At 26.0% G+C, this 54,966-nt stretch overlaps 13 protein-coding genes across 14 annotated transcripts; 4 read left to right on the plus strand and 9 right to left on the minus strand.

Moving 5' to 3' along the window:
* Positions 1–2,323: 2,323 nt before the first annotated feature.
* OCT59_019122 (uncharacterized protein) lies at positions 2,324–4,444 on the minus strand (the record flags this gene model as incomplete). The annotated part of the gene is made up of 1 exon (XM_066135813.1): positions 2,324–4,444. The coding sequence occupies one exon, from the start codon at positions 4,442–4,444 to the stop codon at positions 2,324–2,326; it is 2,121 nt and encodes a 706-aa protein (XP_066005069.1).
* A 2,079-nt stretch (positions 4,445–6,523) lies between these two features.
* Positions 6,524–7,204, plus strand: OCT59_019123 (uncharacterized protein; the record flags this gene model as incomplete). The annotated part of the gene is made up of 5 exons (XM_066135814.1): positions 6,524–6,553; positions 6,730–6,850; positions 6,920–6,945; positions 7,085–7,116; positions 7,186–7,204. The coding sequence occupies 5 exons, from the start codon at positions 6,524–6,526 to the stop codon at positions 7,202–7,204; spliced, it is 228 nt and encodes a 75-aa protein (XP_066005070.1).
* Positions 7,205–12,008: 4,804 nt separating this feature from the next.
* On the minus strand, positions 12,009–12,860 carry OCT59_019124 (uncharacterized protein; the record flags this gene model as incomplete). Its single annotated transcript, XM_066135815.1, has 1 exon — positions 12,009–12,860. The coding sequence occupies one exon, from the start codon at positions 12,858–12,860 to the stop codon at positions 12,009–12,011; it is 852 nt and encodes a 283-aa protein (XP_066005071.1).
* A 4,021-nt stretch (positions 12,861–16,881) lies between these two features.
* On the plus strand, positions 16,882–17,865 carry OCT59_019125 (uncharacterized protein; the record flags this gene model as incomplete). The annotated part of the gene is made up of 1 exon (XM_025324766.1): positions 16,882–17,865. One exon carries the CDS (start codon positions 16,882–16,884, stop codon positions 17,863–17,865), a length of 984 nt encoding a protein of 327 aa, XP_025184572.1.
* Positions 17,866–18,268: 403 nt separating this feature from the next.
* On the plus strand, positions 18,269–18,469 carry OCT59_019126 (uncharacterized protein; the record flags this gene model as incomplete). The annotated part of the gene is made up of 1 exon (XM_066135816.1): positions 18,269–18,469. The coding sequence occupies one exon, from the start codon at positions 18,269–18,271 to the stop codon at positions 18,467–18,469; it is 201 nt and encodes a 66-aa protein (XP_066005072.1).
* An 803-nt stretch (positions 18,470–19,272) lies between these two features.
* On the minus strand, positions 19,273–19,725 carry OCT59_019127 (uncharacterized protein; the record flags this gene model as incomplete). The annotated part of the gene is made up of 1 exon (XM_025324765.2): positions 19,273–19,725. The coding sequence occupies one exon, from the start codon at positions 19,723–19,725 to the stop codon at positions 19,273–19,275; it is 453 nt and encodes a 150-aa protein (XP_025184571.2).
* A 272-nt stretch (positions 19,726–19,997) lies between these two features.
* On the minus strand, positions 19,998–20,432 carry OCT59_019128 (uncharacterized protein; the record flags this gene model as incomplete). Its single annotated transcript, XM_066135817.1, has 3 exons — positions 19,998–20,034; positions 20,102–20,196; positions 20,283–20,432. The coding sequence occupies 3 exons, from the start codon at positions 20,430–20,432 to the stop codon at positions 19,998–20,000; spliced, it is 282 nt and encodes a 93-aa protein (XP_066005073.1).
* Positions 20,433–24,810: 4,378 nt separating this feature from the next.
* Positions 24,811–25,218, minus strand: OCT59_019129 (uncharacterized protein; the record flags this gene model as incomplete). The annotated part of the gene is made up of 1 exon (XM_066135819.1): positions 24,811–25,218. One exon carries the CDS (start codon positions 25,216–25,218, stop codon positions 24,811–24,813), a length of 408 nt encoding a protein of 135 aa, XP_066005074.1.
* A 5,771-nt stretch (positions 25,219–30,989) lies between these two features.
* OCT59_019130 (uncharacterized protein) lies at positions 30,990–32,593 on the minus strand (the record flags this gene model as incomplete). Its single annotated transcript, XM_066135820.1, has 1 exon — positions 30,990–32,593. The coding sequence occupies one exon, from the start codon at positions 32,591–32,593 to the stop codon at positions 31,073–31,075; it is 1,521 nt and encodes a 506-aa protein (XP_066005075.1). The 3' UTR covers positions 30,990–31,072.
* A 2,190-nt stretch (positions 32,594–34,783) lies between these two features.
* OCT59_019131 (uncharacterized protein) lies at positions 34,784–36,525 on the plus strand (the record flags this gene model as incomplete). Its single annotated transcript, XM_025330113.2, has 8 exons — positions 34,784–34,894; positions 34,975–35,127; positions 35,208–35,318; positions 35,393–35,533; positions 35,612–35,722; positions 35,800–35,940; positions 36,023–36,256; positions 36,334–36,525. The coding sequence occupies 8 exons, from the start codon at positions 34,784–34,786 to the stop codon at positions 36,523–36,525; spliced, it is 1,194 nt and encodes a 397-aa protein (XP_025184567.1).
* A 4,631-nt stretch (positions 36,526–41,156) lies between these two features.
* Positions 41,157–42,887, minus strand: OCT59_019132 (uncharacterized protein; the record flags this gene model as incomplete). The annotated part of the gene is made up of 2 exons (XM_066135821.1): positions 41,157–41,787; positions 41,923–42,887. 2 exons carry the CDS (start codon positions 42,885–42,887, stop codon positions 41,319–41,321), a joined length of 1,434 nt encoding a protein of 477 aa, XP_066005076.1. The 3' UTR covers positions 41,157–41,318.
* A 1,876-nt stretch (positions 42,888–44,763) lies between these two features.
* OCT59_019133 (uncharacterized protein) lies at positions 44,764–46,336 on the minus strand (the record flags this gene model as incomplete). 2 transcript variants are annotated; one of them, XM_066135823.1, is made up of 2 exons in its annotated part: positions 44,764–45,647; positions 45,703–46,336. In XM_066135823.1, 2 exons carry the CDS (start codon positions 46,334–46,336, stop codon positions 44,764–44,766), a joined length of 1,518 nt encoding a protein of 505 aa, XP_066005078.1. The 2 variants fall into 2 exon arrangements, with proteins under 2 accessions (XP_066005078.1, XP_066005077.1); XM_066135822.1 differs by lacking the exon at positions 44,764–45,647 and having other exon boundaries at positions 45,804–45,806; positions 45,899–46,336.
* Positions 46,337–49,825: 3,489 nt separating this feature from the next.
* Positions 49,826–52,134, minus strand: OCT59_019134 (uncharacterized protein; the record flags this gene model as incomplete). The annotated part of the gene is made up of 2 exons (XM_066135824.1): positions 49,826–51,043; positions 51,622–52,134. 2 exons carry the CDS (start codon positions 52,132–52,134, stop codon positions 49,826–49,828), a joined length of 1,731 nt encoding a protein of 576 aa, XP_066005079.1.
* Between the last annotated feature and the right edge of the window lie 2,832 nt (positions 52,135–54,966).

Genomic DNA, 54,966 nt, shown 5'->3' on the forward strand with positions numbered 1-54,966 from the left:
CTAAAAATAACTCTTTTGTTAAATTAATAAAAGAACTTGGTATTTTAAGACGTTGCATAGCTTTTTCTAACATAAAAATATTAACACGATCATATGCTTTTGACATGTCTAATGATAAAATCCACAGTTCCTTATCATTCTCATTAGCATCTTGAATTATTTCATTAATAATCCTTAATGGTTCAAAAGTTGAACTGAAAGGCAATCCAGCAAATTGTAAACCTTTAAGAATTTTGTTTTTCTGAAGAATTGTTGATAATCTTGCATTCATTATTGATACCATTAATTTCTTAGCCATTTCCAACAAAGTTATTGGGCGTGTATTAACTAGTTGACAACCCCATGGCTTTGGTTTCGGTATAGGATAAACATTAGCATATTTCCATTCTAATGGTATCTCTTGATTATTAAAAATTAAAATAATTAATTTTCTAATAATTTCTTTAAATTCTGGAGATGTGTGTTTCAACATTTCATTACTAATACCCGTAGGTCCAGAAGCTTTATTATTTGATAATTTATTTAAAGCTTCATTCAATTCATCATTTGTAGGCTCTACCATCAAATCTTTATAAATTTTATCATTAATTTCATCTTGAGGAAAATAAAATTTTGCCCAATATTCTGATAAAATCTTAGGTTGGTTTGTTGATCCTGCAATATTTTGAAAATGATCATTTACAATATCTTTTATTTTTTCTTCATCAGTGATTAATTTATCTTCATTATTTTCTTTAATTAGAACTCTGTCTAATACAATGGATTTAATTTCACGTTCCATTACACTATTAATCATACATTTTTGATTTTCTAATAAATCTTCACAGCGTTGGTCAATTGCTAGTTTAATTTTTTCTTCTTTGAATTGTAAAAGATCATGATTATATAGGATTAAATAAATTTGATATAAATTTTTTATTTCTTCAAAAATTTCCTTGACACTTTTATCATCCTTAGGAATTTTATTCCAACAATAATCACTTTTTTCTCTTCCAATTTCCAATAATTTTTTTCTATATGTAATCCAATTTCTGATCACATGATTTCTTTTTCTTGAATCTTTAATTGAACGTCTGAAATTTATTAAAAATTTCATTACTTTATATGCATTAGATATTTTCATTGGGTTGACTTGACTTTTAGTTAATTTGATTTTTTCTATTGGAATACAATTTTTACTAGCTTGAACAAGACCTTTTTTGATCTTATCCCATATATGATTAATATTATTTTTATCGTTAAAATTAAATTTTAAAATTTCTGAATTTGAAATGTATTTATTAAGATCATTCTGAAATAATTCCCATTGCTCTCCATCCATTTTATCATACTTATAAACTTCTTTAAATCCTTCCTTCCGTTTGATATTAGCAATATTTCCAATCAAATCTTCTGACCATATTGAATACACTAACATTCTATGATCAGTATTAATTGTTGTTGTATTAACAATTTTGCATTCTTGTGTTTCTGAAAATAAATTTTCTGTTACCCAAATGTAATCTATTCTAGAAGGATTTTGATTTGTATTAAAAGGATAGAAAGTATTTAAGGAATGTTGTGATAAATTATCGAACATGATATAGAAAGGATCATAAAAATTTTGTTCATCTTCAATCCATTCAAAAAGTTTATGTTCTTTTTTCATTTTACGATTATTATTTTTATCATCCAGATATTTTTCATAATGAAGATTAAAATCACCAAGAAGAATAATTTCTGCATTTTGTGCTTTACTTTCTCTAACCAATTCTTTGATTTTATCAAAATAAATTTTAACTTCTTGATTAAAATTGTCTAAAGTAACTCGTCCAGATTTTCCATAATAATTAATGATTCTCATTTTTTTATTTCCACTAAAAATAAAATCAACATATATAATTCTTCCTTTGAAGCTATTATAATTGACTATATGCCGTGCATAATTTTTCTTAATAATAAGACCTACACCATTTCCCCTATAATTAGTTTCCTCATTTGCAAAATAAGTAACATAATTATTTCTATAAAAATTAAAAGAATGTTTTGCCATTTTGTTTGATATATTAGTTTCTGATAGACCCAAAATAGTTATATTATATTCACCTAATATATCAATTAAGAATTGTTTTTTAACATCAGTTATACCTTTAATATTCAATGAAGCTATTTTAATTATATCTGATAAATTGAGTCGTTGACGTGTTTTCGGACGATAAATTTGTTGATTATTTAAATTTGAACGTGATTTTTGATTAACAGGGGAAGGATTATTATAATGTTTTTTCTTAAAAGAATGTGTTTTTTTATTGTTCATCATTAAAAATAATATTTAAAGGGGTATTTAATCCTCATGGGATTCATTATTGTCAATAATTTTATCCCCTTGAAAATTATTAACGTCATTATTATTGTCAGAAGTAAAATATTCCATAATTTTTGAGATATTTTTACTCATAGTTGATAAAGCATCACCGAATCTATTAATTTCGTTATTTTGTTTGTTTAAACTATTTTCTATATCTGAAGATCCTGAGGCTTCAAGTTGTTCATTATCAACTCTTGATCTTTTGTTATTCTCATTTTGTAAGGCGATTGTACTTCTATCTTGATTGACTTTAATATTTTTTCCTGAACTTGTTGTAGACTTGTTTTCTTTATATTTATAAAATTCAGATTTAATACGATAGTTTTCTTGTTGGATTTTTTTGAAATCATTAGCTAATTTATTCAAATTCTCATTAAGTTGTTTAATTTGCGTGAAAATTCCTTGATCAAGTGACTTTTCATTAACGTTATTATTTCTATCACGTGAAATATTTTTATTCCAATATCTATTAATATTTCCATTATTATATTTAGAATAATTATTTGAATTATTACTTTGCTGACGTTTTTCAAATGAATTTTGTTTTGTTACATTTGCATAACTGCCTTTTTTAAACTTCTTGTTATTTTCTTGACGAAACTCCTTAAGCTTTTGCTTTCTATTCATTACACGTGGTTTAGCAGATGGTTCAATATCACACTTACTAATTAAATGATCAAAGGAACCACATCTATGGCATGATTTTTCACCTGGAGTTCCCCAATGAAGCATTTTATTATAAAAAATAATATTTCTTTCTGCTGCAATACCTATATCTTCATCATTTTCATAATAAACTATTGCATAATTCAATGGTTTATTATTATTTGGATTACGTGGTATAAAAATATACTTAGGATTGTTAACTTCTAAAGCTTCATGTATATCATAAGCAGTTGAATTCCATGGTAATCCAGTTAATTTAACTGAATTCCATGGTAATCCAGTTAATTTAACTGTATACATTGATCTTTTTTCTATTTCATCTTCTGACAAAATTTTTGGCACAATAAGTACTTGATGTTTTCCAATCCATTCTGACCATATGCCTTTGTAAAATTTTTGTAGACTTTCTTCTTTTTTATATGTAATGAAAGCTTGAATATATAAATTTCTAATTCTGGTATAAAAGCCATTTTCTTCTATTTCACCATATTTGTTAAATACAGCTCTAATTTGATAATTAGGAATTTCAATTGGAATATTTATAACTTTAATCGTTCTACAATTTCTATCTTTAATTTCTTCTTCAGTAAAAACTTTTTTAGTTTTTTGATATGGTGTAAATTTTATTATTTCCTTAACCTTACTATTAGTACTCGACTTTGCATCTTCACCATTTTCATGTGACTGTTCATCATCAATAATATCAATTTCTAGATTAATAATTTTATCATAATCATTTTTCATGATTGGTAAAATGATAAATTCGGGTTCTTTCTTATTCAAGATAACTCCCCCGGCCAGGGTAACATTAATTCCAGCTAGTTGTTTTCTCAAATTAAACTTTTTTTGAATAATATTGTTTCCTGGAATAGAATCTTTTTTGATTTTAACTAAAATAGGTTTAGCCTTATTAAAAATTTCTGAATGATTATCACTAATTATGTCATTAGTATCACCATTTTTCTGATTATCCTTATTAAAAGATTGATCATCTGTTTGATTATCAATTTTTCCATTGTCGACGATCATTTCATCATTTTTTTCACCATCAATTGGTGCATCTAGATTTTCTGGTGTTACTTGATTATCTGTATTGGATTTTGCTGCGCCACCGCTTTCAGATGAAGAAGCAAAAGTATCTTGACTAATATCCATATCATCAGTAGTTTTTTCAGTAGATTCATGTTGCCTAAAAGACAAACGAGGTTGTTTTTTCTGTTGTTTTTGTTCAACTTGTTTTTCTTTATCTTTTCTTTTAGTTTTACGAGAACTTGCAGGTTGCCAAACCTGAATAATAGGATTGATATTGAAGACTGGTTTATGTATCGAGTCTTGAAGAGTTTGCTGTTGTCCTGGTTTGTTAACTTCTTTATCTTGTTGCTGTCTTGTACTTGACCGAGTGGCGTGGACCCTAGGTTGCGACCCTGACATCTCGAACAAGTTAAAACTTAATTGCCAATCCACGAATGAATCGGACCTAGTGATCGGCAAAATCAAATCTCCACTTCCAAAAAAAGTAAAGTCGGTCAATTTTTAGCCAAACCAATTAAATTTTTTTTTTAAAAAAAACTTAGAGATTAAATCTATTTTGTAAAAATATAAATTTAAGTATTTCAAAACTCAAAATTTTGCAAATTGCTTTTAAATATCATCAATTAGCGAAATTTTAGTAAAAATTATTTATCATTTTTTTTCTAATAAAAGTACTAGCAAGAAGTCTCAAAATTCACACATATATACTTTGGACATATATTAATAGAATATTAAAAAAAAAATGATATAATAAATGTAAAAATATTTCCTATTTTAAGGTTAACTAACAATAATCCATTTTCCCATTTTTAATGCCTATATGAAACTTTTATAAATCAATCTTTAGGAATTTAAAAATGGTAATTTTATCTTAAAATATTAGTTCTAAACATATTTAAAGCATTTATTTTCAAATTATTAAGTGAAAAAAATTTTCGGTTTTGTGTCGATGGTTACACAAATTACGATTTGAAGAAATTTAAAGTTTATTGGTGAAAGTTTGACTTTTTTAAGAGTTATTTTTGATACTTTGATAAAATAAAGCAAATGTCAAAGTTTTTTCATTAAAAATTTCAATTTATTCGATTAAAAATTGGTGGATATTCCTATATTGGAAATGCAGATTTAAGGGGTGGTCCGATTGGTACATGGATTACGAATTAATAAACTTACTCTTAAAATTGAACTTTTTCCTTTAAAAATTCCGCAGTAAAAATGGTCTTGAATACAAAGAAGAAGAAGTTCACTCCAGCATATTATAATATTTTTTTTTTTTTTAACGAAGTCGACTTTATTTAGAAATAAGAAAAATTACAAAAAAGGAAAAGATCTACATTATATAACATTTAGTAAAGAACACGATCGAACTAATACTATAATATTATTAGGGACTTAAGATTTTATGTTCAAAAGAACTATCTACCATCCTGCTCACCCAAATAGGTTCACTAAACTATCCGCATAACTACTACTATTCGTATGGACTTCGGTAATGTTATATAAAAACTCACCACAACTCCTTTAATTACTACTACAACATCAAAGATAATAAAAATAATACTACGAAACACTACCGTAATCAACAATATTATAGTAATCTATTGTATTACCCCCAAAATAAATATGATTTTGAAGACTTTGTAGATTAAAGTATTTCTTATTTTTTGATTTACGCGTTTTGTCAATAAACTGCTCTTTACCAAAATGTTGTTTTTTAATCCAGCATATTATAATATTTAGCGATAGTATGCTTTTGGATGATAAATTTCTGACAATCATCTTCCATATTTATTCACTTTTTCGCTCAATATGGAATTTGTTATGCAATCTTCATACATTTTTTCATAGTTTCGGAAATGCACAACGTGAACTTTAATTGTTCAATTTTATATAGCTATGTTTTATAGCTATATAGCAATAGCAATTGCTATTGCTATTGCTATTGCTATTGCTATTGCTATTGCTATTGCTATTGCTATTGCTATATAGCTATAGCTATAGACGCTAAATAGCAAAAAATATTGCTTTTACCAAATTGCTTCTTTTGATATCATTAGAATAAAATTACAAATTAAGCATTCCTGTGCCACTTTCATTGCATGTTTAATTTAGTCATCAAATAATAGGATTTCACATCAAATTTGATTTAGATGATCTTCAAAGAAATAAAGCTACGAATATTTTTTTTTCTAAGCTAAAAAAAAACCCCCAAAATATTGTGTTACATCTTTTTTTTTTTGCAGGAAAAAAAAATTGGTTGGATAAAAAAATATTGCGTCATAAATAGATCTTGGATTTTTTTAAAAAAAATCATTTTTCTTTCTTTTTTTAGAAAGAAACATCATTTTTTTTGATTATCATTATCCAATTACAATACTTATCATTATTTAATTCCCTTTTTTTTCGTTTTACTAAAAAAAAAAAACAAATTTTTTCTTGGAAGGAAACATTTTTATTAATATTTCCTTTTATTTTGTTATGTTCAGACAAGTTTGGATAGGTGGAAAGGTGAGTTTTGTAATAGTTTACTTTGTTACGAAACTTAGTATTTTTTATTAGAGAAATTTCTAGAAAAAATTAATTTTTTAATTTTTTTATTTTTTTGTAGGGTATTTGACTCTAATAAAAATTATATAAACTTTTTAAAAATAAAAACATTAACGTTTTTTTCTTTTTTTGTAAAGAAATCAACTGGATATTGGAATCTCAATAAGTTTCAAAATTTGAAACTTTTAAAAAAAAATGATGTTTTTCTTTATTTTTGTAGAGAAATTGGTTCCGATTTGGATACCAGATCTCCAATAGGTAAGTTTCGATTTGAAACTTTTAAAAAAAAATATTTTTTTTTTAATTTTTTTTTCTTCTATTTTGTAGATTTTGGCTCCGCGTTGGATATATGGGTGAGTTTTGAGATGAAAGCTTCAAAAAAAAATTATTTTTAATTGTTTTGGCTTCCGGTTCCTAAGCATTGAATATATAGATGATAACTATGAAATTTTTTTAAAAAATTATTTAATTTTTTTTTCTTTTACTTTGTAGGTTTCGGCTTCTAGTTCTTGGACGTTAGATGGGTAAGTTTTGACTTCGGAACTTAAAAAAATTTTTTTTAATTTACTTATATTTTTTATTTATTTTGTAAGTTCAGCTTTTAGTTTTTGAACTTTGAGTATATAGGTGAGTTTTAGAACGAAAGAATTGAACCTTTTTTTTAAAAAAAAAATTTTTTTTTAATTTTTTTTTCCTCTATTTTCTCTATTTTGTAAATCTTGGCTTTTGGTTCTTGGGTGTTAAGTATATAGATGAGTTTCAGAGTGAAAGAATCGAAGCTTTTTTTTAAAAAAAAAATCAAATTTTTTTAAATTTTTTTCTTCTATTTTTGGCTTTTGGTTCTTAGGTGTTGAATATATAGGTGAGTTTCGAAGCAAAAGAGCCAAAACTTTTTTAAAATAAATTATTTATTTTGATTTTTTTTTCTTCTATTTTGTAGGTTCGGCTTTCAGTTCCTGGTGTTGAATATATAGGTGAGTTTTGGAGTGAAAGAGCCAAAACTATTTTAAAATAAATTATTTATATTAATTTTTTTTTTCTTCTATTTTGTAGATTTCAGCTATCAGTTATTGGGCATTTGATATTGGTGAGTTTTGAAGCGAAACCTTCAAAACTTTTTAAAAATAAATTATTTATTTTGATTTTTTTTTTCTTCTATTTTGTAGGTTCAGCTTTCGGTTCTTGGTGTTAAATATATAGGTGAGTTTCAGAGTGAAAGAGCTGAAACTTTTTTTAAAATAAATTATTTATTTTGATTTTTTTTTCTTCTATTTTGTAGATTTCGGCTATCAGTTTTTGGGCGTTTGATATTGGTGAGTTTTAAAGCGAAACCTTTGAAATTTTTTTAAAAAAAAATTTTTTAATTTACTTATTTTTTTTTATTTTGTAAGTTTCGACTTTTGGTTCTTGGACGTTTGTTATTGGTGAGTTTTGAAGCGAAAAAGCCAAAACTTTTTTTAAAATAAATTAATTTATTTTAATTTTTTTTTCTTCTATTTTGTAGATTTCAGCTTTCGGTTCTTGGATGTTTGATATATAGGTGAGTTTTGGAGTGAAAGAGCCAAAATTTTTATTAAAATAAATTAATTTTTAATTTTTTTTTTCTTCTATTTTGTAGGTTTTGACTTTTGGTTCTTGGACGTTTGTTATTGGTGAGTTTCGAAGCGAAAAAGCCAAAACTTTTTTTAAAATAAATTAATTTTTAATTTTTTTTTTCTTCTATTTTGTAGATTTCAGCTTTTGGTTCCTGGTGTTAAATATATAAGTGAGTTTCAGAACGAAAGAGCCAAAACTTTTTTTAAAATAAATTATTTATTTTGATTTTTTTTTCTTCTATTTTGTAGATTTCGGCTATCAGTTTTTGGGTGTTTGATATAGGTGAATTTCGAAGCGAAACCTTTGAAATTTTTTAAAAAAAAAATTTTTTAATTTACTTATTTTTTTTTTATTTTGTAGGTTTCGACTTTCGGTTCTTGGACGTTTGTTATTGGTGAGTTTCGAAGCGAAAAAGCCAAAACTTTTTTTAAAATAAATTAATTTATTTTAATTTTTTTTTTCTTCTATTTTGTAGATTTCAGCTTTCGGTTCTTGGATGTTTGATATATAGGTGAGTTTTGGAGTGAAAGAGCCAAAATTTTTATTAAAATAAATTAATTTTAATTTTTTTTTTCTTCTATTTTGTAGGTTTTGGCTTTCGGTTCTTGGAAGTTTGATATATAAGTAAGTTTCAAAGCGAACGAGCTGAAACTTTTTTTAAAATAAATTATTTTAATTTTTTTTTCTTCTATTTTATAGATTTTGGCTTTCAGTGAGTTTCAAAGCAAAAACTTCGAAAGTTTTTTTAAAAAAGTTTTTTAATTTACTTACTTTTTTTTATTTTGTAGATTTCAGCTTTTGGTTTAGATATATAGGTGAGTATCGGAGTGAAAGAGCTGAAATTTTTATTAAAATAAATTAATTTTGATTTTTTTTTCTTCTATTTTGTAGATTTCGGCTTTCAGTTCTTGGGCATTTGATATTGGTGAGTTTCGAAGTGAAAACTTTGAAACTTTTTTAAAAATATTTTTTTTAATTTACTTGTTTTTTTTTTATTTTGTAGGTTTCAGCTTTCAGTTCTTGGACGTTTGATATATAGGTGAGTTTTGGAGTGAAAGAACCAAAACTTTTTTTAAAATAAATTATTTATTTAATTTTTTTTTCTTCTATTTTGTAGGTTTCGGCTTTTTTGTTTCTGGGTGTTTGATATATAGGTGAGTTTCAGAGCAAAAGAGCTGAAACTTTTTTTAAGATAAATTAATTTATTTTAATTTTTTTTTTCTTCTATTTTTGTAGATTTCGGCTTCCAGTTCTTATGCGTTTGATTTAAAGGTAAATTTCAAAGTTTTGTTTTCTTTTCAAAACTTTAAAAATTTTTTTTAATTTTATTTATTTGTTTTTTTATTTTGTAGTTATCGGTTGTAATATCCTTGGGCTTTGGATAGGTGAGTATTGAAGTTTTGCTTTCTTTTTGAAACTTTAAAAAAGATTTTTAATTTTATTTTATTTTATTCTATTTTATAGGTAATGGCTGCGACATCTCATTGGGCTTTGGATCGGTAAGTTTCATTTTCTTTTCAAAACTTTTTTAATAAAAATTATTTTTTAAAATTTTCTTTTATTCTGTAGGTTTCGACTGCAATATCTCCTTAAACTTTGGGTCAGTGAGTTTCAAAGTTTCGTTTTTTTCAAACTTTCAGAAAAATTTATAATTTTATTTATTTTTTTTATTTTGTAGGTATCGGCTGTGATATCTTTGGGCATTGAAATGGTAAGTTTTGAAGCAAATACTTCAAAACTTCTTAATAAAAATTGTTTTTTAATTTGACTCTTTCTTTATTTTGTAGGTTTCAGCTGCGATATCTTTGGATCTGTGAGATTCAAAGAATGCTCCAGAATTTTCTTTTAAGGAAATTGACTCCGATTTGGATACCATAAGTAAGTTTTGATTCAAAACTTTAAAAAAAACTTTATTTTTATTATTTTTAATGTTACTTTTTTTTTTGTAGGGAAATCGGCACCTGAATCCCAATAGTAGATCTTTTATAAATAATGCACGATTTTTATAGGACTTTAGCTTCTATGGAATTTCTTATCTTTATTTGTTGTCTGTTGGAATCGAACCAACTGGAACCAATATCCAAACCATTAACAACATGTAAATTTTTAGTAAAGGTGGAATTTTAATTATTAGCATACAGTAAATTATTATTTTTTTTTTGTAAATACTTTTAATAAATGCTTTTAATAAATATGATAATGTTAGTTGTCACTTATCATTAAATAATTTGAATCAAAAAAAAAAAAAAATTAAATTTTTTCTGTTAGAGCATTTTATAAACGCCAGTAAAATGCAACTTGATTTGATATCGACATTTCAATACACAAAATTAAACAATGGGGGACGAAGTCCCCCGCAAAACGCAATTTCTAGTTAAATGAAAAAAAACAAATATAAATTTGGGATTTAATTTACTGATCAGAGTAGATTTGGTATGAAATTTGTTGATCCTATTTTTGGTATTAGCAATTTGATTGGCCAAGGTTACTTTGTCTTTTTAAATTTAATTAATTTTGTAATTCGTATTTAAGTTTATGAGATTCTAAAAATCTTACCCGAATTTTTAAAGTATAACATTAATATAATTAATAACACAATTATTGGTTGCCGAGTTATTCAATAAAATGTAAAAGTTTGATTTACGATTACTGCGCCATATTATGTTTTGCGCAACGTAAATTTATTTGAAAACGTTTTTTTGATAAATGCTAAGTTTAATAAAAAAAATGTTTCACAACATATAACAATTCTGAAGGTATGATAAAATTAAGATACTAAAAAATTTGCATAATTAACTCAATTATGGTTTATTATAAATTCGAATGTCATGATTTCATTAGAAATGAACAAGTTCAAAATAAATCACATTTCATATATTTCACATTTTATAGTCCTAACTTCCCTTTAAACATAAACTCTTTTTAAAAATATACTACTAGTCTAATAAATGTTAAATATCATTGTCCTTTTTCTTTTATTGAAAGTTACAGTAGTGGATTTCCATCATTAACGGTAAAAATTCCATCATATAACAAAAAAGGAATATTCAGGTTATGTGCGTAATAATAACATTGAAATAGATGTTGAACTCAAATTCATTAAATTTTCATGGAAACTGCTGGTGCATCGTAAAACACCTCAGGTGTCAATTTGCATCAGGCGTAGATTGATTCCGACATGCGTCACTTGTCATTGGTAAATTCTTTATTAGAAATGTGTAACTCTAATCTATAGATTCAAGCTCATGATTAATGTGTATAATTCATTGTGATATACAAGTTTACTTATAGAATATCATTTTTACTATGGACTATATCATGTGATACAAGTGGCGGCTGGTGGCACGTCAGATATCAATCTGACGCACACATGTCAACTATTACTAAAATATTAATTATATTCTTATAATGGTTTTGTAGTAAAACAATGACTTGCAACCATCTTTTAGAGATTGGCTAAATTTCTTATCTGGAAGGACTGGTTATAATATTTGACTAAATTTCGTTAAATAATACAATTAAATATTACGCTATTACATAAAACATCATGAAGCTAGGAATAAAATCTGTTAGATTATATGAAATACCAAATACCGTACACTATAGTTGCGGATGGTATGACTAATATATTTCATAGTAGTGATATGATGTCAAAAAAAACTTATTTATAGCAATTAAAAATTAACTTTCTTTATTTATTATAAATAATTCACATTTTACAACTTGTAATAAACTATTGATAAAACTAATGCATTTCGTTTACAAATCCATAAGCTCGAATATAAAAATCATCAAAATTCACAATTTTAATATTATAAGATTAAAATTCCTTTATATCATTTTCAGAAACACCTCCATTAATAGCCAAATATCTTACTCTTTTCTCTTTCATAACATGTTCCTTTATATAAGGCATTAAATCACCTTCTTTCATCAAATTTTCGATTAATAATTTTTTAATAATAATATTTCGAATTTTAAATAAAAAAGTATTAAAATCTCTTGGATTAATCATGAGACTCAAACTTAAATATTCTAATCTAGAAGGAAGAATTTCTCCTAATTTTAAAAATATATTTGAACTAGTAAGTCTAATATCATTACTTGATACATGACTATATCTACAAAATTCTATAGAAAGGTAATTAAGAGTTTTTCCAAAATTTTTAATTAAATTTAAAGCAGGGAAAGACATTTGATTATTAGTTCTACGTAATTCAAAATATCTAATCTTTGTACATTGATTTATAATTGGCTCAAGTTGTCCCGACTTATACATTGATAATTTAAATCCAATATTTTCTAAGTAATCACAAGATTTTTGTAATAATGATTCTAATAATCTAATTTGAATTTTTGTTTTCATAAATAATGATTTCAATTTAAATGGTTTAGTAAAACTTATGATTTGTTGAATGAAATCAGAATTTAAATTAATACAATAAAGAATATGAATTGATTCTAAAACATTTAATGATTCAATCGCTTTTAATTCCACATTTTTAAAATCAGTATCAAAAAATATAATTTTGTTTAAAGTATTCAAACAATTAGAATTTGTAAATAATGAAATTGGAAGATTCATATTATTTTCTAAAGATAAAAAATCATTTAAACTAACATTTTCAAATGAAATATTTTTGAGATTTTGTTGTGATTTACTAATTTTCATTCACTCAATTCCTAAATAAAGAACTATTATATTCCACAAGATTTTTATTATTTAATATTCTTCGTTCTTGATTTACAATGGTTATCATTTCCTAGTTAAATGCGGTTTTTTTATCCAACAAAGAAACAGTTAGTAGATATAGTAGGTGTATCGACATTCTTACAACAAAATATTAAGAATTCGATATAACGAATTAGTAAAAGGTAAATACAAATTACAAACTAATAATAATTTTAATAATTTTATAATAAAGCCTACTTTTAATTGCTCGTAATCATTTTAAAACCAAAAAAATTTTCATAATAATATATGCAAAGTTCATGTCAAATCTAAAATTGAAAGCTAAATTAGTACAACTTTTATGTATGGCTTTAATAGCCATTATTTTATTTATAAAACGACTGACAGAACAGTTCCAACTACTGTATTTAGAAAACAAAAATAAACAAATACTATTTCTTAGTTCTTATTATAAATTTCACAGCTCCCCATGAATAATGGACTCTTGTTAATATATATATATATATTTATTTAAAAGTTTTTAAGTCACTTGACTTTATCATAAGATTACAAGGAATTGACCTACCAATTATACTGTTATACTATAGCTTATAAATAAATAATATTTTCACTAAATTATCAACCTTACTTTCATCGTCAATATTTATAATACCTCTTAATTGCAATTAATTGGGAGTCACAAACTATTGAAACAATAAAGTTAATAATTATTTAAGTAAAAATAAGAATTTTAAAAATAAAAGATACCTTCATTGTTAACATATGAAGTAATAATGGATGAATTAACAGGTTTTGGTAATAAATTGCTAAATGTAAACGCTCTATTGGTATATACTGTACAGCATCAGAATTATTTTCATACGAAGTTGAGATGTTTAATATTTCTTTATCAGCTTCTTCAAATGCTGCTTTAATTTCTTTTCCTTTATAACCAATTTTTCTACTTTATCATAATTACCTTAGTTTAGTAGAATCATACCAAAAATTAAATTTATTTCTTAATTCTTCAGTTACATTTATGAGCTAATTTTTTATAAAATTCAGGAGTTCCTTTCCAAATTCTGGTCTGAGTCCATTACATATGGCTAATGATAAACTTAAATCATGTTTTTTGTTGTAAAAAGGTGGTTTTCCTGATGATAATTCAGCCATAATTACACCTACACTAAAATATCGGATGATGATGTATATGGTTTTCCGTTTAAGACTTCTGGTGCAATATATGACATAACCCCATATACAGATATGCTACTTTATCATCTGATTTTTGTTCGTTTGCTGGTTCATATAAACCAAAGTCTGAAATATAAGCAGCAGTTCGTAAAATATTCCCACTATGAAAATCTTTATGACAATATCCTAATTATGAAAATCTTGTAAGTCTATGAGCATACCAGCTAAATAATTAATTTTATTACTCCACATAATATTGTTCAAGTTATTTGAAGGAATACTTCTCAAATTTACTTTATCAGCAAATTGTATAATCATCATAAATTCTTTAGTTTCTGGATATTTAGTTAATCCATAAAATGCTAATCTAGCTTCATTAGAAATTTTCCAATGTATTTTAAACTATATTTTAATAAATTTAAAATAAAATAATTTAATACCATTAAACACCCAAATAAAATAAATTAAATAAGATACAAAAACGCACTTCATTGTCGGAGGACATTAACGGTTAGACACATTGTAATGCAAAGTATGTCTGTCCGCACGCGTGATGATGTATTATTGATTATTATCACGTGATCTAATTTTTCGGTGACGCGGCTGACGCGCGATTTTAAACGAGTGCTTCGGACATTACAACGGATCCCGTTACCTAGTTTATAATAAATATTTTATCTGACATATTCCGTGATCCATTTAACCTTTTCAAAGCGACTTTTTCAGACATAGTACCATCAATACAAGTTGCAGAATATACTTTAGCAAATCTACCTTCCCCAATTTCTTTTCTATCTGTAAATCTGTCAAATGGTACCCACTAGAGAAAATTATAACCATATTCTCTTTTATCATATATTGTATCTTTTATAAACTAGAATTTCCACTAGTCCATCCTCCTATTATTCTGCGTGGGTTACATTTTTTACATCATAATTCTTCAGTAAAAGGTTTATTACAATATGAACTATATATATATATATATAATTTTTGTGATTAAAATTTCCACCTGAGATATTTTCGTAATATAAGTTAAAAATATTTTTTTTTTTATATTTATAATGAGTTACCAAAAAGGATATTTTAAATCAAAAGTGGAATGACTCCAATCATTGTACAATCCAGGTCGGGCCGTATTTTTCCGATTCATTGATGCCATTTTAGATTTGAGACATCTCCCAAAATTCTTAGTTATAATTGAATAGATAATTTAAAAATTTTTTATTATAGTTTATATTAGTTTATTGATGAAAACAAGAGTTCATGATTAAAGAGGAGTTAGGACTATAAAATGTAAAATATATTAAATGTGATTTATTTTGAACTAATAAAATCATGACATTCGAACCATAATTGACCATTTACAGTCGTAATAAAACTCGTTGAGTTACAAAGAATGGGATCGTTATATATTAGTTTAGCTTTGTATTGGTTAGCAAGGTTGTAAAGTTTAGTTAAATAGTTGCACTCAAAACAAATAAAGATTAGTCAATTGTATCATAAAGATTCTTTACATACAGTTTATAATAACAATAAGTTTCGAATAATAGTACTATTAAAGGTAATAGTAACCAAAGTAAAATCGTAGGTTCGAGGTCACATGATAAATATTATTACGTGACAGATTAGTTACTGCGACTTCATAACAATATTAAATTTTGACGCATTGTGCGACAATATCGGAATCATCACTCCAAAAATGAATATATTGGCTGGGCGTAATAACAATTTGATACTTCCCCTTTTAACATATAAAATTATAAAATATTTCCAAAAGGATCATTCAATTTTACATTCATGCATTTTAGTTAACAGATTATGGTGTCATTTAACGATTCCGTTATTATGGGAAAATCAAAATATCGTGTTATTAATATTTACTTGATATTTACTTAAGTGATGATATTAAAACGAAATCAAATAGATATAAAATTATTAATAATTCATTACCTTCAAATACACTATTCAATTATCCTAGTTTTTTTAAAATATTTAAATACATATAATTTTATTTTATAAATTTACTCAATCTAAATAAAATATACATTCATAGATTGTTGATGATCAATGATTTTATCAATCAAAAAATCTGAAATTTGGTGATACTACAATTTGACTCATATTGTATTATGCGTATTATGCATATTCTATTATACATCTATCAAAAAAAAGTTTAATGGTAAGACAAAACCTATTGTGAAATGCAACATGTATTTTTGCATTTCGTTCTTTGAACCCGAAATTTACAAAAAAGTAAATATCAAGAAATGTTTATAAATCTTTCTATTAATAACATCACATATGTTAAAATTCTTCAACACTTGTTATATTATATATTACTTATATGTATATTATATCATATGTCTTTTATATCGCATTATTACAAATAAATAATATTTAATTATCTAATTACAAGTTATTAATTATTATCTGTTATTACTCATATTATGTTTAGTTCCGATCATGTGATAATTGTATGGTTTTATCGTGAAATTTATCATCTATTAAAAAATCACGAGTTGAGCCACTTAAAAATATTGAGTCATCTTTTGAGTCATCCAATACATGTATAAAAAAATTATATATATATATACATACATACATACATATAAAATTTTAAAAATACGCAAAAAAAAAATTTTTTCTTTTTTTTACCAAATATCCGTTACTCTCGCACACGAAAAATATATTAAAAAATACCTCGCACGGAGCAACAAAAATTGATTTTTTTATATTTTATTTGTTGCTCTTTACTATACCTTTCTTCCAATAAACCTTATATATATTACTATATACCTAAATCTTTTTAAAAAAATATCAACACAAAATGCAGTCAACTTCAATACAAGATTTCCAACAACAACAAGGAATTGTCGCAAACTTTATATACAAAGTTGTTGAACTTGCTACCTATACTTCCGATTTTGCCGATGATGCTATAAATATATTAACTGGAAATACGTTAAATAGTACCGGAGGTCATTCAACTAGACAAAATTATGAAAATGTCTATGATCATAAGAAAAAAGATGTTTCTACTTGGGATGAAAATGTAGAAACGGTTGAAGATGAAGAATCTCCTCAACCTTACGATAATTCTACTGAAACTAACTCTTCACTTACAATTTCTACATTACCCTCACAACAAGATTATCCAACTACTCAGTCTGAGACTAAACCTTCATTTACAATTACTACATCACTTTCGCAACAAGATTATCCAACTACTCAGACTGAAACTAAACCTTCATTTACAATTTCTACTTCACCTTCGCAACAAGATTATCCAACTACTCAGACTGAAACTAAACCTTCATTTACAATTTCTACTTCACCCTCACAACAAGATCATCCAACTACTCAGTCTAAAACTAAACCTTCATTTACAATTTCTACATTACCTTCGCAACAAGATTATCCAACTACTCGATCAACACCAACACATTCACCAACAAATTCAACTTCACGACGAAGACAATTCCGTGTTCGTCGTGGCTGTAGATTTGTACGTCGCAAATCATCTTCAAAAATGAGCAATAATTTCAACAAGACATCCGATAATAATGACGATGATGATGAAGATATCATCCTTAAAAGACTTAATAGTAAAATATCTGTTATGATAGCCGAAGCTGAAGCTGCTTTAAATAGTAAGGCTGAAGTTACAGAACTTGAAATGATACTTGCCGAGGAAAAAGAACGCGATGAGCGAATTATGAAAGAATTTGGAATTCAAACTCTTAATATTCACAATTACAATTACAATAATTACAATATCAATTATAATAATAATCACAATTACGTTTACTGAATTCTTTTTTAAGTAAAACACTATAATTATTATACAAAATGTCAAAAAATATAGTTTTATCGAGGAAAGAGCTAACAAATAACTTTATTAACAAAAACGTCCAGTCTCTCAACGATAGAATCATTTTATTGCAAAGCACAATAGACCAACAAACACAAATAATAATAGATAAAGATAAAAAATACAGTGAGTTAGAAAACCGATACTATGCCACAGTTCAACAAAACAAAATTCTTAGCTACCAAGAAAAATCATATTACGAACATGAAGGAATGGAAGCTTTTAGACATAACAACAATAGAAATTGGTATAAAAATAGAGCACATTATAATGCTGCGTCACAAGATTCAGTCATAAATGATACTACGCAAGATTTTAACGACAAAAAAATAATTACGTTCCCATGAGCATGGAGATTGATAACAAAGAAAAAGCCAAGGAGATAGAAAACGTCAAAGCCACAATTGTTCAAGTGGAACAAGAACTGGAAATAGCAAGTATAACAGAGGAACAGACTACTACAAATGGGGCGGACGCATCCATACACCGTGCACATTCAGCAAATTCCGTCAAATATTATGCATTTTTTATTTTGTTAATATAGTAGTAATTTTTTTTTATTTTTTTCATAAATAATGGAAACTAAATAATACAGCTAGTTATTTTAAAGAAAACTTGCCGATTTTATTTAGATAATTTAAAGTATCTTTAATTGTAACTACTTTTGACATTTTTAAATTATTATATTTTTTAATTTTGATCATTAAATACCAATTTGTTTTAACAATGAAATTTAGCGTAAAAACACATCATCTCAATAAATATCTACACTAAATAAATGACTAAAAAAAACTTTGCTAGTCTAAACTAATCTAAAATTTTTAATTAGTAACATTATAATAAACCAAAGAAAACAAACTCATTAAGTGTAAATACTACTCTGAACAAATATAACCAAAAAAGGAAAAATTCGAAAAACTATATTAATTCTTAATAATTATAAATTTCGTTCGAAAAAATTTTTAACGTTAAATCACGTGACATCAACTAGAATATTAAGACCAAAAACTAAATGTCACTTTCTTACGCATCCGTAGCTCTTTTTTCATTAATATTAGTAACATCCCTTTCTCCGTTCTCTTCTTTTACTCTTTTTTCGAATTCATTGTTAAGCGTCATATACTTTTTAATCACATCATGTGATTCCGCCCGCTTTAATCAGTCTTTCTTTGATTCGATCAAAGATTTCGCGCCTTCATATTTATAACCATTGCTTTTTGCTTTTATAAGTCTCTAACTTCCCTAAGAATTTTCTCTTCAATCTTTTCCCATTCCATTTCTTCTCCTGCCGACGTAAAAATAGCTTCCAACATCTTGACTTTTGGACTACTTTTAATCTTTCTGGATCTAAAAGTGGTGAAGCAACGTATCGCTGTTATGGAACAAATAATCTTTTTCCTCCCTTTGTTCATTGATAATATTCACCACTTCGTCTGTTGTTGCGTTATCTTTCTTCAATTGACTTCCCGTTACCGTCTTTTCTTCATTAACCTCTAATCTTTTCCTAAACTGATTAATCGTATCTACTACTTTTTCTTCAGACACTGACGTTAGCTGTTCCACATCATTAGATGAACCTAATTTTTTTTTCGTCATTTGATACTTACTAATACCGCCCAATTCCAAAAAATTTTTTTGAGGTAGCGTTTCCAAATCATTTTCTTGATATGGCGTGTCCAAAGATTCTTGTTCCGACTCTGTCTTACTTTTCTCCTCCTGTTTACTCCTAATTGGTTCCTTAAACCGGCGAAATGACCATACCATGCCTCTCTCTAAACCATTCTTTATAACCGTCTTCATTATATTTTTGTTCTTTAAATACATCAATAATTTCCAATTTTTTGATATGGTTTTAAGAACTTTGTAAAGAAGATGAACTTGATGAAAATAAAGCGGAAGACAAAATAGTCTTTATTATTCTTTCATTTCCTCATATGACATACCTCGTATCAATTGCCATTTTCCTTCAATTTACCATCATACCTTCTAACAAAATGTTTGTTTTATCTAGTACCGAAAGAACCTCCTTCATATATTTTATTTACTCCCTTCAACAATATAAGCGCTCTTATTTAAATTGCTTCTTGATTCGTACGCGGTAAACCTTTCCTATTTTTAGATAATTCTTTTATGATGTAATTTTCATACCAATACACGTAAAAAACAAAGATCCTACCTTTCTTCGTCTACTAACTCCTGATCATCAACCAAAATGGGAATCTCCGTGATCGCCGATTTTTCTTTTTTCTTTCGTGATCGACCCAATATGGTCTGATTTCTTGATTTTTCCAGTTTGTCCCTTAACCCGTTTTTTACTTGCTTTATTTCGGCGTACTGTGTGATTCTTTATTTTTGACCTGTTTAATTATAATTCTATTCGATTCACGTGACTGTGTGTTCGCTTCGCTCAACCATCCTCGCAACTTCTCATTGTCTTTGCCTAAACGCTTCATATTATCCACGTATATTTTATGGGCAATTTCAACGCTACTCTCTAGTAATAACATTATTATCTCTTTATCATTTGTTTAAACATCCGTTCAACTTTTTCTCGAAAAATATATTTATGTTTCGTCCCTATTTTCCCAAAAGTTTAACTCGAATATTTCCTCGTAAAATATATTTACAAACTCTTTTAGTGAAATGTATGACTTCATTTTTGCATATTTTAATATGTTTTAATAAACTTGGCTATACAGAAAATTTATTTTCCTTCTCCAAAACTTTTTGGACAGAAGATCGTCCGGAAGAGTTGCCAAAATTCTAATAATTATTTTATACTTACAAGCAATTAAAATTTTTATAACATGACCTACTTTAATAATGAATTATATTATAACTAAATTCATTCGTTAATACAAATTTCCTTCACATAATAATGGTAAAATATTTTTTTTTTTTAGTTTTATACTACTTCATTATTGGTAAAATATATTTAAAGCAATTAATCTAATTGGATAATACATTTTTTTAAAAAAATTTTCAATCTAAACAATTTTGACGCAATTATTATTTTTAATGTATGTTGTTACTGATAATGATATTGATTGGCTTGTATTTAAAAATAAAATACCTATATAATATAATGATTAATTAATAATTTGTTATTAGGTGATCGACAAAGTTTTTTTTGTGAAACAATTATTTTGTTCGGAGTTTATTAAAAAGGAAATTTCTTCTGTGATCGTCAGCTGAACTTCTGAACGTTGGCCTAAGTTAAAAATTAATTTGTCAATCGTCGCTGTGCAACTGTAATACGTTTTATTTTTATTTTATTTTTTTTTAAAAAAAAAGTCATCTTTTTCGCTCCGTTTAGGCATAAAACTGAAGCTACGTTTATTAATCTAATATGGAAGAATATATGCTCAATGATGATGTATTTGAGCAAATAAAACATTTTAACCATAAGTACCTAACTGAAGAACAAAGTTTGTTAATTGATAAGCTTATATTAAATGAAGAATTAAAAATACGTTATAAAGAGAGAGGTTTATGCAAAAAATGTAAGCAGCCTAAAAATTATAGACATTTATATCGATGTAAACTTCAACAAAATTTCAAAAATTGGACTAGTGGAAATCATAAAGTTGATAAGTTTATTCAAAAAACACAACTTAAAGTTAAATATAATAGTGACATTTTAGAATGGATTGAATATGATAGATTTGAAAATGTTGAATACTTGGCAAAAGGAGGATTTGGAACTATCTATAAAGCAATTTGGAAAGATGGATGGATAACAAATTGGGATTTTGAGAATAATAATTGGATTAGAAGTAAATATTATTGTAGGGAATATGAGAATTTTCCAGTTGTTTTAAAATGTTTACATAATTCTCAAGATATTACATCCGATTTATTAAGTGAAGTAAGTTACTTATTTGTATATAATTCTATGATATTGTTTTATTATAAATGCTAAACTGTCTATTTATTATTATTGTTATTGATTCTTTTTTAGATTGAAACCCATCATATGATTTATTCAAAACATGTAGATAATATTACACACTGTTACGGCATTACTAAAGATCCAGAATCTAGAAATTTTATGATGGTAATGGGATATGTAATAAATGGTAGTTTAAGACAACATTTAAATAATAATTTTAATTCAACAAAATGGGATGAAAAGTTGATAATTTTACAAAGTGTTGCAAAAGGCCTAGCTTGTATTCATGAATATGGATTAGTTCATCGTGATTTTCATTGTGGTAATATTTTAAAAGACAGCTATTATACTTTCATTACTGATTTAGGATTATGTCGACCAGCAAATGTAAAACCATCCCAAAATGAATCTAAAGAACTGTATGGAGTATTACCCTATGTAGCACCAGAAGTTTTAAGAGGAAAAGAATATACTCAAGAAAGTGATATTTATGGATTTGGAATTGTTGCATATGAAGTATGTACAGGGCTTCCTCCTTATCATGATATTGCTCATGATAAATTCTTAGCTATTAGTATTTGTCAAGGACTTAGGCCAAAATCAAATTATAAAATTCCTCAATTTATTTTAAACATCATTAAACAATGTTGGGATGCAGATCCTTTAAAACGACCTAAAGCAAATGAATTATATGATTTATTAAAAGAATTAAATAAAAAATTAGATGATGATGAAACTGAAAACAAAAAGCAAGTTGAGGAAACAGAAGAAATTAATGAAAAGTTAATATCATCAACATCATTATATACTGGTTGTACTCTTTCATATGTTACAAATCCTCAAGCAGTTTACATGAGTAGACTTTTAGATTTTAAAAATCTTCCAGAACCAAAAAATGCTATTGATAACAAGGATGATGATGATAGAAAAGGTGGTGATAATTCATTGGAAGAATATTCAGGTAATTAATTACATTATAAAAGCATTCTTTAAATATTTATTGATGTATATAATTATTTTTTTTATATTATAGAATCAATAGAAGCAATAGATTTTACTAAACTAAACCTAAGTACTTATTTTTCACATTAATTTTTTACATGATTTATTTTATTAATAATATCATTTAGTAATATATTTTTCACTTATAGATAAAAGCAACTGAACAAAAGGAAGAAAAAAACCTTGGGTATAAATTTCTTTATTATTTATTATGACCTGGCCCATCGGGTACCCGATTTGAGCTGATCCAATTTGGAGCTCTGATTAGATATTTGACGATTGAACATGGTGATTAGTAAATTAACTAGGTTAAAAACACTAAGAGAACGGTAGGCCATTGTAGAGAATAATATGTTAAATAAATTTGAAGCAAATATAGAAAATTCGTTTGACGTGTTTGATTGGATCTAATAGCAATTGTAGCGGAGTTAATTAGTATAATTCCTGTTTATAGTAAAGTTGGTTTATATGTTGATGATATGATGTTGGAAAAGCTTTAATAAGTAACTAGCATTTTGCTGTATGCAGTAGTCGTCCATAGTTTAATTATAAACCAAATAAATATAGTTTTTTTTAATTTGGATGAAATTTCAGGTCTATACTAGTTTCCATTAACAATTAATAATAAAATTAAATTTAATATTAACAACAAAATGACATTTACGTTTTTGTTTGCATTCTGATCATCGACATAATTTTAATAGGTAATTCGTATTATTGTATAGCCCATTAAATTATTTAGTCAATTGATTTAATTTTTTTTTATATTTGAAAAAGGTACATACTTGTAAAATAGGTACTATGTAAGAGATACATTAAAATAAAAATAATTTTATGACGTTTTGAATTTTAAAATTTTTAACTTTTATTTAAAAGACATCCAAAAGAAAAAGAGACTTAATACTTTTTTTCTCACTTTCATTATTTAGGTATATAAAAAATTTTATCCGTTATTTCTGTAAAAACTCCGTAAAAATGAGCCTTTCACGGATCCATTTACGGAAAACGAAAATATGAGTCTTTACGGAATAGGATAGAATATAAAAAACGGATTGACTTTTTTACAGAGTCGGATTTGATGGTCAGATTGGATCGAAACTGCGGTGCCACCGTAAGACGGTAAGTTCTGATAGCCAATCTATGAAGAGTTTTGTGGCTAATCCAGTTCCGGTTGATGAATTTTAATTTAATAATACTAACTGAGTGCTAATGAAAATTTTTTGAAACTATTTTCAATTGTTAAACTGAAATTTTTTATTTTTTCAAATTTCTTTTTCGGTGTTTTTTTTCCAAAACCGATTTTTCTTTATTATTAATATTTTTTTTTTTTTAGACAACTTTTTTTATATTATTAATATTTTGTTCTTATTTTTGTATTATTTTTGTCTTTTTCAATACTGAAAATAATTTTTATTTAATATTTAATACCGAAAAATAAATTTTTTAATTCAGTTTTTTCAATATCGAAAATAATTTTTCTTGGATTTACCACCATATTTTTTATTCATTGGAATGGTAACTCATTTGACCGCATTGATGGATGTCGAATGTCGATCAACCCGTGCGGCCCTGAAAAAATGCGTACAGCTCATAGTAAATTTCATCACCTGACCCCTATATATATATTTCTGGGTCCTGTTTTATATCCTTTCCTTAATTATTATTTGTATGTTATTGTACGGGCGTGCTTGATAATGGTATGATGTGGCACGGAGTGCCACATCAGATCATTATTAAGCATGACGCCCGTACAATAACAATATTAATATCTATTGGTACAACGTGTACATGATGGTCCTATAGAGGCGTATATTAATTTATAATATTTATTTAAAAACTTTTTTCAAGCGATTAACAATTGTTTAACTATACTTTAAAAAATAATTATAAATAAATGAATATAGGATAAGTGGATAAGTTATTCATAAAGCAACTTCCATTTATAAATTTAAAGATATTTCTATCTAATACTTTAAAAAACAACTAAATAATTAATCAATTTCATTTGAAAATCTATAAATATCAGTAATATCAGTAAATAATTTAATATAACTAAGTACTTCAATATTATGTAACTTAAATTCTTTCACTTCGTCTTTTAAATCAAACAAATCCATACAATATAACTTAGTATTACTAAAAATTGTACTCTTAATAGCCAAATATTTAACTCTTTTCTTCTTCATAATATATTCTTTTATACAAGGTACAATAGCAACATAATTAACATTTTCTTGATGTTCAAGAACAAAACTTAAATATTCAAGTTTAGAAGGAAGTGTTTGTCCTAAATTTTGTAATATTGGCTTGATATTACTATATTCATTATCTTCATAATTACTTAAATTGATTGAAAAATAATTAAGATTTTGTTTAATATTTTCAATTAAACTGGACATTAAAGAATTAATGTCGTCATTAAATACACAATAATCAAGTAATCTGATATTTTTACAATATTTTATAATTAATTCTAATAATTGTCGTTTTGTTTGCAGTCTAAAAAAAAAAAATCTTAACCTATACCCAAAATTTTCTAAATAATTACCAGATTTTTGCAATAATAATTCTCGTGGAATCTCATCTATATAATTAAAAAAAAGTGTTTGTGTGACTAACGTTTAGATTAGCCTGTATAAATTAATTTTGAATTGCTGATCCATGTTCTTTATAGTTGAGACTGACTCGCTTGATCGGCAAGTCATGTTGTACCTTGTAATACCTAAGCCCGTGATAAGTCACGTTGCCACCTTAGATATTGACAAAATAATACTTTATTAATAAATATAAATAAATACAATGGTTTAATAATATTAAATAACCATTAAATATTTATCCTAAAATTCAAAATGCGATAGTCTCTCCATATTAGAACCTTCTAATAATACCATTAAATTAATTAATGTGACTCTTTTTCATCATAAGAAAAAGGCAAAAAGAATCGAAATTAACTATTCTAAAGGTATATGATAATTATTAGCTATTTTCAAAATTCGTAGCCTCACTTTCAACAAGGCCAAATCGGCTATTTATAAGAAATTAAAATAATAATCTAAAAAGGAAAATTACTATGCATCCTTTTCTCTATCAAAATCCAAAAAATATACTAATGATTGACATTTCCTTGAATCTATTTCTTATCCGTTAATGATTCTAATTCTAGATCTTATTTATTTATTTATTTATTTTATTTTAAGGTAAGCCAGGAGAGTACATTGATAATTTTAGACTAATAAAAATTATAAAAAATGCACAATGTAAACATCATCGCCCAATAAATCAAGCCCTGACTAGAATTTTAAGAAAAACTAATTTATGACACATCCACCAAAAATTAGGAAGTAACAGTGATAAAGGCGAACAGAAAAAAATAAAAAAACAATTCAAACAGATCACCTGTATTTTTCTTTTAGTTAGGCTTATACTAACTACTATGCGTAAATACTGTCAGGCATAGAATGGTATATTTTTAGTAGGTCCGAAATTGTCTTCTAATAAAGAAGTAGAACTATCAAATAAAACTATAAATGAAAACTATCCTATAATAAAGGAGTAATATATATAAAAAAAAACCCAAAAACCCAAAAATCAGGTAAATAAAAAGAACTGGCGTCTATTGTTTACGTGGAGGAGTCGGAAGGTAAAATCTACTAAAATAAGTAGAGGAGTCGTTAATAATAGCACGATCACGTGCATTAATAATCATATCACTGTCCATCATTGGAGATATTTCTTCCCGGGTAATGCGGCGAGATGATCTATCTTTAAAGCTTTTGTAGAGTTCCAGGGCTTTATGATAGCCATAATTATATTCACGAAGTGAGCTGACATCAAAATGGCAGCGTACTTTATAGTTGAACAAATTAAGATTGTAAGTGTTGTAATAGAATAAGCGAGCGTCACTGTTAAAATCTGGTGGTAAAGGAGGTAATCTTTTCTTAAGTTTGTTACGCTTTTTGACTCGACGGATCCAATTTTTTGTTGATCGAAATAATTTCTTATTGGCACAATTTTCACATTGTTCGATATAACCTATGTTATCATGTGTCCGTTTCGGTAAGTGATAGATCTGTTTGAAAACCACATAAGGTTTGGAGTTATTCTTATCCTCATTTAGCAGGAAAGGTTTATTTTTGAAGGATATTCCGTTATGTTCGTGTCTAAGAACACTGGTGGTAAGCCGCTTCCATCGTTCAATTTGTTTGAAGAACGGTGTATGTCGAAAGTAAGACGTGAATATTCTTTAAAATAACGATATTCTGAAGTAACTCTTTTTTTGGAGTTAATTTTAGTCTCTGGGGTTACGCTATATTGTAACCTAGCGTTTTGTGGTTTGTACTTGACAGTTATATTTTCGTATTGTAACCGTATAACTGACACCAAGGCGTTGCAAATGAACGTCTTTACTGACGCCAATAGTTGATTTATTACAATGGAATTTAGGATCGTGCTTTGGTGCTGCAGTATTAATCGTCATACTTGTAGATTTGATAGAAGTTTTAACTGATGTGAGAGGATTTGTAGGGTGTTCTATTACAATGGCCTTATGATGGCGATTACAACGCCAACGATCTTGATTACTAACTGAAGCCGCAGGTCTTGGGCAATCATTATGTCCGCAGGCAAGGTGAAAGCCTATGAAAATCACGTGATTTTCAAAACTAAATTTAATAAAAGTTCTGGTTGACTTCCAACTAATTATATTGGTGTTTTTGTTGAGGTCCAATCGGCGGCGTATCGCAGAAAATTTTTCTATTAATGATTGGCGTAAACGTTTAAAGTATTTGTTTACGATGTGCTTAGGAAATTGCCTATTAAGAGAGAATACGAACGTGAGGTAATTTCCTATTAAATAGTTGAGATTGGCAATCTTAGATGTTGATCCAAATGTACGACAGTGTTCTTGTGATAGTTCAATATCATTGGTGTAAATCTGGTATAATTTATCATCAGTGTTAGGATGATCAGCTCTATAATTAAAATCGAGCAGGTAATAACGACCTATACTAGTGTTGTATAATGTGCCACTTCCTCTAGTGTCACAACGGACGTAGGGATTGAGTTTTTTGATATGAAAGCAAAATGTATGGACCTTTGCTGGTCGGTAAAGACGAACTATAGCCTTGGTAGGTTGGCAGGGGTTAGGAGTTACTTCGTTACACATATTCGTGATAATGAAAGGAGGTAAAAAGAAGAAACCGGTTGGACTATTACAAAACATCCAGTGAAAAAAAATTTTTCCTGACTTTTTAACACTAAAATAATAAAGAAACGAAGTAAAATGTAATATTTTATATATAATAAAGAATGATAAAAAGTGTAACTATAATAAAGTGAGAACATAACATAAAACTCTTATCAGAAATAAATGGAAACGAACGTTTTTGTAATATTTATAAAAATAAACGACGACGCTGTAAAAATTTTTTTTGTTCCAGAATTTTTTCTAATTCTAGATCTTTCGTCATGATCTGCAAATTAACCACCTGATATTTCAATCATCTGACCTAATAGGCTATTAGTTTAGGACGTTATATTTATTACGTAAAAATTTTATATATTAATTCTAAATGTAATACTGCGCCTCATAATTAATAAATTTACTAGGTATATTACGGCATTACAACATCTAAGGTTAATGAAATTTTAATCGGAATTTTTTATTTTTGGTTTTTTTTGATCTAAATTTTTTTTTCCCTTTTCCTTTTTTGGTTTGGTTTTTTCTTTCAAACCAAATTTTTTTTTCCCGAATACATTCTTTCACTATTTAGGTTTGGATCGATGATCAGATCAATGTTGCGGCGCCACAGCAAATTGCCTTTTTTCCTGATTCTTATTATTAATATTTCTTTGTATCAAACTCAATAATAGACTAACATCTATATAATTAAAAAAAATTTGTCTGACGTTTGGATTAGTCTCTATATAAATAATTTGAATTATGTAACTTGAAATCCCATGCCATATAATTAAAATTTTACATGCTTCTGCCTGATCTATTTATGGTCTCGATTCCAATCAACTAATCCAATTTCAGTTAATAAAATTTTGTCCGATTTTTTTTTTTTGGTTCCTTTTTTTTAAAAAATTTTTCAAAACTGAAAAAAAAATTTTCTCCCTTTTCTTTCAGTTTAGTTTTTTTCAACCTGAAAATTTTGTTTTTTCTTATTCTTTTCCCGTTTAGGTTTAATTTTTTTCCAAACTATATTTTTTTTTATTAAATAATCCCCATTGTTTTGGTCTTTTAAGACCAATTTATTTTATTTTATTTTTTTTCAATCTTTTTTTTTAAACCGTATTGTTATTTTTTAAAAAAAAAATTTTTTTTTTCACTCTTTTGGATTGGATTATTGTTTTTTTTCAGAATTTTTTTAGTACCTATTTTTTTTTTCAGATTCCTTTTTTTAAACTGATTTCTTTCTTAATCCTTTTTCTTCCTCTCAAATTTTTTTTAAATTTTTTTTTATTATTAAATAAAAAATAAAATATTTTATTAAATATATTTACAAAATCATTATTTTTTTAAACAAAATAAACATATCAGATATATCAACGTTGATAGAAAGATTAGTAAGATTTTTTCAATTAAATTGAACATTAGATAAATAGTATGATTTTCAAATTCATAAAATCAATCAATTAATTATAAAATATGTATTTTTTTTGAAGAAATTGTTGATTTAATAATAGATTATTATAACCAAATCTATATCCGTAATTCTCTAAATAACTACCAGATTTTTGAATAAAGATTTTGATTCTGGTTTAGTTAAATTAAGTATCAAAAGAATAATAATAAATGAAATGAATAGATTCTAATACATTTAATTATTCAAATATTTTTTTTAAGTTGGTTATAAGTTTAAGATTGACGTAATATAAAATAAAAAATAAGAAATAATTTTAAAGTTTATAATTAATAAAAAATTAATCAAAAAAAATGAGAGTGAATGAAAAAATAAGGAGAGTAAAAGGGAATAAAAGAAACGAAGGGGGAGTGAGGGAGAAACAAAATGGAGCAAAGGGGGAGTGAAAGAAACTAAAGGAACGAAAAATATCAAGTGGGAATGAAAAAATGAAAAGAATGGAGGGGGACGAAATGGAGCAAAGGAAATAAAAAAATGAAAGGAACAAAGGGTAGTGTAAAGAGAAGTAAGAATGGAAAAAAAATGAAAATGACAAAGGATAGTGTAAAGGAACGAAAAAGATGAAGTGGGAATGAAATAAAAATGAAAGGAACGAAGGGTAGTGTAAAGGAATGAAAAAGATGAAGGAACGAAGAGGAAATAAAAAACAATGGAAAAAATGAAGGAAGGGAAGAATAAAAAGAGCAAAAGAGATGAAGAGACAAAAAGAAAACAAAAAAGTGTTGAAGGGACGAAATGAGATAAACAGGGGGACCAAGTAAAAACAAAACCCATAGAACTAAAGAAGAAATAAAGTTAGTAGGAAATGGAAATTACATGTAATAAATAAACAAAAACAAAAAAAATAAAAAAACATACCTTAGTAGTTACAAAGAAGAACCGAAAGACCTAAAAACAATGAATTCAAAATATAAAATGATCAGCTCATTATTATAATTAGCCAATAAAATTTAATGTACAAATTTAATAATGATTAATGAGGTGATATCACCAGGTAAATTATATAGGTTCAATCACCCTAGGTGAAAAATTATTAAATCGCAAACGTCAAATCATTAATATAAGCTATATTATAGTAATAATTTAATACATATTAATTTATTATTTTTTGTTGACTAATTATTACCATATTAAATTACAAAAAACTACTGTAACCATCTTTAATTTACTTAATATTACATTATAATACTAAAATTTTTCTATTTAAACAAATTCATTGGTCCCAGTGTGAAGCAACGGGTTACTGCTAGTTTATAGTAAATAATTTAATTGGTTTAGTTGAATTAATAATTTGTTGAACAGATTCTAAAACATTTAATTCTACAGAAGAAAACTCAGGTAGGGAACATTCAGAAAGTAAGTAGGTAACATAAGAAGATAGCAACAGGATCAAAAGATCCGAAAACTTGCATACTACCAGAGCAAGAAAATTTGTTAGATTATATGAAATTCCAAATACCGTACACTATAGTTGCTGATGGTATGACTAATATATTTCATAGTAGTGATAAAAAACTTTATTTATAACAATAATCAAAAACAAACTTTCTTTATTTATTATAAAAATAAATCACATTTTACAACTTGTAATAAACTATTGATAATACTAATACATTTCGTTTACAAATTCATAAGCTCGAATATAAAAATCATCAAAATTCACAATTTTAATATTATAAGATTCAAATTCCTTTATATCATTTTCAGAAACACCTCCATTAATAGCCAAATATCTTACTCTTTTCTCTTTCATAACATGTTCCTTTATATAAGGCATTAAATCACCTTCTTTCATCAAATTTTCGATTAATAATTTTTTAATAATAATATTTCGAGTTTTGAATAAAAATGTATTAAAATCTCTTGCATTAATCATGAGACTTAAACTTAAATATTCTAGTTTAGGAGGAAGGATTTCTCCTAATTTTAAAAATATATTTGAACTATGTCTAATATCATTACTTGATACATGACTATATCTACAAAATTCTATAGAAAGGAAGTTAAGAGTTTTTCCAAAATTTTTAATTAAATTTAAAGCAGGGAAAGACATTTGATTATTAATTCTACGTACTAATTCAAAATATCTAATCTTTGTACATTGATTTATAATTGGCTCAAGTTGTCCCGACTTATACATTGATAATTCAAATCCAATATTTTCTAAGTAATCACAAGATTTTTGTAATAATGATTCTAATAATCTAATTTGAATTTTTGTTTTCATAAATAATGATTTCAATTTAAATGGTTTAGTAAAACTTATGATTTGTTGAATGAAATCAGAATTTAAATTAATACAATAAAGAATATGAATTGATTCTAAAACATTTAATGATTCAATCGCTTTTAATTCCACATTTTTAAAATCAGTATCAAAAAATATAATTTTGTTTAAAGTATTCAAACAATTAGAATTTGTAAATAATGAAATCGGAAGATTCATATTATTTTCTAAAGATAAAAAATCATTTAGACTAACATTTTCAAATGAAATATTTTTGAGATTTTGTTGTGATTTAATTATTTCCATTAAAAATTCCTCAATTTTATTATTATATTCATCATAATCCATTATTGCCATTTGAAAATAGAATGATTCTAAATTTTTCATATCACAAATAAATTTTAAACATTCTAAAAGTAATTCAAAAGAAACGAGTGAATCATCGATAATCACTTCAAGTTCAAAAGTATTTAAATTTACTTCATTTTCGATAAATAATTTAATTATTAAATCACAAATTATTCTCTCAACATTGTCAGAATTCTTGATTCGATTAGAAAGTTTTTCCTCGTTTATAAATGAATTAATTGAGATAATAAATTTCTTTGTATTTAAATATTTAATAAAGCTAGGGTAATTAAATAATGTATTCGAATATGGATTACTTTTATCCCAATAATTATTCAATTTATCTTTATCATTATCATTTAATCTATATAAATAAATTTCGATGAAACGAAGACTCGATGGATCTTCCCATAATAATGGAATTGTTAATCGAGACCAAAATCTATTAACTAAAGCACATGAATATAACGTTTTATAATCATTTCGAAAATATTGTATGATCTCATCTGTTAATTCTGGTAAATCTCCTGAAAATAATTTTGAACATGCCATATTATATAAAGGAGAGATAGGGAAAGGTGGGCGGTTTTAACATTACATCAGAAATGGGTTAATTTTATATAATTTTCTGCAGAAAATGTAATACAGGTTTCTTAATTTGGAATTTAAGAATAAAGGTTGATCGTCAACCAATTGAAAATGTACTACAATACATTTGATCGACAAAGTACCAATATTGCATATTTTTTGTAACACGCATTTCTTTATTAGTATTTAAAGTACGTGGAGCACATAAATCCGCGCAGGAAGCGTTCAGGATTATATAAGCAGCTAGGGTATCGGAATTAATTATGTAGATAGGTATACGAATCAATTGAATTACATAAATTTTATGTAAATTAATTTTATTGAAGGTGGTAAGGAACGATATACCGGGAATGCATAGATAGAGATAGACGTAAGAACTTCAAAATTAGATTAAGTACTAAATTTTTCGTCTGTACTATTTTTTTTATTTTTATATTCAGATAATACGGACGAAATAGCACATGCTAGTATTAATTCACGATCATGTGTTTTAATTCTTGTAATTCACTAATTGTGTTACGATAACAGTCAATAAAGAAATGCGTTTACTAGCAGACGCGTTGAATGATTTCTTTTATGACAAATTTTAAATGATGGAAATTTAATTCAGGAAGGAATTCAATGATTCTAAGGAGAAAGAATTTAATGCTAGCTTCTTAATCCTTGCAGAATTTGATTTCATTTTTTAGAAATAGCAAATATGTGAATTCAGATGAATAGAAGGTACGGAATTTTAAATTACTCTTAATAAAGTTCGCGGTGTTGCGAGGCACAGAAAAAAAATTTTTTATTTAGTAGGAATTGACGAGGTAATAGTTACACTACATAATCAATCAGTTCGCTAACGAATAACTTATTCAATAATATCAGATATCTATACGATATATTGCGTTAGCAATTACCCGCAATACTAATAAGGTCTGGTGAAAATAATAATAATAATAATAATATTCTATACGATAACTTTATTCGTGTTTAAATGAATGGTGAAAGTTTTCTAAAAATAAATTTATTTAGGTTTAAAATAAATATTACATATCATATGATCATGCGGAAAGTTAGTTTAATTTAACATCACGTGATTTCGATTTTTTCGCCTGAAACCACAAATGCAAATACTGGAGTTTAAAACCGGGAGTAATTTTAACTCATAAAATCTATTTAAGGCTTTCATTTGCACTCATATTTTTTAATAATAAACCAAAAGTCGAAAGGCAAACTATATTTTTTTTTAACTTGACGCATAAAGGCGTTATCATGTGAAGGTTACCCTGCAGTAATGCAGTTACTGCATATTAACTTCTCTAAAGAATCTTCAGCAAGGTAAAATGAATGATTGAAATATTAAACGTGTATATTTTATTTAAACATATAATAAAAATAAAATATAAAAATTTTTCTTTGCCAAAACAAAACATTAACGTTTAACTTACTCTTGTCAACGAGTATTTTGCACTGGTTTGTTACCCTATTTTTGTCACATTTTTAAATGCTTAAAATTTTCATCGTTATTTAAAGTTAGATCTGATGTTGATCCTATGATTTGTTTATTCTTTATAAAATACCCCCGCTTCGTTCTGATAACCAAATATGGATTAGTGATAAATTGATGCTAGCCATATTTATCTTGTGAGTCCGGGTTAACTTTTCCGAAATTTCGATATTTGTTACATTAAATAATTTCCAATCTAAATCATTTCAATAAAAATTATAATTTTTATAATTTAAAAAGCAATTTCCAATCTCAATCGGTACAATAATAAGTTAAATCTCCTTATTTTTTATAATGGAGTTTAATGCGATGTTGATCCTATGAATTTTGATCCCTAATATTGATTCTTTTAAAAGGATACCCTGCTTCGTTCTAACAACCAAATATAGATTAATGATTAAGTTGATACTAGTCGGTTAACTTTTCCGAAATTTCGATATTTTCAATCATTTCAATAAAATATTATAAATTTTTTATTATTTAAAAATAATTTTTTGAATGTCTATTGTGATACTGCAGAATTGATAAATGAAAAATTTTTTTTTTATCGAAATTAAGCTATTTTCAATGAAATCTTAACACGTCCGTTAAATATAAATACAGTTGGAAAATATACCAAAGTACAGAAATTCCCAATCATATACGTGAGCTAAAAAGAAAAAATGGACAAGAGAGCATATAATAGAATTCCCAAAAAATGTGGCAAACTCACCCAAAAAAAAGCGATTACAACTATCGAAGAATTAGACTTAGACAAAGCTCAATTTAAAAAGGTATTTATACCTAGTAATACTTTAATGTTTTAGGTGGTACTTTATGATGTTGAAAACTTAATCATTAATCATTGCGATAGATTTTCGATCTCTTCGATTATAACGAAAATGGTGGTCTTTCTCTCGCTGAAATTGATAGAGCTATTGTTGAACTTTATCCACATCTCGCATATGATGACACTGCTAAGAAAACCGTCATCAAAAAAGCTCAAGAACTCGCTAAAAAGTCAAAGGTTTACTTTATTTCATCGTTTTAATCCTACATATTTGAAGCGAACTAAACGTTAATTTTCTACTGTGCTAAATTTTCTAGGATGGTTTTATCAACTTTGAAGATTTCGATGATTTATTTGAATATCTTCAAGATTATAGTGAGAAAGCAGTTATCTCTACTAAAAAATTAGACGAAGCTCAGATCACGGAGGTAACTAAAAACACTTTTAGGATAGTGTCATGTAACCTTTAAAATATTGACTTCATTTCCACTACCGACGATAGGTATTTGATTTCTGGAGCAACGAAGGTGTCTTACCTCTTGACGAAGTAAATAAAGTCGTTTTGTCACTTTATCCACACCTTAAAAAAAATAAGTCTGTTATAATGCAGGCTTACAATGAAAAAGTACCTAAATCTTCACAGGTAGGATCTTTGTAAATATGCTTTCATCTTTTAATTTTACATATTAAAACTAAAATTCACTTTGCCAAATTTTATTAGGGTGATTTCATTAATTTTAAAGAATTTGAATATCTCATTGATGCTCTTCATTACTATAACGAGAAAGCGGAATTCATTATCAGAAAACTAAGTAAAAATCAGGTCAAAAAGGTATCTAGAAACATTTCATTTCGTCGTAGCTTTCAAGATAAACCGAGATAAACTTATATATATTATCTATATGATAGATTTTTGGCGTATTTGATTATAATAATGACGGTACTATATCCTACGATGAGATCAATAGAGCTGTTGTTAGACTCTATCCACACTTCTTAGAAAATGACTCTATTATCATGCGTGCCTACAAAGCTGCTGATGTTTCACGGGTTCGTTGAAAATTAGTTTCATTATTTTAATTTTATCTATCTATCAAAAAACTTAATGTACTCATATTATCTAATCTTTTAGGATGGCGTTATTGATTTCAATGAATTTGGACGTCTCATCGATCTTCTTCATTACTACAATGAATTATCTTGTATATTTAAAAGACTTGATATAGATAATAATGGACGTATTAATTTTGAGGAATTCAAAAAAGGACATGATTTAATTGGAATAAGTGTGAAATCAAATACAATGCTAAAGGAGAAATTCGATGAGATTTGTGGTAATAATAAAAAGCATATTCCCTTTGATGAGGTAATAATCTTTAGCTATTGAGATGTTTAAGAAAGCGTTCTATATGTTTGATGCTAATTTTATGTATTTACTATCAGTTCCTTGATTACGCTGCCAAGATAAAATTGATATCTGAAGATGCCCAAGGAATTCAGAAGACTCTAGAAGCTCAAGAAATTCCAGAACTTTTGGAAACTCTAGAAACTCTTGAAGCTTCAGAAACTCGAGAAGCTCAAGAAACTCCGGAACTTCTGGAAACTCGAAAAACTTTGGAAGCTTTAGAAATTTAGGAAACTCGAGGAACTCAAAAGACCCAGGAAGTTTGGGAAACACGGGATACTCAGGAAACTAGGCCAATTATATCTCTCCTCTTCGCAAAACCAGCGATGGATATTTTTGCTTATTCTTTATAGCGGGAGTGGGTCTCTCTGTTTCCCAAAAATACTTAGAACAATGTTAAATTAATTTTATTTTAGTTATCACGTAATATAAATCTACAATGAGATTAATTTTTGTGTAAATTAGGTTTTTGTAAATTTTAACCCGTACTGATTTCAAAAAATTTAAGAAATTCTTAAAAAATTTATTCGAAAAAAAAAAATAGTTTTTTTTTCCTTACTTTTTTTTTTATTGTACTTTAGTCAATTTAGTAATCAATCTTCTCCTCCTTCATTTCTACCTTAAATAAAAATGAAAAGTTCGTTTATGAATCAGCGTGTCTAGTTTAATTGTATAATTGTAATATAATATACGGCCCTATAGGACTCATGTACATGTCGTAGTTGTCGTACCGATATTTAGCACATCACGGTCATCACGCTTATAATATAATGTTACACTGTGTAATACAGAATCATGTGTCAATAAACTTCGTGTATAATTTTTATACGCTATTTGATATTAGATCCAATTAATATAAAGCTTATGAAAAGTATAATTAAAAGCTTAGGCCACACACTTCACCCGGCAGGGTCACTTTTTCAAATTTCAATAAAAAAAGTTTATATATAAAAATTTATCACGTGATCAGAAAGTAATTTTATTGGCGGGTACGTTTATCACGTGGCTGAGAACTTCTGAATTCCTCCTTTAAAAGTCAACCGATCAAATGCCACGATTTTATATATAATTTTTTTTTATAAATAAACAACAAACCCCGGATACCCGGGTCGATTTTAAATTTCAATGTTACGTGAACCGAAAAATTGAATTTGTGTGGCCTTAGTCGACTAATGGTAAATAAATATAGACAAGATGTTTTGATCGAAGAAATACCAAAAATCAACACTACATCGAGAAGTCAAGTATGATGGAAGAAGTTCAAGAAATCATTACGGAATTATGGGAGGATAAAGAAGACGAAGAAACAAGAGGATTCAACCCATGCAGAACCTTTGACGTCATATTGGGCAGAAGAGAAAGGTCATACCGTTTTGGAGAATGCAACTTTTGAATCACGTGGTTCAAACAAACGGGTGGACAAACGAACTTACAACAATAACAAACACCGTCATCATATGAAGGATTGCAAAATGTAGTCTATATCAGATATTTAAGTTTATGAACATAACCGGTTGAATAAAGATTATGGATCAAGACTTTTAGCAAATCCTAAAAATCGCGAAAACAAAAGGTATAGTTTATAGGCGTTAGATAGACTTACAGACATAGATAGTATAGAATTGGCGCATCCATTGTGGCTAGCGCAGTAGATAGTCATATTTTTATACTTCTACTGTATGTATTTCTTTATTACGTATTAAGATTTGTATGAAAATGTTTTTTCATTTGTTACATTTCAATAAAGGAGTGCGTGTTACTAAAAAAAAAGGCTTAGTTGACTAATAAAATAATGAACATTCTGGTCCTTATACAGTATATTAATATCGCGTGCTTGATAATATTTATTGAGGCATTGTTCGAATAATAATAAAATAAATAAATCCGACAAGAAAAGTAGATGCATACTGAGAGATATGAACAATTCCTATCTCACCTGATACATTTTTTGGGATATAAAACGTATCTTAGATACGGAATTATGCATTTCTCCGTATCTTTCAGTATACAAAGACGTATCTAAATGTATCTCTCAGTATACAAACGTATCTTTCAGTATAAAAAACTTACCTACTTTTTATAAGGTGACTTTGAATTATAGATCAGAAATAATTAGGTCATTCGGTCATTCTGTGGTAAAAGTAAAAGCGTAAATAGTGTATTTGGAGCCATTAATTTGTGTTACAAAAAACTTATTATATATACATTGTATACATTGACTTTTTGAACGTAGAGTTTTCATTTTTAGGCTTAATAAAAAAATAAAAATGTGATTTCCAACTTTTAAAAAGAATACTCACCCATGGTGATCAAAGATGAAATATTTTATCTGAAAATCTTGTCCGCTACGAGCGTATTGCTTTTTGTAATTGTGATAAATTGAGACAGTACATATGGCAAATTTATTGTATTGAGGATCCAGAAATATATATGGGGTGGCGAATAAATTTTTTACTATGAGCTGTACGCAAAGACTTCCATAAGAGCGGTACGCATCCCTATAAGAAATATGTATACGGAAAGGATACATTTTATGTACGTTTCTATATGTTCCGTATACAAATTCCGTATATTTAATAAGCAATTCATTTTTGAACATTTTTTTAAAAAAACTAAATGTATACGGAAAAAATTAATTATGTGGAATGTATACGGAATTTTTAAACTTAATATTTTTAGAAGATAATTTTACGTATCATAACACGAGATCACGAGATCACGTGATTGTTTATTGTTTTGTTATGATACGTTTTTTGTTTTTATATAAATCCTTACTTTGATGAGTTTGATCTTCCTTTCTGTCTTTCCTTTTCTCTTGTCTTATTTTTGTTATTTTTTTTAAAAAAAATTTTTCTTCTTCGTCAACCCCCCTTTAAAAAAAAAATTTTTTTTTTTCGTACCTCACTTTAAAAAAAATTTTTTTCGTCACTCCCTTAAAAAAAAAATTTTTTTTTGATTTTATTCTTTTATTCCCACTCTTCTTTTTTTTAAAAAAAAAATTTTTCTTTCTATTTCCTGTCTTTATAAAAAATTTTTTATTTTCTAACTTTGACGTCCTCCCTTTAAAAAAAAATTTAACTTTACTAACTTCGTTACCCTCTTTTTAAAAAAATATTTTTTTTGATTATTCTTTATTCCCCTTTCTTTTTATTTATATTTATCCCTTTTTTTATTTCATAGGCCAGCAGATTTTTTTTGTGAGAAGATTCAGTTTCTTTTTTCTTTTTTGTACTAGATCAGTTTGGGAGTCCTTTCCTTTTTGTAGTATGGTTCAGTATTTTTTTCTTTTTTTAGGTCAGTTCAAATTTCTTTTTTTTTTTGTAAGTTGGGTTCAGATTCTTTTCTTTTTGTAGGTTGTTTCAGTTTTGTTGCTTCCAAGTCTTCTTTTTTTGTAGGTCAGTTTTGGATTTATTTTGTTGTTTTGGTTTCTTTTTCATCAGACACTTCATAATTCTTTTCTTTTATGTAGGTCAGACATTCTGGAGTTCTCTTTCTTTTTTTGTAGGAATGCTGACCTTTGGTGACTTGGACGATTTCAGATACTATATGAGAGGGGTTTTGTTTCCAATTAAGTTAGACGTTCTTATGTTTCTTTTTTTTTGTTTTTTTAGGTTGTTTGACTCCAAATGAACCTGAACTTATAGATAATTTTGGTTGCATTAGATGGCTTTAACAAGGAGGGAACTTTCATAATGTATTTTTATTTTGTTTGTTTTTTATTTTTTATTTAATTTAATAAAGTAAAATTAGATTATGTAAATACAATTATAGTAAACTGTAATACAAATAGTAAATTCAGTGACCAAATCGTATAAATTTCGTGATAAAATCAGTGATCAAATCATGTAAATTCCATATGAATCCCGTGCAAATTCCGTATCCAAACCATATTTTTAGTGATACGGAATTGTGCATTTTTCCGTATCCTATTATGATACGTTATTTCTAAGGAAAAAAATCGTATAAAAACTTTATAAAAAACGTATCCAATTTTTTTTATAGGGCATAATTGGCACCTGATATTGAAAATCCCGCAAAATATGCAAACAAAATTTCGGACCTTAAAGTCTCATGATTTATGAAATTATGGCCTTTATTATTTATAGAAAAATAAATACTAATGTGAAAATAACTTAATAATTCGAAAATGGACCATATTAATCTACTCTGAATATTGATTGGCTATACATACAAAAATGGCTCATAGAGCAATACGATATGCAGTGAACAACACATGGATTCAAAATTAAAAGTTTTTGTCACCACCACAGGAGTATTACAAAAACGTTATTATCCACATGTATTTTCAGACCAAAACATATTATGTCCCTCATATGAATCAGCCAAAGACTCTAACGATTTTATAACAGCCAAGTGAACGAAATACTTACTAAATCATATAAAGAAATTCTTAAAGCATTTATAACTGCCGTGGCCATGTGGATAAAGTTGCTCTTACTTTTTGATCTCTCCTCAATGTTAGATAAATCATGTCTATTTCAAAAAGTTGCCTCACCAGATCATAGTAACTAATCCATTAACAATTTATACGCAAACAGGCTACTTATAATGCTTTCATGAACTCAATGTTCACAAACCTGGGCGAGATAGGACCCAGAAATATATATATAAGGGTCAGGTTTGAGTTTTCGTATTTTGAACTAAAAAATCATGAAAATCCTTCCTTTTTTAGATAATTTTTAATAATGCCAGTCAAAATGTTATTTCCTATTATAGTAGTTGACTGACATTATCATAATTCCGGCCCTGAAAAAATGCGTAAAAAATTTTTTTCATCACCTGACCCTATATATATATATTTCTGGGTCCTGTTTTATATCCTTTTCTTAATTATTATTTTATAATATTTATTTAAAAACTTTCTTCAAGCGATTAACAATTGTTTAACTATACTTTAAAAAATAATTATAAATAAATTAAGTGGATAAGTAATTCATAAAGCAACTTCCATTTATAAATTTAAAAATATTTCTATCCAATACTTTAAAAAAAAACTAAATAATTAATCAATTTCATTTGAAAATCTATAAATATCAGTAATATCAGTAAATAATTTAATATAACTAAGTACTTCAATATTATGTAACTTAAATTCTTTCACTTCGTCTTTTAAATCAAACAAATCCATACAATATAACTTAGTATTACTAAAAATTGTACTCTTAATAGCTAAATATTTAACTCTTTTCTTCTTCATAATATATTCTTTTATATAAGGTACAACAGCAACATAATTAACATCTTTTTGGCTTACAATTTTAATTACCAATTTCTTAAAGAAAGTAACTTTAGAATTTTTTAAGAATATTTCAATATCATTTACTTTAATGTCAAGAACCAAACTTAAATATTCAATTTTAGAAGGAAGTGTTTGTCCTAAATTTTGTAATATTAACTTGATATTATTATTTTTATAATTACTTAAATTGATTGAAAGATAATTAAGATTTTGTTTAATATTTTCAATTAAACTGGACATTAAAGAATTAATGTCGTCATTAAATACACAATAATCAAGTAATCTAATATTTTTACAATATTTTATAATTAATTCTAATAATTGTCGTTTTGTTTGCATTCCAAAAAAAGAAAATCTTAATCCATACCCAAAATTTTCTAAATAATTACCAGATTTTTGCAATAATAATTCTAATGATTCAATTCGTGGAATCTCATTTATAAATAAAGATTTTAATTTAATTGGTTTAGTTAAATTAATAAATTGTTGAATAAATTCAGTATTTAAAGAATAACAATAAATTAAATGAACAGATTCCAAAACATTTAATTGTTCAAATATTTTATCTAAATTATTTATACCTCTAAAATTGATATCACGGAAAATGATTGTATTTAAGGTATTTGAACAATTAGATTCTTTTGATAATAATAATGATTGATATAAAGGAAGGGTATTAGAACTGAAGGATATTTTTTTGAGATTTTGTTGTAAATTAATTAATTGTGATATACGGTTATTATTAATAGAACTTGAAATAGAAAATTTTAAATTTATAATATTATTACTAATAAAATTTGGATTTTGTAAAATTATTTCAAGAATATTATTAATATAGTATGTGTTAGTATAATAAGCATTAGAGGCCTCAAGTTCAAGGGTATGTAAATTTACTTCATTTTCAATAAATAATTTAATTAATGATATATTAATAAATTTTTTAAATTCAAATACTAAATCCATATTTAAGTTTATATTATGAGCTTTTAACCATAACTCAATAGAAGGGTTAATTTTACTTATATTTAAATATTTTATATAACTAGGATAATTGAAAAGTGTATTTGAAGTTAATAAAGAATCAATAATTTGGTATTCATTTAATATTTCTTTTAAATATTTATTTAAATTATATAAGTAAATTTCAATAAAATTGTAATTTCCGGTAGGGATTGAAAATGGATTTTTCCATAATAATGGAATTGCTAAACGACACCATAGTTTATTAACCAAAATACATGAATGTAAGGTTGAATAATCATTTTGAAAATATTCAATGATTTCATATATTAGTTCAGGTAAATCTCCTGAAAATATTTTCGAACATGACATATTTATAAACGAAAAAGAAGAGAATAAGGGTACTATCATTTTATTGTAAGACCAAACTGAGTAAATTTATATCCAATTTTCGGAGTGATGATTCCGATATTGTCGTACAAACAATGTCAATATAAATTGTGTGTGTGTAACATGTTTTAAAATTACTATTAAAGTAATACAAACAAAGGTATCAGTGAATTGGATAAACGTAAGGTATGGAGGGAGGTAATTTCGTTACCAAGCTTTAGATATATTTTATATATTTGTATGTCCTTTATCATATAATTAATAAAGTATTTCATTTTACCTAAAAAAAAAATACAAACAAAAAAAAAAAAAGACATAAGCAATAGTCGGAAAGAATTGCTGATACTCTGATACACCCGCTTGATCGGCGAGCCATGTTGTACGTCTAATCCAATTCCGGTTAATGAAATTTTAATCGGAATTTTTTTTTTTCTTGAACCGATCTTTTACTTTTGGTTCTTTCTTTTTTTTAAAAATTTCCTCTTTTCTCTTTCGAAACACCTTTTTCTTTTCCTTTTTTTAAAAAATTTTTCGTTTTTTCCTCTTTCTTTTTTTTTGTTTTTTTTTCGTTTAAATTTGGTTTTTTTTCCAAAACCGAAAAATTATTATTAAACAATCCTATTGTTTCTTTTTTTCGGTCTTTTTTATAGACCGTATTATTAATTTTTTTTTTAATTTTTTTTTCGGTCTTTTTTGGACTGAATTATTGTCAGAATTTTTTCGGTACTTATTTTTTTTTTCTTTCTTTATCCTTTTTCTTTTCCTCCAAATTTTTTTTTTTTCTTTCGAAATTTTTTTTATTTTTTCTTTATTTTTCCTTTTCAGTTTCTTTTTCAACCCGATTTTTCTCTTTGTCCCTCACCACAAATTTTTTTTCGTTTTTATTTTTTCGGATTTTTTTTACTTTTTTTTTCCGGTTGGCTTTTTTTCCAATCCGAAATTTTTTTTCCCTTTTCCTTTTTCTGTTTGGCATTTTTTCTTTCAAACCGAATTTTTTTTCCTGTATACATTCTTTCACCATTTAGGTTTGGATCAGTGATCGAATAATAACGATAAAGTAACTACGCTAAATGAACGACTAAAAAACTTTGCTAGTCTGCTAGTCTAAACTAATCTAAAATTTTATATTAGTTATAATTTAAACCAAAGAAAACAAACTCATTAAGTGTAAATAGTACTACTCTAAACCAAACATAATTAAAAAAGGAAAATTTTGAAAAAACTACATTAATCCTTATAAAATATTTCTTCAAAGTTACTATTGTATTTAATTTGCATTAGTTTTTTCGATAATCACCAAATATTATATTATTATTCTATTGGGGTCATGTGATGAAATTTTTAATTTAATAATACTAACTGCTAATGAAAAAGGTCAATTGAAATTATTTTCAGTTGTTTAAACTGAGATTTTTATTTTTCAAATTTTTTTTTTCAATTTTTTTTTCAAAACCGATTTTTCTTTATTATTAATATTTTTTTTTTGTATTATTAATATTTTTATTTTTTTTCAAATATAACAAATTTTTTAATTATATTTTTATATTTTTATTATTTTTGTCTTTTTTCAATACTGAAAAATAATTTTTTTTAATCGCTTTTTTTATTTTTAGTTTTCGAAAATGAATTTCTTTTTTTTTATTTAATACCGAAAAATAGATTTTTTTCAATTCGGTTTTTTTTCAATACCGAAAATAATTTTACTTGGATTTACGGTTTTATATCCTTACCTTAATTATTATTTTCAATATTTATTTAAAAACTTTCTTTAAACGATTAACAATTGTTTAACTATAAAATAATTACAAATAAATGAATATAGCTAGGATAAGTTATATAATTTAGAAAATATTTCTATCTAATATTTATAACAATTAAATAATTCATCAATTTCATTAAAAAATCTATAAATATCAATAGACAATCTAATATAACTAAGTACTTTAATATTATGTAACTTAAATTCCTTCACTTCGTCTTTTAAATCAAACAAATCCACTTCTCTCTTAACACATCCCCGAATTAAAGTATTCTTAATAGCCAAATATTTAACTCTTCTCTTCTTCATAACATATTCTTTTATATAAGGTAAAATATCAATATAATTATCATCTTCCTGTTTTTTATTTTCAATTACCAATTTATTAAAGAAATTATCTTGAGAATTTTTTAAGAATATTTCAATATCATTTGCTTTAATGCGAAGAACCAAACTTAAATATTCAAGTTTAGAAGGAAGTGTTTGTCCTAAATTTTGTAATATTGACTTGATATTACTATATTCATTATCTTCATAATTACTTAAATTGATTGAAAGATAATTAAGATTTTGTTTAATATTTTCAATTAAACTGAATATTAAAGAAATAATGTCGTCTTTAATTCTGCTATCTAAATAAAATGATCTGATATTTTTACAATAATTAATTAATTGAAGTAATTGTTGATCTGATGATAAATCATTGTAGTAACCAAAATTTTCTAAATAATTACCAGATTTTTGTAATAATAATTCTAATGATTCAATTTGTAATCCCATGATTCTTAAAAATAAAGATTTTAGTTTAAATGGTTTGGTTAATTTAATAATTTGTTGAATAAAACCATCTAAAGAATAACAATAAATGATATGAACAGATTCTAAAACATTTAATCTTTCAAATACTTCAACTAAATTATTCATACCTCTGAAATTGATATGAGATAGAGTGATTGTATTTAAGGTATTTGAACAATTAGATTCTTTTGATAATAATAATGATTGATATTTAGAAAGGGAAATAGTACTGAAGGATACTTTTTTTGAGATTTTGATTTGAATTAATTATTTTTTTTACACGATATTTAATTAGTGAATCATCACTCTCATTAGAACTTAATTTTAAATTTCTAATATTATTACTAATGAAATTTGGATTTTGTAAAATAATATCAAGAATATCTTCAATACATGGGTTATAATAAATTTCAAGTTCAAGGGTATGTAAATTTACTTCATTTTCAATAAACAATTTAATTAATGACATATTAATGAAATTTATAAATTCAAATACTAAATCCATATTTAAGTTTATATCATCGGCTTTTAACCACATCTCAATAGAAGAGTTAATTTTTCTTATATTTAAATATCTTATAAAACTAGGATAATTGAAAAGTGTATTTGTAGTTAATAAAGGACCAATAATTTTATATTCATTTAATTTTGATTTTAAATCATCATTTAAATAATGTAAGTAAATTTCAATAAAATTGTAATTTCCGGTAGGAATTGAAAATGGATTTTCCCATAATAATGGAATTGCTGAGCGACACCATAGTTTATTAACTAAAATACATGAATGTAAGGTTGAATAATCATTCTGAAAATATTCAATGATTTCATATATTAGTTCAGGTAAATCTCCTGAAAATATTTTTGAACATGACATATTTGTAAACGAAAAGAAGAATAAGGGTGTATCGTTTTATTATAAGAACGAAAAGAAGAATAAGGGTGTATCGTTTTATTATAAGAATTATAAGACCAAACTGAGCAAATTTATATATAATTTTTCGGAGTGATGACTGATGACGATATTGTCGCACAAACTGTCAATAATAAATTGTGTGTCATCTTTTAATAATTAGGCGCAATTAGTAATACAAATAAAATGATATACGCAGTAGTTAGTCACAAATAGTAACTATTTGTTCGCTTTTATTAAACTTCTCTTATCATACATCATAAATTATTCATAAATTATTCACCCCAGCCAAATGATCGGCATAGTTTCTAAGCTAAGTGGGCGTGCACTACATCTTAGCTTATAAACTGCCCATGGGCCAGATTAGCCCACGAGATCTGATTGGTCCAAACAACTTACCAACATTTAATTACAAATAAGGCAATTTTATAACTTTTGACTGGATATTTACTTATAAACTCATGGTCAAGGATTGCATTAATGTACATTTTGTACCACCTTGTAACTATAAAAAAGGCAAAAATTTTTTCAAGGTTACACATTAATTTGGCCAGAATTAAGATAATTTCGCCCAGCAAAATTTGGCCGGAATTATAAAACGGACATTTATGTCCGTTTGCAAATTTGGCCAGAATTATAAAAACGGACATAAATTTGGCCGGAATTATAAAAACGGACATTTATGTCCGTTTTTGTAAATTTGGCCAGCATTATGAATGTAAATATTTTAACTAATTATTCAGTAATCATAAATAAATAAATTATATTTTGTTGTCTTTGTCTCATCAAAATATGCTAAATAGTGGAATTTCTATTATCAATAAATAAAAGTTATTAGCATTTATAAATATTTAAAAATATAAAAAATTATTTCAAGAAAATGTTAATATTTTATTATTTATTTATTAATCCTAAAGGTATACATTTAAAATATCTCAAAAAAACAATCCAACAAGCTATATATATTTTATCTTTCTATTTGTAATTACTTGATTTCAAGCTAAAGCAGTTTAGCTTTCAGCAATTTAATGTAAATATTTAATCAGATAATAGACATTTGTTTTTTTTTAAATCAGAATACTAGATATTGTTTTATTATTTATTTAATATATAAAAGTTATATGAACATTGTGTTTTATAAATAGAGTAAATTTATTCATCGCACGTGCGATGCATCGCCACTTTCCTTTTTTGTAAATTATTTATGTTGATCAACCTGCTTATACATCGCCACCCCCTTAAAATGGCAATGATAAACATAAAAATTTGCATCGCACGTGCGATAAATAAATTATTTCTTATAAATATTATACGAAAATTTTATAAAGAAAATTTACAAAAATTTATAATTGATATAATTAATTAATAATTTAATTTATTATTCTAATTGTTATAAAATAATACATCACATGCTATTTATAGAAGTTTACTTTAATATAATATATATATATTACATTAAGAATATATAAATAAATTATTTAATTATCCAATTCATTATATAATATCTTTGTAGATAATAAATATACTATTTATTTAATGTTAGTATTTGGCATTTAAAAAATTGGTTTATTGAAAAAATATTGACTTTTGGTTTTTTTATTTTTAAAATTGCCAAAAAATTGGATCTTTCAATTATTAGTATATTAAATATATGTGGAAGTTACATATACCCAATAAAAAGTTTTCACATCAATTTGTACCAAATTTATATCCATAAGTTATGCACTATATCGTGAGCCCATTTGGCACAAAATTTGTACTGTATTTATTTTAAGCTTATTCAAGTTGTAGTCCAGCTTTAATCTATTTTTGTATATAGATTTATACCATTTTTATATCTAAATTTGTGCCAAATAAATCTGTATATGAGCCACTTTTTTATATGTAGTTATATTAAATATATTCCAATTATGAGCTATTTTGAATATAAATTTGTACATGTACGTATTAACAAATTTTATATTTGTGTCACGCAGTTTTAATCTATTTGTATTACATATGTTTAATATATTTTAAAGTAGAAAACAAATAATTAAACTTTTATAAAAATAAGAAGTTATTGACATGATAATAACCTAAGTACCAGAATATTAGGTTTCTTCAGAGTTCGAAGCTGTATTCTTCCTATAAAACGCCCCAAAAAAGAAAGGAACAAAATTTTAGTTAATAAATATTTCATTAATATAAAGACTTAAAGAAAAAACCCACATGCAAAATTCCAAACGTCTAAAAATCAGAAGAGCCGGTCTTCTAAAAAAAAGAAAAAAAAATAACAAAATATAAGTAAAATTTCGTTAAAAAATGATAATAAAAAGTCCATTAAAAACCCACAGAAAACAAATCCCCAGATCAAAAATTGCTGAATTCTGAGTTCCATGCTCTGTTCCATCTAAAAAAATGAATGAATGAAATGTTAGAAACTGAAACATTTTATTAAAAGAGATATATTAAAAAAAACTCCTCTTCTTACCAAAATCTAACATGTCCGAAGGCTAAAACAAAGAAAAAAATCTAAAAAAAAAAGAAAAATTAACACATGAACAAAAAAATACAACAAAATAATAAAAAAAAAGTGCTACCTCCACTTTTATGAAATAAAAATAAAACCTAAAAAAAAAATGATGTTAACAATTTTAACAGTAAAGAAATAGAAAAAAAAAGAAAAATAAACACCCACCTGGCCGTCTCCAGTTTGGAAAGCTTGTGTTTTCCATATTCTTGGTAAGCTTTTATTTTTTTTCTTCTTGGGAAATAATTTTCTTGGAATTTTGATGTTTCTAGTTAATGAAAAGGGAAGAATGAAAGAGAGGAAGAAAGAGAGGAGAAAGGAAAAACGAAAGAGAAAGTTTTATTAAAAAAAAGTTAAAAAAAAAGTTAAAAAAAAAAAGTTTATTTATTTATTTATTTTATTTATTTTATTACTAAAAGAGTGTTAAAACCCAGGCTATTACAAATAGAAGAAAAAAGAGTTTGAAAATACTTAAAACTAATATATGTGTATAGACCTTTGTTCGTCATCCCCTACAGGACCCCACTCTTCGATCTGTACTATTTGATAAAGTAAGACTACGCTAAAAAATCAAATGGGAACCATAAAAAACCATCCGAGAGACTAGCGGCTATCTAAAAAAAGAAAGTTAAAGGGCGGCTAATATAGTCTGACTTTATCTACAGTATCAATCAAAATATAAAAAATTAAGATCCGTATTTTCCTTTCAACCAAGGTTGCCACCTGTGAATACTGTAAGAGGTGGAATGTTTCACACTATTTTAAGTTGTGTTATACATATGATAACGAAAAACGAACAGAAAATGTAGATTAAACTACTAGGTAAAAGTGTCGTACTCCAAATAAAAGAATACTAATATATATATATATAATTAATTAAACGGTCTTAAAACATGAAGTCCTGGTACCAGGGAGTCATCGGTAGTATCTGGTGTAGGACGGAGTCATTTCATTTTATGATCCTGAAATGAGAAATAATGATTCTCGTTATTAATATCGTCACGTTTGTTAGGCTGATATTCGACCTCTGCTGTATCATCTGATACATCAACATATGGATGCGTAGGGAAACGTACAGCTCCTTGAGTATGGAGATTATGATTTTTAATAGCTTTATTATGCTTTTTATCTAACATATCAATACTGAGACCGGAGTCATGAATCTGTTTTCTTTTGGCTAAATAACCAGGTGTGCTTTCGTGAAAATAATATGAAGCGTCTGTTATGGATTTGATGATATTAGCATGAGTATTATAATGCTTGGGAGTAGTCCCATGGTATGCTGCCTCTATTGTTAAAGCATCCGCCTTTATTTTTTCAGTTCTACGTAGTTGAGATTTTTCTACTATATGTGATGGTATGTAATTTTCTACTACTCCTGAACGGTATACTGGAGTTCTGGCTACATATTTCCCTTTAGCGTTGTAACGTGGGGTACTACTCTCTGGTGGATAATAAGATTCATCAACGTTATACATATAAGTAAACCATTCTCTAGATCCAGGAACCACATAACGATTATTCATATAAATCGGGTCTTTAGGTATAATATCATGATATTTTTTAGGAATAAACACATCCGGAATTGGATTGTAATTCTCAGGTGGTGCAGAAGGGCCAGTAGATGATGATGCTTGAGTGAGTTTCGTCATGATTTGTTGTTTATGGTTGAAATCCGTAGCGAAGTAAGGAACCAAGAACGAATAGTCGTCAGCGTTCGGGATTGAATCACATTGTTTGTATGATAAATGTCGAATAGGTATTTTGACTTTTTGGTTTTTCATGAATACAAAGCGATATTTGCGTGCTATCGCTAAATAGTCCTGATTAGTAGCCTTACGATCAGGCGGTAAACGCATTTTATTAAATACACGACGGCAAGTGCGCTTGAAACGTATATCTTGTTGCTTTTGTGTCCGTAAATTAGGAGACAAATCACGTTGGAACTTGGTCAGACATTTTCGATACATATGTCTGTTGCCTTTTTTGAATGTTGTAGAGAGATCTCTAGCGTGAATATCGCTGTTATACGAAATACCCAGTCGTCTAGAGGTAATACGTTTTGATTTACCATTAAGCCATCTGTAATATAATAAATTGGCGTAAGATGATTTAGTATTGATGAAATCCGTTGGTATATCGTCCGATTTAGGTAAAGGTTTCTTTTTGATATTTTTAAAACAATGATTTTGTGAAAAGGTGCGTTGATGTATAACGCATGCGTGTCTATGATGTGACATGACGAAAGGAGTAGGAATACCACATTGTGTGTCCTTATGAAAATGTTCAGGGTTATTAATAAGGGTCAAGGTATATAAATGCCAAAGTGAAAGCGATGTTTCTTATAAGTAAAGTTAAAAAATGTTTTAGTAGAATAATTTCGATTGGTAGTACTACTAGCACGTGATCTAATTATTTTAATTCTATCCATTAATTTGTTGCGTAAAAAATTAAAATATTTGTCTTGTATTCGACGTGGAATAACTCTTTGTGAGGCAAAAAAATGCGTAATCATGCAGCTGATTTGATATTTGTCATTGGGGAACGAACTTGTGTTATTATAACTAATCGGTTTAGTTTTCATATGATAATCATTCGTGTGTATCTTCAAATGAATTTCATTGGTGTTTTGATTATGATCAGCAAGCTCAAAAAAGAAACTCCTAGAGCGGCGAATTTCGTAAATCTTGTTATAACCGGAACGTTTTGGCATAGTCACGTGAAATTTTTTCAGGGAGACCAGCAAAGTATTTTTTTTCTCATTTGTGCGTAAATTTTCTGAGGTAGGCGCAGTATCCAGTGGTGGTAAAGGAATATTGTCCTGTATAGGAGTTAAAATTGTGGGTAAATTATCTGAGGGAGGCGTAGTATCCAGTAGTGGTAAAGGAATGTTGTCCTGTATAGGAGTTAAAGGAGTGTCGTAAACTGGAGGTATATCATTTCCTCCATGGCTGACTTCTTGTATTTCAGCGTTTAGTGCAGTATTTAGTAGTTCTTGAAAATAGTCATCTTCGTTTTCATTATAGGTTTCTTCCAAGTCATTGTCTTTGAAGTGAAGAGTTGAGTACATATAAGGATAAATATCATCAATATCAAGGGAAAGAATATCCTTAGCGGAAAGTACTGTTGACCGCTCAGTGTTATGTAATATTATGGCTGAGTCGTTTTCAGGCAGTATAAAGTCACCAAGTTGAGGATAAGAATGTTGTGAAGCGGAAGACCAGTCTATTTCAATAAAAGGTGTAGAAGACATATTTCATATAATATAGGGTATAATAAGAACCAAAAACCTCGTATAAGACAGAGGTGCCTGTATAGGCCTCTCCCCCTTTGGTGTTTTGGATAGAAACGAAAAAATGAAACTTATGCAAAATTGCTGCGGAAAACTAACGAAAATTCATAAAAGGGGAAAGAGTTTTTTTTTGGGGAGCCTCCTAAAAAAAAAAAGTTTAAAAAAGAGATCGGAGATCAGTATTAATAATAATATTTCACGTGATACACATACACGTGATATGCAATTTCAAAAATGTTTAATGTGTTTGATCGTTACGTAGGATTTTTAGTAGTAGTAAATTTTTACTATATTATTGATAAGGTCGATAATCCAGATAAGAGCACTTATATATTTCAGAAAAAGAATAAATGTTAAATGTTACATGAAGAAATACTGCCAAATTAGTACGAATTTAGTATATAATTAAAAAAAACCATAACTAGTACAAATTTAGTATATGGTTCAAAAAAAATTCAAAATGTGTAATTAATACGAATATAGATATAAAACTAGTATAAAACTAAGCAACTAGTACAAATTTAGCATATTACGAGTATAAAATTGAGTGATTAACACAAATTTAGAATATGATTAAAAATACATAATTAGTACAAAACCAAGCAAATAGTACAAGTTTAGTACATTATTAAAAAATAATTTTTTTAAATTTTATTAAGTGGCTCAAATTTAGTATATAAAATTAACAATATACATAAATTCCAAATGAATACAATATAAATTATAAATGATGACTATTTACTGGGATATAAATATACCTATCTAGTATTTAGTAGTAAATTAAATATATGTGAAAGTTACATAAACATATTGGTATTTAATGTAATTTGGTATTTAAAATTATTTTATTAATTAAAATATTTTTTTTATTATTAGATACAAATTATTTTAAAAATTGTCAAAAAATTAGATTTTTTAATTATTATATTAGTACATTACATATGCAATTTAGCAATTGAAAAATTATTTTATTAATAGGTCATTGATTTTATTTTAGTTTTATTCTTTTTTTTTAATTAGATATAATTTATTATTCTAAAGAAATAATGTATTTACCGCACCCTGCGTTACAAATTTATATATATTTGTATGTTTATCATTTGCCATTTTAAGGGGGGTGCGGTGTATAAACTAAAGATCGACATAAACAATTTATAAAAAAGGAAGGATGCATTGTAACGCAGGGTGCGGTAAATAAATTCACTCTATTTTAAATATTATTAGAAAATTAAATGATTTGATTCTTTTAATTATTAGTATATTATTATATCTATAGAAGTTGAATAAACATATCTATTTAATGGAATTTAATATTTAAATTATTTTATTAATATAAAACTTAATTTTTGTTTTGTTTTTATTTACAGTATTTTTTTCTTTTTTTATTTTTATTTATTTTTTATTAGATACAAATTATTTTAAATATTGTTAGAAATTGGATCAACAAAATCATTCATTAAAAAAAATTTGGATTTGCGAAATGTACTGATAAACATTTACTGCAATATTTGCAAATCCAAATTTTTTTAATAAATGATTTTGTTGATCCTATTTCTAACAATATTTAAAATAATTTGTATCTAATAAAAAAAATAAAAATAAAAAAATAAAAAAATACTGTAAATAAAAACAAAACAAAAATTAAGTTTTATATTATTAATAAAATAATTTTAAATATTAAATTCCATTATTAAATAGGTATGTTTATCTAACTTCCATAAATATATAATGTACTAATAATTAAGAATCAAATCCTTTAATTTTCTATCAAATTTTAAATAATTTAGATCAAATAAAAAAATAAAATAAAAATAAAATAAAATCAATGTTAATTGCTAAATTACATTAAATAGATTAAATAAGTATGTTTATTTAACTTCTATAAATATATAATATATTAATAATTAAAAGAGCCAAATAAATCATTTAATTTTCTATTAATTTTTAAATAATTTGGATCAATAAAAAAATAAATAAAATTAAAATAAAATGTTAATTGCTAAATTACATTAAATAGATTAATAAATAAGTATATTTATTTAACTTCCATAAATATGTAATGTACAGTCAAACCTTGATATAGCAAATCCTTGATATAGTGAATTTTTCAGACAACTATAATAAATTTCCCCTCGCTATAATGAATTAACCAATTAAATCTCTTAAAATCTTCACTATAGTCTTATAGCAAAGTTGAGGTCTGGACCCTAGGGTTCGTTATAACAAGGGTTGACTGTATTAATAATTAAAAGAGCCAAATCATTTAATTTTCTATTAATTTTTGAAATAATTTGGATCAAAATCATCAAATAAAAAAAAATTAATAAAATCAAAATTAATCAATGTTAATTGCTAAATTACATTAAATAAGTATGTTTATTTAACTTCCATAAATATGTAATGTATTAATAATTGAAGGATTTAAATTTCTGACAATTTTTAGATCTAATAAAAAAGTAAATAAAAAACAAAAAAATTAATGTTTTATTTAATAGCATAATTTTTAAATAATAATTAAAAGATTTAATTTTCTGCATTTTTGACATAATTTGTATTTAATAGTAAAAAATAAAAACAAAAAATCATTTTTTAAATGTTAAATAACTTAAATTTACAATAAAAAAATTTTTTTTTGGTTAAAATATACCAAATTGCTAAAAGTTAAATTGCATTAACTTGTCATCAAGTAATTGTAAAAAAATAATACACAGCTTGTTAAATTGTATTGAGATGTATTATTGCCGTTTTCAGAAATGTTGACATTAGAATGTCGATCATTTTTATAAATCGAAC

The sequence above is a fragment of the Rhizophagus irregularis genome, chromosome 28, assembly GCF_026210795.1.
Source record: "Rhizophagus irregularis chromosome 28, complete sequence".
NCBI classification, from domain to species: Eukaryota; Fungi; Glomeromycota; class Glomeromycetes; order Glomerales; family Glomeraceae; genus Rhizophagus; species Rhizophagus irregularis.